The sequence below is a fragment of the Rattus norvegicus genome, chromosome 5, assembly GCF_036323735.1.
Source record: "Rattus norvegicus strain BN/NHsdMcwi chromosome 5, GRCr8, whole genome shotgun sequence".
NCBI lineage: Eukaryota > Metazoa > Chordata > Mammalia > Rodentia > Muridae > Rattus > Rattus norvegicus.
The window spans coordinates 92,046,809-92,118,897 of NC_086023.1; the positions used below are offsets into that span (position 1 = coordinate 92,046,809).

A 72,089-nucleotide genomic window follows, 5' to 3' on the forward strand; every position below is an offset into this window, starting at 1 on the left:
TGATTCCTTCAATGGGGGTCCCGTTCTCAGTTAAGTGGTTTGCTGCTGGCATTTGCTTATGTATTTGCCATATTCAGGCTATGTCTCTCAGGAGAGATCTACATCTGGTTCCTGTCAGCCTGCATTTCTTTGCTTCATCCACATTATCTAGTTTGTGGCTGTATGTGTATAAACCACATGTGGAGCAGGCTCTGAAAGGGTGTTTCTTCAGCTTCTGTTCTAAACTTTACCTCCCTATTCCTCCCAAGGGTATTCTTGTTTCCCTTTTAAAGAAAGAGTGAAACATTCACATTTTGGTCATCCTTCTTGAGTTTCACATGTTCTGTGCATCTAGGGTAATTCGAGCATTTGAGCTAATAGCCACTTATCAATGAGTGCATACCATGCGTGTTTTTCTTGAATTGGGTTACCTCACTCAGGATGATATTTTCCAGTTAAATCCATTTGCCTATGAATTTCATAAAGTCATTGTTTATGATAGCTGAGTAGTATTCCATTGTGTAGATGTACCACACTTTTCTGTATCCATTCCTCTGTTGACGGGCATCTGGGTCCTTTCCAGCTTCTGGCTATTATAAATAAGGCTGCTATGAACAGAGTGGAGCATGTGCCTTTGTTATATGTTAGGCGTCTTTTGGGTATATTCCCAAGAGAGGTATAGATGTGGACTCAGGTAGTTCAATGTCCAATTTTCTGAGGAACTTCCAGACTGAATTCCAGAATGGTTGTACCAATCTTCAATCCCACCAATAATGGAGGAGTGTTCCTCTTTCTCCACATCCTCTCCTGCGTCTGCTGTCACCTGAGTTTTTTTTTTTTTTTTTTTTTTTAGTTTTTTGTGTTTTTGTTTTGTTTTGTTTTTTTTTTTTTTCTTTTTCTTTTTTTCGGAGCTGGGGACTGAACCCAGGGCCTTGCGCTTGCTAGGCAAGTGCTCTACCACTGAGCTAAATCCCCAACCCTGTCACCTGAGTTTTTGATCTTAGCCATTCTCACTGGTGTGAGGTGGAATCTCAGGGTTGTTTTGATTTGCATTTCCCTTATGACTGAAGATGCCGAACATTTCTTTAGGTGTTTCGCAGCCATCCAGAATTCCTCAACTGTGAATTCTTTGTTTAGTTCTGAAGCCCATTTTTAATAGGGTTATTTGTCTCCCTATGGTCTAACTTTTGAGTTCTTTGTATATTTTGGATATAAGGCCTCTATCTGTTGTAGGCTTGGTAAAGATATTTCCCAATCTGTTGGTTGCCATTTTGTCCTAACAACAGTGTCCTTTGCTTTACCGAAGCTTTGCCATTTTATGAGATCCCATTTGTCGACTATTGATCTTAGAACATAAGACATTGGTGTTTAGTTCAGGAAATTTTCTCCAGTACCCATGTGTTTGAGATTCTTCCCCACTTTTTCTTCTATTAGTTTGAGTGTATCTTTATTTGATGTGGAGGTCCTTGATCCACTTGGACTTAAACTTTGTACAGGGTGATGAGAATAGATGGATCTGCATTCTTCTACATGGTGAACTTCATTTGAACCAGCTCCATTTGCTGAAAATGATATCTTTTTTCCATTGGATGGTTTTGGCTCCTTTGTAAAAAATCAAGTGACCATAGGTATGTGGGTTCATTTCTGGGTCTTCAATTCTATTCTACTGGTCTATCTGTCTGTCTCTATACCAATACCAAAACGTTTTTTTCACTATTGCTCTGTAATACTGATTTGAGTTCAGGGATAGTGATTCCCCTGGAAGTCTTTTATTGTTCACGATAGTTTTAACTATCCTGAGTTTTTTGTTATTTCAGGTGAATTTGCAAATTATTCTGTCTAACTCTATGAAAAATTGGGTTGAAATTTTGATTGGGATTGCATTGAATCTGTAGATCACTTCTGATTAAATGGCCATTTTTACTATATTAATCCTGCCAGTCCATGAGCATGGGAGATCTTTCCATCTTCTGAGATCTTCTTCAATTTCATTCTTCAGAGGCTTGAAGTCGTTTTCATAAAGATCTTTCACTTGCTTGGTTAAAGTCACATCAAGGTATTTTATATTATTTGGGACTATTATGAAGGTTGTAATTTCCCTAATTTCTTCCTCGGTTTGTTTCTCTTTTGTATAGATGAAGGCTACTGATTTATTTGAGTTAATTTTATACCCAGCCACTTTGCTAAATGTGTTTATGAGGTTTTGTAGTTCTCTGGTGGAACTTTTGGGATCACTTAAGTATACAATCATATCGTCTGCAAATAATGATATTTTGACTTCTTTCTTTCCAATCTGTATCCCTTTGATCTCCTTTCGTTGTCGGATTGCTCTGTCTAGGACTTGGAGAACTATATTGAATAAGAAGGGAGAGAGTGGGCAGCTTTGTCTAGTCCCTGATTTTAGTGGGATTGCTTCAAGTTTCTCCTTATTTAGTTTAATATTAGCTACTGATTTGCTGTATATGGGTTTTACTATGTTTAGATATGAGCCTTGAATTCCTGTTCTTTCCAGGACTTTTATCATAAAGGGGTGTTGAATATTATCAAATGCTTTTTCAGCATCTAATGAAATGATCATGTGGTTTTTAATCTTTCGCTTTGTTTACGTAGTGGATTACCTTAAAGGTTTCCATATGTTAAACCATTGCTACATCCCTGGAATGAAGCCTACTTGATCATGATGAAAGATTGTTTTGATGTGCTCTTGGATTTGGTTTGCAAGAATTTTATTGAGCATCTTTGCGTCGATGTTCATAAGGGAAATTGGTCTGAAGTACTTTTTCTTTGTTGGGTCTTTGTGTGATTTAGGTATAAGAGTAATTGTGGCTTCATAGAAGGAATTCGGTAGTGCTCCATCTGTTTCAATTTTGTGGAATAGTTTGGCTAGTATTGGTATAAGGTCTTCTGTGAAGGTCTGATAAAATTCTACACTGAACCCATCTGGACCTGGATTCTTTTTGGTTGGGAGACTTTTAATGACTGCTTTTTTAGGAGTTATGGGGTTGTTTAAATGCTTTATTTGTTCCTGATTTAACTTCGGTACCAGGTACTGTTTAGGAAATTGTCCATTTCTGCCAGATTTTCAAGTTTTCTTGAATATAGGCTTTTGTAGTAGGATCTGATGATTTTTTGAATTTCCTCTGGTTCTGTTGTTGTTGTTATGTCTCCCTTTTCATTTCTGATTTTTTTCAATTTGGACACACCCTTTGTGTCCTCTGGTTTGTCTGGCTAAGGGTTTATCTATCTTGTTGATTTTCTCAAAGAACCAGCTTTTGATTCTGTTGATTCTCTGTATAGTCCTTTTTGTTTCTACTTGGTTGATTTCAGCTCTGATTTTGATTATTTCCTGCCTTCTACTCCTCCTGGGTGTGCTTGCTTCTTTGTTCTAGAGCTTTAAGGTCTACTGTCAAGCTGCTGATATATCCTCTCTCCTGTTTCTTTCTGCAGGCACTCAGAGCTGTGAATTTTCCTCCTAGCATAACTTTCACTGTGTCCCATAAGTTTGGGTATGTTGTACATTCATTTTCATTAAATTCTAAGAATCTTTAATTTCTTTCTTTATTTCTTACATGACGAGGTTATCATTAAGTACAGCATTATTAAACTTCTATGTATATGTGGGCGTTCTTTCCTTATTGTTATTGAAGACCAACTATAGCCCGTGGTGGTCTGATAGGATGGATGGGATTATTTCTATCTTTCTGTATCTCTTGAGGCCTGTTTTATTACCAAATATACAGTCAATTATGGAGAAAGTACTATGAGGTGGTGAGAAGATTCTATCCTTTTGTTTTAGGAAAGAATGTTCTATAAATATCTGTTAAATCCATTTGGTGCATGACTTCTCTTAGTCTGTCTATGTCTCTGTTTAACTTCTGATTCCATGATCTGTCCATTGATGAGAGTGGGGTGTTGAAATCTCCTACTATTACTCTGTGAGGTGCAATGTGTGCTTTGAACTTTAGTAAGGTTTCTTTTATGTATGTAGGTGTCCGTGTATTTGGAGCATAAATATGTAGGATGGAGAGTTCATCTTGGTAGATTTTTCCTTTGATGACTATGAAGTGTCCTTCCTTATCTTTTTTGATGACTTTCTGTTGATTATTGATTTTATTCCATATTAGAATGGCTATTCCATCTTGCCTCTTCAGACCATTTGCTTGGAAAGTTGTTTTCCAGCCTTTTGCTCTGAGGTAGTGTCGGTCTTTGACTCTGGGGTGTGTTTCCTGTAGGCAGCAAAATGCTAGGTCCTCATTGCAGACGTAGTTTGTTAATATGTGATTTTTATTGGGGAATTGAGTCAATTGATGTTGAGATATATTAAGGAATAGTGATCGTTGCTTCCTGTTATATTTGTGTTTGGATGTGAGATTATGTTTGTGCTTGTCTTTGTTTTGTTGTAAAACGATTAGTTTCTTGCTTTTTCTAGGGTGCAACTTGTCTCTTTGGGCTGGGCTTTACCATTTATTATCCTTTGTAGGGCTGGATTTGTAGAAAGATATTGTGCAAATTTGGTTTTGTCATGGAATATCTTGGTTTCTCTATCTCTGTTAATTGAGAGTTTTGCTGGATACAGTAACCTAGGCTGGCATTTGTGTTCTCTTATGGTCTGAATATTACCTGTCCAGGATCTTCTGGCTTTCATAGACTCTGGTGAGAAATCTGGTATAATTCTGGTAGGTCTGCCTTTATATGTTACTTGACCTTTTTCCCTTACTGCTTTTAATATTCTTTCTTTGTTCTGTACATTTGTTGTGTTAACTATTATATGACTGGAGGAGTTTCTTTTCTGGTCCAATCTATTTGGAGTTCTGTAGATTTCTTGTATGTTTATGGGCACCTCTTTCTTTAGGTTAGGGAAGCTTTCTTCTATGACTTTGTTGAAGATATTTACTGGTCTTTTGAATTGGGAGTCTTCATTCTCTTCTATACCTATTATCCTTAGGTTTGATCTTCTCCTTGGGTCCTGGATTTCCTGTATGTTTTGTTCCAGTAGCTTTTCCCATTTTACATTATCTATGACAGTTGTGTCAATGATTTCTATGAAATCTTCTGCTCCTGAGATTCTCTCTTCTATCTCTTGTATTCTGTTGGTGATGCTTGAATCTACGGCTCCTTGTCTCTTCCTTTAGCTTTCTATATCCAGTGTTATCTCCCTTTGTGCTTTCTTTATTACTGCTATTTCATTTTTAATTCCTTCACCTGTTTGTGTTTTCCTGCAATTCTTTCAGGGATTTTTGCATTTCCTCTCTATAGGTTTCTGCTTGTTTATTTGTGTTTTCCTGCATTTCTCTAAGGGAATTCGTTATGTCTTTCTTGAAGTCCTCCATCATCATGATCAAATGTGACTTTAAATCTAGACCTTGCTTTTCTGGTGTGTTTGGATATTCAGTGTTTGCTTTTGTGGGGGAATTGGGCTCTGATGATGCCATGTAGTCTTGATTTCTGTTGCTTGGGTTCCTGCACTTGCCTCTTGCTATTACGTTGTTTTTTTGTTGTTGTTTGTTTGTTTGTTTGTTTGTTTGTTTGTTTTTTGTTACCTTGTTCTGCTATTTCTGACAGTGGTTAAACTCTCATATAGACCTATGTGTCAGGAGTGTTGTAGACATGTTTTCCTGTTCTCTTTCAGCCAGTTATGGGAACACAGTGTTCCTCTTTCAGGCATGTAGTCGTTCCTGTCTACTGGTCTTGAGGTGTTCATGTGAGCATGTGTCCTGAGTCCCTCAAGCAGGTGACTTGGAGCAGAAAAGTTGGTCATACCTCTGGTCTCAGGCCTCGAGTCGCTTCTCAGGTCTGGGTTTCAGCTATCAGTGAGGGCAGCAACCAGAAGAGCATGCCCCGCCTTCTCTCAGGACCCTGTGCACAGGGGGCCCAGATGGCACTAGGCGTTTTCCTCTAGAGTCAGAAATGTTGGCAGAGAGTATTCTTCTCTGGCTTCCCAGGAGTGTCTGCCCCTCTGAAGGTCTAACTATCCCTCCAATGGGATTTGGGTGTAGGGAGCTGTTTGACCGAGTCCCTTCAGATCTGGGCGGTGTCTGGACCGCAGCATTGAGTGCCCCTATCTTCCTGTTCCAGAGGCCCTATTCAGTTTCCACTTGTGCCAGGGATGTGGGCAGGGGTAGGAAGTATTGGCTGTCTCTCCTGCCCTGCAGTCTCAGGAGTGCCCACCTGTCTGGGTGGTGAGCTCTCTCTCCCACTGGGTTTGGGAGCAGGGAACTGTGGGCCGGGATCAGTGGATCAGTGAGATTCAGGCCTCAGCTAGAAACCGGAAGTGCCCGGTCCCAGAGGAATTTTTCCTTTGTATGTCCTGAGTCCACCAGGCAGGTCATTTGGAGTAGAAAAGTTGGTCTTACCTCTGGCCTCAAGTCACTACTCGGGGACTGCATTTCAGCTCTCCGTGAAGGCAGCAACCAGAAGAGCCTGCCCCACCTTTTCTCCGGTCCCTGTGCACAGGCAGCCCAGATGGCACTAGGTGTTTTCCTCTAGAGTCAGAAATGTGGGCAGAGAGTAGTCTCCTCTGGCTTGCCAGGCATGTCTGCCCCTCTGTGTTTTCAAGTTTTTAGAACAGAAAATATTTGTCTTTTAATATCTAGGTCTCTCCTTTTTTTTGACAGTTCGTTTTATTATTTTCAAACTAATTGTTTCTTTCTTTGTTTACCCAGTTTCTTTTGTTTTTACTGTGTTGAAGCTTTACGTTACCAGTTCAAAAGTTTGGGGTTTCTCTGTCCCTCTGTGACCTCAAGAAAATTTTCCTTCTGTCCTATGTGCCTGCAGGCTCCTCAAACCAGATTGCTTCTCTAATGGTCAGCATGGCCTATTTGGTGGCTGCAACTAGCCACCTGCCATTGAAGGTAATGGGTTGGAGGTATTATTTGCCCTTCCATGAGAGCTTAGCCTCATACCCAAAGCAACCAGCTGTGTGCTGTGCCTACCTGCCCCATCTCTGTGATTTTGTTTGCCTTTCGGGCCTGCACTAATGCTCTGTAGCATGCTAACTGCTACTGATAGGCTTTCTTTTGCTCTTTTTTTAAAAGGGATTTAGACTACTGTCCAATTATAAAACTTTGGCTCTGAAAAGTGCTTCTTCCATGCCTTTTCACAGGACACTTTTTCTCAAACTCTAAAGATGGATTTTACCAACACTTATATTGGATGCCCTTTGCAAATATTTGGGATCTTTCTATGCCTGCCCCAGTTCCTAGATAATGACATGTAAACTATATCCATTAATAAATGTCATTAGCCTTATAGCTAGGCATTTTTCCACTAGCTAATAACTAAATTATCTCATTTATACTAATCTAAGTCTACCATGTGGTCGGTTTCCTCTCTCTAGTTTCCTACGCCCAACTTCTTCTGTGACCAGTTGGGGAAACTTCCCAGAGTATCATTCTCTTCCCAGATGTCCTGGCTTGTACTTCCTCCCTTTGCTAAAGTTTTTTTAATAAACCAATCAAAAGGTGATGGAAGAAATATTTTCAAATCACTAAGACAGGTGATATTTATCAATACCAAAGTCCAGCCGAAAATCAGATCTCTGGTATTCCAGATATCAGCATTTGTATAATACAGAGGCAATCTTCACACAGTGCATAAAAACACAATTCCAACTTCTCTCAGCAATCCTTAATTATTTAAATCTGTAGCCCAACAAGGAGGGTTTCAAATTGAATCCCTGACCATCATCTGTGTCATGTTTGTCTTTACACTGTTAACTTGGAGGAATTCTCCACTAAACAAAGTGTACTATAAGCAGGTTTGCTCTCCAAAGGTAATTCTCTTAAATAATGCCAGAAATATAGAAATGGATAAGTGAACAAGAAAATCAATATGACCCAACCATAGCATATGTTTCATGGTGTTGAAGACCAAGTCAAATCATCTTTTAAGATTCTGTTACACAGATGCAAAGGCCAAAGGGGGTTCTTTTCAGAAGTTTATCTTACAGGCAAGTGAATAGCTTTTGAATCCTTAGGTAACTTTTAGCTAACGATTCTTGCCTTTCTCCTATCCCCTGATGCTCATTAGAGGAATGTGATCCATAGTGTACACTGTCTGAATGAATAGCAGGGTCAGTCACTAATCCAAACTTGTGTGCCCCAAGATGTCAGCCACAGAATGAAGACGTGCTTATGTTTGATTAAATTTCTAGGTACTGAAATGTAGTCAGCTAGGGGTCTGCAGCTACATAGCTATGGGTAACAATAGCTTTAAAGAATGGTATTTTTAAGGAGATATAAGAAAAATCATAGGTCATGGTGCTGACAGTCTGATAAATGGAGTTTGTGTCTAAAAGTAACAAGTACATCTTCAAAGAAGAATGTCTCCACTGTGTATATAATTTTATTCAAAATGTTTGTTAACATATGATAATCCCCGTCCTTTTAGTGCTTTATAGACAGTGTATAGTACTTCACAGTCAGCATCCCCCTTGATAGTGATAACGTTCCCTTGTATCAGAGAAGTAGAGTCTAGGAACACCCACCCTGTGTTTGTGGTACCAAACAAACAAACAAACAACAAAAGAAACCCGTCCATTATCTGTCAATTTACTTCTGTATTTGGATGTTTCATTAACATTTGTATGTATAAACAAGAAAGATTGAAGAAATGTTGTTTAGTGAATCAGTGATGAGGTAGCTAAGAATAAATCAAGTTACTTTTTTTAGAGAAGAATTCCTCAGAACATTTTTAGGCAGGAGAAGTCCACAGTAAGAAGCACAAGTTATGACTATTTCTGGGTCTCCACATATACTAAGAAAGAAAAAATATTTTCACATGCTGTCTTTCTGATTGGAAAACAATTGTTGTTTGGATAGAGTAGATAGAGTAAAGTACCCTATATGTTACAGACACTCAATCAGTATTTGCTGGATAAATGAATGAGTGGAAACAGAGACAAGGAAATAAATAAAAGTTATTAACACCACTGTTGTTTTTGAACAACATGCAGAAAGAAGTTTACGAACTATATATTTCTCCTAGAGAGTAATTCAAATAAAATTCTTTTAGACTTTTTTCCATTAGATATTTGAAAATGTTTTCTATGGTGTTTTGATTATATTCACTTCCTGCTGTTCTTTCCAGGTCCACTTACCTTAAGTACCTACCCAAATTTGAATGGTATGTTTTCATCCATCAAATTCATTTTGTATGTGCATATATTCTTGGCTATTTAGTCTCACACTGGACTAAGGTTGACGTATCAGTGATAACACTTTTAGCAGAAACTAACTATTCTTTTCCTATCAGCTAAAAGTTGCCATTAGTCCTCAGCTATATGTATATCTCTGTGATCATCTCCCCTCTGAACATTGACATGTCATATAGCTTTAACTTTCACAGGTCTTCAGAAGGTTATCACAATAACTGTGAGTTTGTATGTATGTATCCTTGCTGTATCTAGGGATTACTTCATCTTTATTCAACTACTACGTGTGGCTACTAAGATGTTTCTGCTCTAACCCTGCTTTTTTAACAGTCCATGAGCCTTGGGAGGATCAGTTGTGATACAGAGTATAAATACACTTAGGGCCATAAAAGCTACTCGCCTGGTAAAATAATAGCTGTTCAACAACTATTGCCTTCTTATGCAATAGTGACATAGACATCATGTAAGAAAACATTGTCTTTCTGTGTGTGTGTGTGTGTGTGTGTGTGTGTATGTGTGTGTGTGTGTTGCATATATATGTAAAATTTGTGGTAATAAGAAAAAGTCGTTCAACCTTGTTTAGTTAGCTCAAAGCACACTATTATAAAACAAATTTTTGTTGAAGAAAGAATTAAGAATTTAAGTTCTCAGTGGTAGATTTAGTTTCACAAATCTACTTGAAACAAATAATCAACTGTCATTGATAGCAAAACTTCAGCAGAACCAAAGGAAAAGACTTATTGCTGAACACTTCCCATGCTTTGGTTTTAAGATGAAGTAGCAAATTGGGAATAGTCTGAAACTCTCTCCCATTGATTACCTTTTAAATTGCTATGCATGCTACTGGGTAAGAAAAATATATAGATATTAAGTAGCTGTTAGACCTGTTAACCACAGAACTAATCTGCCAGACAATATGCATTTACATGTGCAACAGTGTCAGTACTATTATGGGGCAAGTAAGCACCCTTTGAGTCTGAGTCCAGCTACACGAAAGGCAACCCATTTTATAAATCTAGTCAACCACCCATTTCTAGGGAGTTCACAGGGACTAAGTAGTAGCTTAAATTTTAGTTGATTAACTAAATTGGATATAACACCATTTGCTTTTAAACAGCTATATTTATACCTATTGATAATAGCTATTCTCATCCATAATTGGATAAGCCTCTTCACTGAATGTAGAAACACATGGGTACCCAAGATCCTTGGAATAAGTGACAGTTGAGTATGCATCCCTAAACAAGAATTTATACTATCCTCTCCAAAGCTCAGGAACATCATGGAAGAGGGGGCCATGAAAAACATAAAAACCAGAAAATAAGTTACAAAATGATAGCTTCCATCACAGCATACATATGATTCAGTCATGAAGTTAAAGCATCTATGGTTACTAAAACAAGACTCTAAACAATGTTATGGAATCAGATCCCGTTACCACTTAAATTACTAATAAATTCTGGAAGAGGAGGTTATTGTCCTTGACTGTATACCACTGCTGAATCCATCAGGCACTGACAGGTTGCTCTGAATCTATAGTCAAAGAGTCCAACTAATCTCATTGCATCACAACACAAAGCAAGTAAACATAATATGAGAAAGAAATATGTAAAAAAATGATTAGTACAAAGAAAAGGGAGAAAGGAGAGAGACTGAAGGGGACAGATTAGAAGGGGATGGAGATTAATCAGAATTCAACACATATGTGAAGATAATTTTCAAAGATGCAATTTAATTAATAATAAAACCCAAGGAAAAAATCAGTTTCTTGTTGGAGGTACAAATTGCTTTTTTGAGAAACATAGTTAATAAAATGACAGAACACATTTTGGTCTACATAAAAAGTTATTGTGAAAAGAAATCATAGTAGGAGATTTGTCTTGGATTTAGGCAATAATTTCAGTTAGAAGCAGTATCTGACTGCTTGAAAGGAAAATTCTCTGAAAGGTTAAGTTGTTAGATAGCAAAGATCATGTCTATATATTTGTTTGTATCTTAACTTTTTACCCATCTTTTTGTTAGGTTGATAACTGTCTTATGGGTGCTCTTGATTAGCCAGTGTTATAGCTTTTTGAAGCATGTATAGAAGTTGTGAGTTGTCAGCCTCCATAGTATGTTAATTTATCTATTCTCAGGCAGAGGGAATGAGAACCTCCTTTGATAGCCAACTCCAATATGTACCAGTTGGCAGAACCTAAATCCTGTATTATGTTTGAAAATGATGACAAAAATAAGTATTAGTTATCAAATCACTGTGAAACCCTCATGACATTGTTCAAAAGTAAGAAGAAAAAAGAACACATGGAAGGCTATTGCCGTATCTTAAAAAAAATGAAAAGCTTTGAGATACATTTAAAAATACTTTATGAGGGCACACTTAAAAAATCGTAATTGGAAGAAAAATTCTGCTTGTCTAAGCAAAGAGCACATTTGTAGCAGTAGGGTAAATGTTTTATCGATTCAGAAGCTGGGAAGCTCAAGTCATTACTCACCACAAGCTAAAGAATAATTGCTAATGCTCTGGCAGAAAGATTAAAAACAGTTTCAGGAAGTATTCTTTACAATGATCAATGATGTATCAACCCAGGCCATTGGCTCTTCAATAACATTTCCCCTTTTGGGATACAATCAATTTTTATAATATGATTCATTTGCCAGTAGGCATGCTTTCCTCATGCGATGAAAAAGCATTTATGCATCTTATATTGTTGAAAGTAATCTTATGCAGCAAGGACCAGGCTATGGACAAAAGACCCACTTGTCCATTTTCATTTTAAATGAGTTTGAAAATCATCTCTACTGGAAAACAGGAGGAGGCAGTGGGCAGTTGGTAGCTACTTCCTTATTGTTTTGTTAACATTTGTGATTGTATTTAGCACTGTAACAGCAATTGTGAACATCACAACACAGGCACATTTGCTGATAGTGCCATCCAGCTTAACTTAATCTTATGCTGCTAAGAGCTCAGATCATTTGTACCAACAAAGAACCGGCAGGTCAACGCTGCCCACAGGTCTCAGCATTCTGTAGCAGAACTCAACTATATTAATACATTCCAGCCTTAATCAACAACAGCTTCAATCTTGAGGTGTATCCATTCTAGTATTTTTTTCTCAAAAGAAAATATTCTAAATGCCCTGTGGCCATGACATCTCAAGTTCAAGCTGATTTTTGCATTTATGATGAGATAAAATTTCTGTTGCTTGGCAAATTGGTAAATGCTGAGGTATATGAGGAGAAAGAGAAGGAAGAGAAAAATATGAGAAGACAGAGGAGCAGCCTTTTCTGGAACAGAGTGAAGAGGAAGAGAAGTATAAGGAGGAAGTGGAGGAGGGCAAGGAATAGAGGGAAGAAAAGAAGGAGGAAACAGAAGAAGGAGCAGGGGCAGAAGGGAGGAAGAAGAGGGGGAAGAAGCAAAAGACAAAGAAGAAACAAAGCTAAGTTCACAAAGTAATAAAAATGATTGTTTGTTTGTTTAAACTTATTTATACATAGCCAGGTGATGGTAGCCCGCACCTTTAACCCCAGCACTCAGGTAGGAGAGGAAGGCAGATTTGTGAATTTGAGGACAACCTGGTCTAACAAGTGATTTACAGGAAAGCCAGGGTTACAGAGAGAAAACTTGTCTTGAAATATAGAATAAGTTTCTTTCTTTCTTTCTTCCTTTCTTTCTTTCCTCTCTCTCTTTCTTTTCTTCTTTCTTTCTTTTCTTTCTTTCTTTCTTTCTTTCTTTCTTTATTTATTTTCTTTCTCTCTTCCTTCCTTCCTTCCCTCCCTCCTCTATCTTTTTTCTCTTTCTCTCTCTTTCTTTCTTTTCTTCTTTCTTTTCTTTTCTTCTTTCTTTTCTTTCTTTCTTTCTTTTCTTTCTCTCTTCCTTCCTTCCTTCTCTCCCTCCTCTCTTTCTCTTTTTTCTCTTTCTCTCTTTCTTTCTCTTTCTTTCTTTCTTTCTTTCTTTTCTTTTCTCTCTTCCTTCCTTCCTTCCCTCCCTCCTCTCTTTCTCTTTTTTCTCTTTCTCTCTTTCTTTCTCTTTCTTTCTTTCTTTCTTTCTTTCTTTCTTTCTTCATTCCTTCCTTTCTTCCTTTCTTTTTCTTTCTTTTTATTCAATAGTATGGATTCATGGCATCAACACTTTTCATAAAAATATTACTTTTATTTATTTTATGTCCAGTCATTCCCTCCGTCCCATTGCACCCTCCCACAGTTCTTCATCACATTCCTCTTCCACCACCGGGAACCACCCACCAATCCCTGGGTCTTCAAGTCCTCAAGGGTTAGGCACATCTTCTCCCACTGAGACCAGAAAAGGCAGTCCTCTGCTGTATATGTGTCAGGAGGCCTTATTCTAGCTCCTGTATGCTTCCTGGTTGGTGGCTCAGTGTCTAAGAGATCTCGGGGTTCAAGTTAGTTGAGACTGCTGGCTTTATAGGGTCACCCTTCTCCTCACCTTCTTTTAGCTTTTCCTTAATTCAACCACAGGGGTCCCAGACTTCAGTAAATCTGTTGGGTGCAAGTATCTGCATCTGTCTCAGTTAGGTGTGTGTTGGGCCTCTCAGAGGATAGCAATGTTAAGCTCTGTCTGTAAACACACACCATAGCATCAGTAATAGTGTCAGGCCTTGGAACCTCCTTTTGAGATGGAGCCCAAGTTGGGCAAGTCACTGAAACACCTTTACCTCAGTCTCTTCTCCGTTTATGTATCTGTAGTTCATTTAGACAGGAACAATTCTAGGTCAGAATTTTTGACTGTGGGATAGAAACTCTATCCCTCTACTTGATGACCGTCTTTCTACTGGAGGTATGCTCTACAAGATCCCTTTTCCCAATGTTGGGCATTTCATCTAAGGTCCCTCCCTTTGAGTCCTGAGAGTCTCTCACCTCCTGATTCTCTGGAACTTTCTAGAGTATCCCTCTATGCCGCGTGCCTCTGCCCAGTTGCATATTGCTATTCCTTCTGCTGGTGCTCAGGGCTTTTCTCCTCTCCCCCTCAATACCTGATCATGTTTCCTATTTCTCCTTCCCCTCCCTTCTCCCACCTAGTTCTTGAAAGAACCTGACTTAGGGTCAATATAAGGCTAGTGGGAAAATTCTACGACAAGCCTCCAAGCTAAAGGATTCCTACCTTCCAGGAAGAAAAAAAAGCTGCTTTAGTTCCTGGAAAAGCTGCAAGTCAACTATCCAACAAAGCTACCTATGACTCCCAACAGATCTCCCCTTGGAAAGTCCTGGATGGTCCACTGACCATGAGTCAGTTTGAAGGTCACTTAGCCCCATCAATAGTACCCTGCCTAGTTACCATGGTTCAAATTTTGCCCCAATTGTTTACAAGGTGTATAACTCCCTCATAGAGTCTGCTCAGGGTCATATCCCTCTTGGTGAGCCAACATGTTTTATCAATAAAATTCCTCTTGCATTTGCATTGATCACCACCTCCATGGGTTTCATTCAAGAGGTCCTGAATGAGGTTCAATTCGGACCTCACAGTCCGTGGCTCCCTCTGCCTCCTGTGATTGCTTTCCCCTTCCTTCCAAGTGGAACTGAATCATCCTCACTTGGGACCTTCGGCTTGTTAAACTTCTAGAGTGATGTGGATTATATTGTAGGTATTCTGTACATTTTGGCTAATATCTACTTATTAGTGAATACATACCATGTATGTTCTTTTGGTTCCAGGTTATCTCATTCAGGATGATTATTTTCTAGCTCCATTTATTTGCCTACAAAACATAGGTTGTACTCATTTTTAATAACTAAATAGTACTCCAATGTGTAAATGAAACACATGTTATGTATCTATTCTTCTGTTGTTGGACATCTGTGTTATTCCTGCTTCTGGTTATCATAGATAAGGCTGCTATGATCATAGTGGAACACTTTTTTTTAACACAAAGTTTTTTGTTAGGTATCACAAAGAATATTGTGAGATTTAGAGTGTTTGAGACGATATGTGTGGGGTTATATACAAATATGACCATTTTGTGCAAAGACCAATTTTGGTATCTTCAGGGGTTCCTAGAATCACTTCTTACATTTTTCTTTGTTTTTCACTATCTTTATTAAATCGGGTATTTCTTATTTACATTTCAATTGTTATTCCCTTTCCTGGTTTCCAGGCCAACAACCCCCTAACCCCTCCCCCTCCCCTTTTATATGGGTGTTCCCCTCCCCATCCTCTCCCCATTACCACCCTCCCCCCAACAATCATGTTCACTGGGGGTTCAGTCTTGGCAGGACCCAGGGCTTCCCCTTCCACTGGTGCCCTTACTACTCTATTCATTGCTACCTATGCAGTTGGAGCCCAGGGTGAGTCCATGTATAGTCTTTGGGTAGTGGCTTAGTCCCTGGAAGCTATGGTTGATTGGCATTGTTGTTCATATGGGGTCTCAAGCCCCTTCAAGCTCTTTCAGACCTTTTTCTGATTCCTTCAATGGGGGTCCTGTTCTCAATTCAGTGGTTTGCTACTAACATTCGCCTATGTATTTGCCATATTCTGGTTGTGTCTCTCAGGAGAGATCTACATCCAGTTCCTGACAGCCTGCACTACTTTGCTTCATCCATCTTATCTAGTTTGGTGGCTGGGTGTGTATGGGCCACATGTGGGGCAGGCTCTGAATGGGTGTTCCTTCAGCCTCTGTTCTAAACTTTGCCTCCCTTTTGGTAGGGCACTTTTTGGGTATATGTCCAAGAGAAGTATAGCTGGGTCTTCAGATAAGTCTATTTCCAATTTTCTGAGGAACTCGAGATTGATTTTCAGAGTGTTTATAAGGGTTTGCAACCCCATCAGCAATGGATGAGTCTTTCCAAATCTTCTTCCAATGAACCCATTTGCTTAGTGTCTTCTTCAACAATTGATATTTTAAAATTAAATGACAGTATTAATTATTTTGTAACGTTTGGCCTAGTATCTGTCTTCCTTTGCAATTTCATTTTGATGCTAAAAATTATCCTCTAATGTGATAGTTCTAGAAGTTACTATCTCCTACTCTAAAGTTTTCTTCACCTTACTTGATATTGCTAAGAGAGTAGTACCTTTTTTTTCATGTTGTAATCATGTAGCTATTTCACAAGTTTTATTCTATATTTTTATTATATATTTGAATTTGATTTGGTGTCTTACATCATTTAAGGTTCACGAAAGGTACCATATTATTTGCTCAATTAATGAACAAAACAAAATAATTTATTTATTTTTATTAATAGACAGTTAATTAGAAAAATTGTTTCAAACATTTTGCAGATATAGAAAGCATTTCTATAAGAACAGTTTAGATTTTTAATTTTTAACCAAGTTAATTTCAGTTAGACTTTGGTTGCTAGGTAGAATATTAATTTTTGAATCCTCCAAGCACAGCAAAAATTATGTCCTTACAGTTCTTACATGGCTCCTGATATAAAAATTTAGAAAGGACAGATTTGGTTCCCTCTGAAACCACCCTTAACTGTAGATCAATGTCTTTTTATCCTCAGGTGGAATTTACTCTGTTCTTCTATATCCATGTTGTCTCTCTTCTTAAAGAGTCACCAATAAGTTTAAATAAGGGTTTGCCTAAAAGGGATAAGAGTAACCAGAATATCTTTTAAAGATTCTATCTTCAAACACAACAACATTTTGAAAGAATGTAGTTAACATTCATATTAGGGCAAGCATAGTAGGACTTTTCCAATATATTAGGAAAAATTGGTTATTAAATGTTAAGAATTAATAATTTTCTAGCAACCATTTAGATTCTTTGGTTCTATAATCCTTTTAAGGGATAACAACTTTGCTGGCTACTTTAATGTCAACTTTACTTGTTATAGTTATCTAAAATAAAGAGGTGAGAAAATACCTCCGTAATATCAGGGGAGAGCCAAGCCTGTAGATGCTACAGTACAATATATTTTTCTTTCTTTCTTTTTTTTTGACCAAGTCTTCATTTTTATTACTTAAAAAAGTTGCATATTCATTTTGCTTTCTGACTCTGTGCTTGTGCCTTCAACACTTTCACTACGATTTTCTACTCATCAATGAGGAAAGCCCGCTTGATCCTGTCACGGACACACTTGGCACACCTGGAGCCACAATAGGCCCTGCTGACCTGCTTCTTTGTCTTAGACAATCTCATAAGGACTTTGGGTGTCACAGCACAAACTCCTCGCAGTCTGCCTGGGCATATGCTACATGAGGATTTAGGTGCTTTCCCAACCTTCTCGGTGTAAAGGTAAACAATTCTGTTGCTAGGGGTTAGAGACAGCCTAGTTTTATTAAACACTGTATTGTAGGAAAACCTACAATGGTATGCCAATCACTGGATGATCCTGAGTGTCTGTAAGCACCATCCCTGGAAGGGCTATTTTTTTAAATACCTTTCTTAAATAAAAAAAATTTTCTTAAATATGGATATAGAAGTGGGAGGGTACAGCATTTTGTAGGTGGTCATACCATTGAGCTGAGATATACAAGAAAACAAGCTGGGCTGAAAAGAAAGCCAGTATGCAGCATTCCTCCATAGGTTTTACATGAGGTCCTACCTCCAGGTTCCTGCCCTATTTGAGTTCCTGCCTTAAATTACTTTGATGATAAACAGTGATATGAAAATATGGGTCAAATAAACTTTTCCTCCCCAAGTTCCTTTTGTCATGGTGTTTTATCACAACAGAAGTAACCCTAACTAAGACAGCCACCTAAACAGTAATTCCATAAGCAGATTTGAAAATACATGGATATTATAGTGAACCGAGTAAATGTTTAAGGTGATTTTTAGTTACAGAGAATTTGTTCAAGTCTAAGCCAGGGCAGTCTCAAAGCACAGACTGAGTCAATGGACAATGATATTTGAAAAGTTCTTTCCTCAATACAAGTCTAGGAGAGTTTGCAGAACACTGGGGCTAGTATATGGTTGATGCTCCTATGAAGTAGGAAAGAACTCATAGATATTCCAGGCTATGCTCATGCTGGAGTTATGCTATTAGTGTTTAAAATAGAAGAATTTATAATATTTTGTCTGAAAATGTATCCTTTGCTAGTGCAGGTAATGTGTCAGGAACTACAAAAGTGATTTTTGAATATTTCCTCACTGTGTATCAAGAGGCCACAGTAGACTTTCATTTCTTCAGTTGCCATCTTCGACTACTAAGGCATTAGCATTAGTGGATTCTTCCAGGGATTCTAAGTATGTTGTCTTACACTGAAACAGTCTTATGGATTCTCCATTTATCCTTCAGGTTTTCTTTGTGATTATCATAGCTTATGCACCATTGCTATTATTAAAATGAAAACATTTTGTTGAATGATAGCAAACTGGCAAAGGGAGAAAATGATCCAATTTCCATCTAACATTCACTCAGCCTCTTTTATGCAAATAACAAGATGCTGGAATTCACCATCTCAGGGATGTAACCAACACTCTGAATGACAATAGGTAGAGCCACCTGGTGCCATGGAAAACAACATGGGAAATTAACAGAAAAGGGGAATGATGGTTTCAGAAGTGTCAAAAATAGAATTCATTCCATACTAAATAATAATAAGCATCATATCATTAATGCAGTTATGTCAATAAGATATTTCTTAGTGGATTAAATGAAGGAGATACTAAAAATAGATGGCTGGAGAAGAGAAAGCTGTCTTAAGGTTTCTATTGCTGGAATCCAATACCATGACCAAAAAGCAAGTTGAAGAGGAAAGGATTTATTCAACTTGTACTTTCATATTGCTGTTTATCACCAAAGGAAATCAGGACAGGAACTGAAACAGGGGAGTGTCCTGGAAGCAAGAGCTGATAAAGAGCCAAAGGAGTGACGTTGCTCATAGGCTTTCTTTCTTCCCTTGGGTTGCTCAGCCAATTTTCTGTTAGAATCCACAAGAACCAACCCATGGACAGTACCACCTGGAGCATTCTCCACTGATCACTAATTGAGATAATGCCTTACATCTGGATCTCATGGAAGCATTTCTTTAACTGAGTCTCTTTCCTCTTTGATGACTTTATCTTGTGTTAAATTGACACAAAACTAACCCATACAGAAGGGAAGAAAATAAACAAGAAGGAAGATAGGGTTGTGTATGTATGATCAATAGGATGGAGTATTGTACTACTGTGAAAGGAGAACAGGATCAACATTTGAAGATGAAGTTCTGTAGGCAGGCATTCTATGGCAGGTGTACTAGAAAAAGTAAAAACAAACGCAGACTTTGGTGGTTAGAATGAAAACAGCCAGGACTGGAGAGATGGCTCAGCAGTGAAGAGCATTGACTACTCTTCCTGAGGTCGTGAGTTTATTTCCCAGCAACCACATAGTGGCTCACAACCATCTGTAATGGGACCTGATGACATCATCTAGTGTGTCTTATGATAGCTTCAGTGTACTCATATACATAAAATGAATAATCCTTAAAGAAGGAAAAGAAAATGGCCCCATGGGCTCATAGGAATTGATACTATTAAAAGGTATGACCTTGTTGGCGTAGATGTGGCTGTTTAGAGAGGACATGGCCTTGTTAGAGTAAAGATGGTGTCCTTGTAGGTAGGCTTTGAGCTTTCAGGTGCTCAAAGGAAGCCTAGTGAATTGTTCTCTGCTGCCTACAGATCGGGATGTAAAACTCAGCTTCTGCTCCAACAGCACCATGTTCTGCATTTGTGTTCCCCATTCTTCCCACCATGATGACAATGGACTAAACCTCTGAACCGCATAATCAAGTCCCAATTAAATACTTTGCTCTAATCATAATGTCTCATCATAGCAATAAAACCTGACCTAAAACACTGGCACACTATTTCAGGAAAATGTCCACTGATCAAGATTAGTGACACTCTAGAGACTCACAGAATAATTTAATCTCTGGAAAAAGAAGAATAGTTGTAATCCTAGAACAATTCCAGTGGATCAGCCTCTCTTTTCATAGGATTTGTGGGATAATCTAAAATGATATTGGCAAGTAAGAATCGACAACTTTGAATGCGGTGGCATTGAAGGCTGCACAGTCAGACCATTAATCAAAAGAAAGAAAGCAATCAAAGATAGTCTCTAGCAAAAATATTTTTTGTAATCAAAGTAAATTTATATTATTATAATCTACATAGTAAGAGAGTTTCAAGCACTAAATATCACTACTAAAAATCTATGTGGATCCTATAAAATTTAAAACATGAAAGTATAAATGCAGCATTTCATTCATTGACTGACCAATAGTTTATTTTTGGGCCCACACTTGTAGCAATTCCCACTTATATAAAACTATCCATTTTGGAGGAAAATTCTACATGACATAAGATGTTAAAGATGAAGTAAAATAATGAGGTTTAGTATGATATGAAATATATGAAATTTTCTAGCCTGTAGGGAAACTCCTGGAACTCAGAAAGGAAACATCGTAAGTGCTTCAGCAAGTCCCTCAAACTGATCAGATACCGTACAACTTTCCATCTCTAAGCATATAAAATCTGTTAGGAGAACTGAAAGATATTCCTAGACATGCCAAACTGCTTCTAAGAGGCTTAGACCAGGTGAGCTGCTTAGAAAATGCAGAAACAACTCGAGATATGTAGAAGAAGCAGAGATCACCCAAGTTGCCCGGAAGAGATGAACCTCCCTGAGCTACCACATGGACATTCCCCACGCTGTTGAGCCACCAATTGAGTATTGATTGCACCTCATGTTCTCAGTTATCATTCTTGCTACCCTCACTGAGGTAGGCAATGTAGCTGACTTTTAGGAATTTCTGCTCCTGTAAGCAACCACTCAACAATATGCCAATAAGTAACACCCATACACTACTTTGGTTTAACAAGTTTCACTTGGGAGGCATCTGTACTTTTGTCTATCACTGATTCTCTGTCTAGAGTGAATCAATGTTTCTTAACATCTTCTAAGGAATAATTTCTTTCTATAGATACTTAGATCATATTTATGAACCTCATCCTTTTTACGTATAAAAAGAGAATAAAAATTGCCTTACTGCTCTGGTCCTGAATACAGACTTTAAATTTACCAAAGAATGAGGAAGGCAAGGCCTTTGTTTTGTGTGATTAAAAAACTTACACAGGAGTCCAAAAAGTGCCAGTTAATGCTTAGTTTTCATTCATGATGGAGTTATGGACTGATTTGATGGCCTGGGCCCCAATATTAAGATGTGAGAGTTTATATGATATAGAGCCATTCAAAAAACATGTCTACCTGTCCAGAATTCTCTCTCCATCAGTGATTATTAAGGCCACAAATTTTATACAAGGTTGCTACATCTATCTATCTACCTCTCTGTATGTGTGTGTGTGTGTGAGAGAGAGAGAGAGAGAGAGAGAGACAGAGACAGAGAGAGAGAGAGACAGAGACAGAGACAGGGAAAAACAGAGACAGAGAGAAACATACTGAGTGGAGCACAACTGACAGTGTCAGGCACCAAAATTAAGATGTACTGCATTGAGAAGCTGTATTTTCAGAACTGGTCTGGTTCCATAACACAGTCTCAATTATTTCACTACAGAATCTAAAACAAGTCAGTATCAGGACTGTCGATTCTCTTCCACTTAAATTGTGAAACTAATATGCCTCTCTGGTTCATACATTTATTCCAACCAGCTGAGAGACTGTCATTCATAGACATCTCGTTAAATTGAAAACATACCCCGAACCCACTCGAATTGTAGATGTTAATCTACAAAGTTTCAATAGCCGTTTTTATACAACAGCAAACAACCACTACTAATACATGTGACCACTGCAATGCGAAAGGAAAAATGAACAGTAATACAGCCATACAATAAAATGCTTCATAGCAATAAAAGTAGCAGACTTGTTACATGGTAGAAGCCAGAAAAACAGAAAAATTTGGGCATGATGAAACATTTAAAGCTTATTCCCTAACGTCCAACTTTGTTCAGCTATACACATGTTCAAAAATTTCTTTAAACACTGCCACTAGCTAGAAAGAAAGTATTCAGACACATCAGCCTGTAAGAGACATTTTACATTTAAGCCATATCATTCTAATTTTTGACCTCATAGATTCATGGCCACCTCATAATATAAAATATCTTTGGTTCCACATAATCTTATAGTTTTAATATTGTCAAATGGTCAAATTTCAGTCTTTTCTCAGCCTCAGGGCAATCTTTTAATTGTGAACATGTGCAAAATGAAAAATAATAGCAAATTACATGCTTGTGATAAAATGTTCTCATTCCAAAAAGGAGAAATCAGAACACCAACAAGAAAAATTAGACCTAAAAGACTGAAATCCAGGTAAGCAAAGAGCAAACTCTGAAGCATCAGATATAAATAGTGTCATAACCTGGGCTCCAACATGTTTTTATAGCTTTTTTCTTTCAGATCTGTTACATAAAAACATGTGTGAGCATTTAAGAGTAGGTAATCTGGCCCTGCCCCTTGCTAGCTGTAGCATGAATGAGGTAGCTGGGGAAGTGATGGAGAGATCACTCTAGTGCTGTGGGTTTAGGAGAAATGGTGGGTTAACAAATTCTGCTACTACCCACATCCAGATCCAGGACTTTTAATTGGTCCACTCTGACATCTACCTCATTTATTAACTGCTGGAACCTGTGTAATTTGCTAGTTACTTTAAAATTCAGGTTCACTAAATTTTTCAGTAAATAAAGTATAGTTCAAATTCTCACAGAGTCCTCCATCCTTTCTAAAATCTCACATTTATATAATATGGGCCTTTGAGACACAGATTTATAAATTCTGGCCTTCTACATTCCTACCAGAATATCTCATTAAACTCTGTTTACCATTCTAATTATGAAACTCAAGATGCTTCTATAGTCACTCTAAATATCAATTTCGATAATTTATGCTACGTGTGGTCAGATCTGCTAAAGCTCTCATAAAGAAAATGGAGAGATCCTACACTAGCAAATAACAGCATACCTAAAAGCCCCAGAACAAAAGAAAGCAAACATACCAAAGAGTAGATGGCAGGAAATAATCTAACTCAGGGCAAAATACAACCCATTAGAAACAAGACAATGATTCAAGAATCAAAAAGACCAAAAGTGATTCTTTGAGAATATCAACACTATAGATAAACCCAACCAAGAATTTTGTTTTAGTGCCACACTCATTTGAAAATCAGGAAATTAGCTTAAAGTCGGAGCCAGCTGGCAATGAAAAAATTAGGACCAGGCAGAATCAAAACTTCACTTGCAAAGCACATGTTTGGCACTAGCATCAAAGTTTGTAGGAACATAATGTGACACCAGTTCTAAGGAGAAAACACCTGATGAGCTGCTTCTGAGCTGGAAATGATAGAGTGAATGCTTTTGGAGCCACAGCTTCATAATTAAAACTTGTATGGCATGAATGATAATATCATCAGCCATAAATTAGAAATAATAAGATTTACTTCAAAACATGCTCCAAATATGACATATATCCCATCAATAAATCACTCAGATATATAGCCAATACAAAATGATGTGTCATAAATTACTGTAGTCCTTCTGGAACACTTTCCACAATGTACTAAAAGGAAAGGTTACTTTATGCTGCATTACTAGTTACTACATGAAAACAATTCTATGGTTAAATTATTTACAAAATATTGTATTAAATATTTTTACATAGTCTTAAGGTTGCATCTCTCTAGGCTAATATTGAAAGATATATTTTCAAGTTCAGTGAGGAACCATTTCTGGTATAGTGTATGAACCACTATTGGTCAGGGTTCATTATCTGCTGGAAGCCCCAGTTCACTTTAAAGCAGTAAGGTTGAAAGAAATCATTGAGTTAATATTGAGATCCAATTTAATACAACTGGAATCCTTCCAAGGTAAGGGTTTAAGATGTAGCAGCAAAGAGAAAAACCATTTGAAGATAGGGAAGATGACATATGCAAGCAAAAAAGACTGGCCTCAGAACAAATAAGTCTTTAACTCCTCCACTTTGAGTTTTGACTCCTGAAACATTGGAAAAATAATTTTTACTTGTTACTATCAGACTTAACAATTTAATATGGGAGTCCCCACAAACAAGAGAAACCAGATACACGAAGTGAAATAGATGAAACCATAACTATGGTTACTGGTATTAATATCAATCATTTAGTGATAGAATTAGTATCGAAAACAAAGAGTACCAGTAAAGAAAAATTAAATAATGTTATTAAACAAATATATGTTGCTTTAGCATATTGTCATTCATTATTATAATTACTTTGTAATCATTAATTGGTAGCTATATAACAGTACCAGACCATGGCTGAATGAATATTGCTTTCAAATGCACTTAGAATATTCTTCAAGATATGACATTTCTTGAGAGACTAAATCATGATACTTTACTTCAAAAATTACATCTTAAAAAACGTGTTCCTGGGCTGGAGAGATGGCTCAGTGGTTAAGAGCACTGACTGCTCTTCCAGAGGTCCTGAGTTCAATTCCCAGCAACCACGTGGTGGCTCACAATCATGTGTGATGAGATCTGATGCCCCCTTCTGGTGTGTCTGAAGGCAGCTACAGTGTACTTATATAAATAAATAAATCTTTAAAAAAGTGTTCCTTAATCACAAAAAAATTAAATAAAAAGTAAAGAAAAAGATGACTGGGACTGGAGAGATGACTCAGCGGTCAAGAGCACTGACTGCGCTTCCAGATGTCCTGAGTTCAATTCCCAGCAACCACATGGTGGCTCACAACCATCTGTAAAGAGATCCGGTGCCTTCTTCTGGTGTGTCTGAAGACAGCTACAGTGTACTTACATATAATAAATGAATAAATCTTAAAAAAAAGAAAAAGATGACTGGAAGGTCTCTGATGTAGTAATAAAATGATATACTCTTAAATACCCATAGAAAAATCAGAAGTATTAAGGAAAATTATAAAATATTTTGAAATAAAATGCTGCCAAACTTTTTTTAACCAAATGATCATTTTAAAGATTAATAAGGACCTCGAGTCATCTATCTCAGCTTTCACTTTAAGATCTTTCTCTCAAAAGCAAATTAATTTAAAAAGAAATGATAATGAATAGACACAGGAATGAATAAAACTGAAGCAATTATACTTACAAGCTGCTAATTGCCACAGGAATAATGGTTTTCATACTATTTTATTATATTTTAAAGATCATTAGTATATTTCAATGCAGTAAAACAAACAAGCTAAAATTACCAGAAATTACATAGGAGTGATGATTATGAAATTATGCATGTTGGCCTTATAAGGTTTGTATGAATATGGCTTAAGCACGTTAACATATATAATTTTGTAACTGACATAAAATAAATTAATATGATAGAAATTAATAATTTGACAAATCTACTTCCAAGTTTCCAGAAGTCAAATAATAGATTGAGGAACACTTGACTAAAGAATCTGGATTCATAAAGATATTTCTAAGATAAAACTACAATCCTATATATTCTCTTACTAGAGGATTGCACAAAATATTTGTGAGGAGAAAATTTTAAATATATATTTTATAAAATAGGAAAATCTGAAATAACAACAACTATTCCTGACTAGCATTGTTGTTATTCCAAAACTAGACACAACATAAAACACCAAGATCACCACCACCAGCAACAACAACAACAAAAGCCAAGCAAAGAATCCTGAAAATGAAGAACCCTAAACACAAAGATTCAAAAGTCACCAGAGAATTTTAACAGAATAGCTTGTCACTATTATACAATAAAACTTATTATATGTATATTATAACCCCCAATATTATTCTTAATATAACAGTATCCTAGAATTTTTTAAAAAAAGCATATAGTCAGTCATATGCAAAAATACTTTGTAAATTACTACACTTAACAGTTTTATTCACAGGAGTTAAAGCTGAAAATTATTTATATATAAAGTCTAGTGAATGAAAATAAAAAGAGGCATAGCACATTTATAAATAAAGTATTATCTAGCCATAATCCAGGAAACTGCCCTTTGATGTACATAAACCCTATGTGAGTCACAAAAGCCACCTCATGTTGGATGTTTTAGGGCTGTTTTCATATAATATGAAGTAAAAGCTAGCATTACAAGAGAAACAAGATTAGTTTTCCTCAGGAATTGCTGGTAAGGAAAAGACAGGACTTCAAAATGTTCCACCATCAAGAGGATACAATTCATTTCTTTCCTGATAATTTGCTTCAGTGATGAAAGCCATGAAATGTCTCAAATCATCTGGAATCTAAAAATTTAGATTGTGTAAACAAAACAAAATTGATCATATTTCCCTTTAAAATGTCTTTTCTCTTGTAATACAGCGAGTGTAGATGGTTAAGCTGATTGCCTACCAGAACATCAAATTAGGGAGATAAAAGTGATAGTGATGTCGGGCATTTACTGATGAAGTCCTAGTCTGGATAATTTAATGTTACAAAGAAAGCAAATGGGAAAAGTGTAATTCAAGCTGATCTTTAAACATTTTAGTAAAGTGAGAATAAATAGCAAATAATGATTGCTGCAGTGAATAAAATGATGAAGTTTATCTTATGGTTTTTATGGGTCCTAGACATTTCTACCTTCAGGGACTATTTATTCAATAATTTCAATGTTACCCTGTCTTTCTATTGTAGGGTTTACAATAGAACTCATGGCCTCATCCGTGCTATAAAAGCACTAGAGGAACTGTAGTTTTAAATATACCTTTAAAGATGTGAATATTGTTTCTATTTAAGAAAAATAATAAAATCTCATGTATTTCAAAATTTATTTTCAACACAAGGCTATTTTTTCTGATTTTCAAATGTAGATAATGAGCTTTATTGAGTAAATAGGACTCAAAGTAGATTAATGAATTATAACAAAAGTATCACTACGTAAAGTCATAATGAGGGACAAGGTTATGCTGCATCCTTGAATAGCTCCAGAGAATTGACCTGACTGGGGAATAGAAAGGAAGGAACAAAAGACAGACACACATACACAGAGACAAAAAATCTGGAAAGAGTGGCCCAAGGTATAGGATGTAGCTTTCTCAGCACTCTGGTGGTTCAACATGTTTATTATATGCATTGAATAGGGAGATGGGGTTAGTGCCTGCAGCTGTATCATATTCCTCCTTCCCATTATAAATTGATAGCTGCTTCTTTGATTATTTTTGTTATACACACATTTGTGTGTATAACATATATTTACATACAAGTAAGTGTATGTTATATATAAAGAAATAGAGAGAAATTAACAAATATATAAATACAATATGCTAAGTTGATTTTTGTTGTTTGTGTGTATATAACCTTAAGACTGAACACTTTCTTTTGGATAAGCAATAGGAGGATTCACTGTCAGGAGAAGCAAATTTTTCTCTAGGGGTTATTAACTGTCAATTTCTCTGGTGTGTGTGTGTGTGTGTGTGTGTGTGTGTGTGTGTGGTGTGTGTGTGTGTGTGTTTATCCTCAAAGGTGCATAGTACACTATTTCACTGTCTTCTACTTTGTTGCTGTTGTTGTTCAGGCATTTTCTAAGGTCAATCATTTGGTGAATGCTGATTTATACAAGATTTCTTTAATGTTCACTTCACAGTAAAATTAGATTTTTAATTAGAGAATATGTACTATAACTCTTCAAACAATAAGAAATATTGCAAAGGTCTAGTTTACATATGGATGTTTAACTATAACATAGATTTCTGCATCTTTGTAGTCAGCTCCTATTGAAGCTTCCCAATACTCGAGAGCAATTCTCCTGGATCAGAGCTGTGTCTAAGCAGTGATTCAAATCAATGAACTCATTATTAATTTATTATTATTATTATTGTTGTTATTATTAACTTATGATTCATAGATTACTGTTGAAATTTTTAGAAATCACCCTTTTTGAAATTATTATATTCAGCAAACTAACCTAGTATCAGAAAAACAAATACTTTGTATTCTCTTTCAAATGTAGATCCAAGTGTGTGCTGTCTTTAGCAACAGAGTTTTACCTAGCGCTGGTGAGAAAAATCATAGAGACAGGGAGAGTAGGGGAGGGGGAGAGGAAGAGGGAATGGAAGAGGGGGAGAGAAAGTGGGGGAGAGGGAGAGTGAGAGGGAGAGGGAGAATTTAGGTCATAAAGTAGAAAGAGGCCAAAAAGCAAATAAAGGGGGGGGGCACAGAATGGAGCTTCCAAGGAAGATGAAGGAGGCAAAAATAAACATTTGACTTGAAAGCTGAAAAGACACCAGTATCATTATCATAAAGCAGCTGAACATGGGAGCTGGAACACGGTAACAGGATTTTAAAAGTTAAATGATCAAACTCAGGAGTGAAATCAACTAATTAGAAACAAAAAGGACTGTACAAAGAATCAACAAAACCAGGAGCTGGTCTTTAAGAAAGTAAACAAGATAAATAAACCCACAGCCAGATTAAACAGAGGGCAAAGAGAGAGTATCCAAATTAACAAAATCAGAAATGAGAAGGGAGACATAACAACAGAAACTGAGGAAATTAAGAAAATCATCAGATCCTACTACAAAAGCCTATATTCAACAAAACTGGAAAATCTGTATGAAATGGACAATTTTCTAGACAGATACCAGGTGCCAAAGTTCAATCAGGATCAGATACACTATCTAAATAGTCCCACAACATCTTAAGAAATAGAACAGTTATTAAAAGTCTCCCAACCAAAGAAAGCTCAGGACGAGATGAGTTTAGTGCAGAATTGGATCAGACCTTCACAAAAGACCTAATACCAATACTGTCCAAACTATTCCACAAAAATAGAAACAGACGGAGCACCACCAAATTCCTTCTATGAAGCCACAATTATGCTTATACCTAAACCACACAAAAAACCAACAAAGAGAAAGAATTTCAGACCAATTTCCCATAAGAATATCAACTCAAAAATACTCAATAAAATTCTCACCTACTGAATCCAATAACACATCAAAATGATCCTCCATCGTGATCAAGTAGACTTCATCCCAGGGACGCAGGGATGGTTCAATATATGGAAAGCCATCAATGCAATCCACTTATAACCAAACTCAATGAAAAAAAAAAAAGAAACAACAAACACACGATCATCTCATTAGCTGCTGAGAAATCATTTGACAAAATACAATACCCCTTCATGTTAAAAGTCTTGGAAAGATTAGAAATTCAAGGCCCATACCTAAATATAGTAAAAGCAATATTCAGCAAACCAGTAGTTAACGTTAAACTATATGGAGACAAACTTGAAGCAATCCCACTAAAATCAGGGATTAGCCAAGGTTACCCACTCTCTGCCTACTTATTCAATATAGTATTTAATGTCCTAACCAGAGCAATTAGACAACAAAGTGGATATAAATTGGAAAGGATGAAATGAAAATATAACTATTTGCAGATAATCTGATAGAATACTTAAGTGACCCCAAAAGTTCCACCAGAGAACTACTAAGCCTGATAAACAACTTCAGCAAAGTGGCTGGGTATAAAATTAACTCAAACAAATCAGTAGCCTTCCTCTACTCAAGGGATAAACAGACCGAGAAAAAAAAATGAGGAAAATGACACCCTTCACAGAAGTCGCAAATAAAGTCATAAAGTCATAAAATACCTTGGTGTGACTCTATCCAAGCAAATGAAAGATCTATATGACAAGAACTTCAAGTCTCTGAAGAAGGAAATTGAAGAAGATCAGAAGATGAGAAGACCTCCCTTGCTCATGAATTGACAGAATTAATAGAGTAAAAATGTCTGTTTTGCCCAAAGCAATCTACAGATTCAGTGCAATCCCCATCAAAATTCCAACTCAATTTGCAAAATTCCAAGAGCCATTTGCAAATTCATTTGAAATAACAAACATCCCAGGATAATGAAAACTATATTGAACAGTAAAAGAACTTCTGGGGGAATCACCATCCCTGACCTAAAGCAGTATTACAGAGCAATAGTCATAAAAATTATGTAGTATTCGTACAGAGGCAGGTAGATAGATCAGTAGAAGAGAATTGAAAACCCAGAAATGAACACACACACACACACACACCTATGGTCATTTGATCTTTGACAAAGGAACTAAAATCATCCAGTGGAAAAAGAGATAGCATTTTGAACAAATGGTGCTGATTCAACTGGAGGTCAGCATGTAGAAGAATGCAAATTGTTCCATTCTTAGTGCCCTGTACAAAGCTTAAGTCGAAATGGATCAAGGACGTCCACAACAAACCAGATACCCTCAAACTTAAAGAAAAATAAGTGGGGAAGTGTAACGAGCACATGGGCACTGGGGCAAATTTCCTGAACAAAACACCAGTGGCTTATGCCCTAAGACCAAGAATCGACAAATGGGACCTCATAAAACTGCAAAGCTTCTGTAAGGCAAAGGGCACTTTCATTAGGATTTTGTCCTAATGAAGAGTAACTAACAGATTGGGAAAAAATCTTTACCAATCCTACATCTGATAGATGGCTAATATCCAATGTATATGTATATGTATATGTATATGTATATGTATATGTATATGTATATGTATATGTATATGTATATGTATATGTATATGTATATGTATATGTATATGTATATGTATATGTATATGTATATGTATATGTATATGTATATGTATATGTATATGTATATGTATATGTATATGTATATGTATATGTATATGTATATGTATATGTATATGTATATGTATATGTATATGTATATGTATATGTATATGTATATGTATATGTATATCACAAGAAGTAAGACTCCAGAGAGTCAAATAATCCTTTTAAGAATAGGGTACAGAGCTAAACAAAGAATTCTTAATGGCTGAGAAGTACCTAAAGAAATGTTCAACAGCCTAGGTCACCAGGGAAATGCAAATCAAAACAAACCTGAGATTCCATCTCACACCAGTCAGAATGGCTAAGATAAAAAAATCTCAGGTGAAAACAGATGCTGGTGGCAAGAATGTGGAGAAAGACGAACACTTCTCCATTGGTGGTAGAATTGCAAGCTGGTACAACTATTCTGGAAATCAGTCTGGAGGTTGCTTAGAAAATTGGACATTGTACTACCTGAGGACCCAGCTATACCACTCCTGGGCATATACCCAAATGATACTCCATTATATAACAAGGACACATAGTCCACTGTCTTCATAGCAGCCTTATTTATAATATCCAGAAGCTGGAAAGACCCCAGCTGGAAAAATGTCCTTCAATAGAGCAGTGTATATAGAAAATGTGGTACATCTACACAATGGAGTATTACTCAGCTATTGAAAAGAATCGTCTCATGAAATTCACAGGCAGATAGATAGAACCAGAAAATATCATCCTGAGTGAGGTAACTCAGTCACAAAAACAATCATACATGGTATGCACTCTCTGATATGTGAATATTACCTCAAAACCTAGAATTACCAAGGTACAATCCACAGAGTACAGGAAGCCCAAGAAGGATGACCAAGTGCGGATACTTCAATCCTTCTTAAAAGGGAGAATAAAAATATTCATAAGAGGAGATATGGACACAAAATTTGGAGTAGAGACTGAAGGAGCAGCTATTCAGAGCACACCCCACCTGGGGAACCAGCCCATATACACATAGTCACCAAACCTAGACGATATTGTTGAAGCCAAGAAGTGCATGCTGACAGGAACCTGATATAGTCATCTCCTGAGTGCATGACAAATACAGAAGTGAATGCTAACAGCAAACCATTGAAATGAGAATGGAGTCCCTGTCGGAAGAATTAGAGAAAGAACCCCATAAGAATAACAATACCAACCGACCAGACATCCCAGGGACTAAACTGCTACCCAAAGACTAAACATGGACAGACTCATGGCTCCAGCTGCATATATAGGAGAGGATGACCTTATTGGGCACCAATGGGAGGAGAAGTCCTTGGTCCTGCCAATGCTGGATCCTCCAGTGTAGGGAAATGTCAGGGCAGGGAGGCAGGAAGGAGTGAGTGGTTGGAGAGGGGGAACTCCCTGAGAGAAGAAGGAAGAGGTTGGATGGATAAGGGGTTTATGGATGGGAAACAGGAAAAGGAGATAACATTTGAAATGTAAATTTAAAAAACTCCATGTTTTGATTATATAATTATGTTTGGAATTGCATAATTAAACTTAATGCTTTGCATGCTAACTAAAAATTTAATAAGAAATAATTTAATAATAATACTATGTTGGAATTTAAATATTATTATTTATAAAAATAAAAACTTCTCAGTAATTTTGCAAAAAGAAAAATGAAAAGCAGCAAGTTTCCTGTCTTCAGAGAGTATATTGTGAGAAAATGTTGGCAAATGGTGGTAGATAACTAGGTCTTTTTTCACTTTCACTTAAAGATAATTATTTTTATCTGTCTACCTGCCATCTATCTGTCATCTATCTGTGCACGTCTTCAATTCAATTAATGACGTAGCAAAAATCAAGTGGCTAATGTGGAAAGTTTGGAGTTAAAAATTATCATCCCTTTTCTCTAAAAACAAATGATATGCTTGAGATATGATATTAAATATTTGAATTGCTTATGCAGAAACTTTACATTTATATCTCTAATCTTAAAAGCTATCAATCTAAATATTGATGGTTCCAAATATTTTTTTCCATTTCTAGGAACACACCGGCATGTTTGTATAGGGCATATGAATGTTAGAATTAATATTTTTGTTTTCAGTACCCTTGTTTCTTGTGATGAAGACAATTGATGTGTATTGAATTGATAATAGTCTTTGTTTTATGAAGGGTTTTATTTTGATTCCCAAGAATCTCTTCTATTGCTGGTCCAATGTATTATTTATCATGGTTGTTGAGAAGAAAACCAAACAAACCAAAGAGAGAAAGAGAGTAAAAGAGAGAAGAAAAAGCAAAGGAAATGGAAAAGGATCTTAAAGGTTTAATATTCTGGAAAATTTTTATGAATCAAAAGTATAGATATAGACAGTATAGACAGAGTATTTGAGTTGGTAGTTGGCTAGAAGATTCACCATTATGAATAATATGCATGATACAGAAATGTATTCTGCACATTACCAGAAGAAAAATGCAATCATCAATATCACCTAGCTACTTCAACTTACAAGATAAATCTTCCTTAAACATAAAGTGTTACAATCATGGCACAAATATTATGAGAGTAAGCAATCATATTTTTATTGTGTTTAAGATCCTTATTTGGCCAAGAATGTGAAACCAGAAGGTAGGTCATGGTCTGAAATAAAACCTAATGCTATTATTATGTTACTAAATGAACATAATGATAAAAAATTTCCAATGGAATAGTACTATAGCTGTAATTTATGCAACACTTATCAGAGAAATTTCTTCTTACAGTAGTTGAGAATTAAGACACAAGTGGCATTGTGCAAAGAGTGAGGCACTTTTGAGTCATTCAGCCCTAAGGGGCTGAATTATCAAGTTCTTCTCATCAAGGCCCAGAAATCTATGCAAAAGTAGAGGTAGAAAGATTGTAAGAGCCAGAGTTGATGGATGACTCTAAAGAAACTTTTCCAGGCACAAAGAAATAAATGTACAGGGAGTTTACAAGACCATGGCAGTAATCACAAAGTCCTACAAAGATTCAAGCAAAATGGTCTCTCAACACAGAGAGGGGAATGGACATGGTATCTATCCCACTCCTTAGTAAGAATTTATCAGCGATTGATACTATCTGGCATGAAGAAATTCAGTTTTCTCCATTGAAACAACACTGAGAATAGCAACTGTACTTCATGACAAGCCCCCAAACCAGACATTGTTGGTCAATAGGATAAAGTATATTCAAATCCCTGCACCCACATGGCAGCTCACAACAGACTGTAAATTCAGTTTCAGGCATTCCAACACCCTCACATAGACATGCATACAGGCAAAACACTGATGCACATAAAATAAATAAGTAAATAATCTTATAGAAGTGAAGAGTACTATGGCATGATCAAGAAACAACTCATTTCTCTTGAAATCTCAGATTTTTTAACAGTAGAATTGTTGAATTAAACTAATATATTAGCTGTCTTTCTTTATTTCTTTTATTGGATATTTTCTTTTCTTTTCATTTTATTGGATATTTTCTTTATGTACATTTGAAATATTATGTCACTTCCTGGACTCCCCTCTGAAAACACTATCACATCCTCCTGTTCCCTGCTCCATGAGGGTGTTGCCCCACCTACACACTCAAACATGCCTATTCTCTGTGGCATTCCCCTATACTGAGGCATCAAGACTTCACAGAACCAAGGGCCTCTCTTGATGCCAGACAAGGACATCTTCTGCTATGTATGCGGCTGTAGCCATGGGTCACTCCATATTTACTCTTTTGTTGGTGGTTCAGTCCCTGGGAGCTCAGGAGGATCTGGTTGATAGACATTGTTGTTGCAAACCCTGTTGGCTCCTTTGGTCCTTTCTCTAACTCCTCCATTGGGAATCCTTGCTCATTCCAATGTTTGTCTGTGAGCATCCACCTCTGTATTTATCTGGCTCTGGCAGAGCCTCTCAGGAGACAGATATATCAGGCTCTTGTCATCATGTACCTCTTGGCATCCCCAATAGTGACTGGGTTTGGTGACTTCATGCGTGATTGATTCCTATGTATGGCAGTCTCTGAATAGCCTTTCCTCAGTCTCTTCTCCACATTTTGTCTCAGTATTAACTCCTGTGAGTATGTTGTTCCCCCTTCTAAATAGGACTGAAGCATCCATATTTTTGTCTTTCTTCTTCTTAAGCTTCATGTGGTCTGTAAATGTTATTTAGGGTATTCCAAGCTTTTGGGCTAATATCCACCTACAGTGAGTTCATACCATGAGTGTATTTTTGTGATTGAATTATTGAATGATATATTCTAGTTCCATCCATTTGCCTAAGAATTTAATGAAGCCATTGTTTTTAATAGCTGTGTAGTACTCCATTGCATAAATGTACCACATTTTCTATATCTATTCCTCTCTTGAAGGAAATCTGGGCTGTTTCCATATTCTGGCTATTATAAATAAAGCTGCTATGAACAGAGTAGAGCATGTGTTCTCGTTATACATTTAAGCTTCTTTTAAGGTATATACACAGGAGTGTTATAGCAGTGTCCTGGGAAAATTAAATTATCAGATCCTACTACAATAACTTATACTCAACAAAACTGGAATATCTGGAGAAAATGGACAATATTTTAGATAGATAACTGGTACCAAAATTAAATCAAGATCAGATAAAACATCTAAACAGCTCCATAACTCCTAAAGAAATAGAAGCAATCATTAAACAACTCCCAACCCCAAAACATAGGACAAGATTGGTTTAGTGCAGAAATTTATCAGACTTCAGACTTTCTTTTTTTTTTTTATTACATAATATTTATTTTTTTTGTTTTTTTTGTTTTTTTGTTTTTTTTTTTATTAACTTGAGTATTTCTTATATACATTTCGAGTGTTATTCCCTTTCCCGGTTTCCGGGCAAACATCCCCCTCCCCCCTACCCTTCCTTATAGGTGTTCCCTTCCCAACCCTCCCCCCATTGCCGCCCTCCCCCCATAGACTAGTTCACTGGAGGTTCAGTCTTAGCAGGACCCAGGGCTTCCCCTTCCACTGGTGCTCTTACTAGGATATTCATTGCTACCTATGGGGTCAGAGTCCAGGGTCAGTCCATGTATAGTCTTTAGGTAGTGGCTTAGTCCCTGGAAGCTCTGGTTGCTTGGCATTGTTGTACTTTTGGGGTCTCGAGCCCCTTCAAGCCCTTCCAGTTCTTTCTCTGATTCCTTCAATAGGGGACCTATTCTCAGTTCAGTGGTTTGCTGCTGGCATTCGCCTCTATATTTGCTGTATTCTGGCTGTGTCTCTCAGGAGCGATCTACATCCGGCTCCTGTCGGTCTGCACTTCTTTGCTTCATCCATCTTGTCTAATTGGGTGGCTGTATATGTATGGGCCACATGTGGGGCAGGCTCTGAGTGGGTGTTCCTTCAGTCTCTGTTTTAATCTTTGCCTCTCCCTTCCCTGCCAACGGTATTCTTTTTCCTCATTTAAAGAAGGAGTGAAGCATTTACATTTTGATCATCCGTCTTGAGTTTCGTTTGTTCTAGGGATCTAGGGTAATTCAAGCATTTGGGCTAATAGCCACTTATCAATGAGTGCATACCATGTATGTCTTTCTGTGATTGGGTTAGCTCACTCAGGATGATATTTTCCAGTTCCAACCATTTGCCTACGAATTTCATAAACTCGTTGTTTTTGATAGCTGAGTAATATTCCATTGTGTAGATGTACCACATTTTCTGTATCCATTCCTCTGTTGAAGGGCATCTGGGTTCTTTCCAGGTTCTGGCTATTATAAATAAGGCTGCGATGAACATAGTGGAGCACGTGTCTCTTTTATATGTTGAGGCATCTTTTGGGTATATGCCCAAGAGAGGTATAGCTGGATCCTCAGGCAGTTCAGTGTCCAATTTTCTGAGGAACCTCCACACTGATTTCCAGAATGGTTTTACCAGTCTGCAATCCCACCAACAATGGAGGAGTGTTCCTCTTTCTCCATATCCTCGCCAGCATCTGCTGTCACCTGAGTTTTTGATCTTAGCCAATCGCACTGGTGTGAGGTGAAATCTCAGGGTTGTTTTGATTTGCATTTCCCTTATGACTAAAGATGTTGAACATTTCTTTAGGTGTTTCTCAGCCATTCGGCATTCCTCAGCTGTGAATTCTTTGTTTAGCTCTGAACCCCATTTTTTAGTAGGGTTATTTGTTTCCCTGCGGTCTAACTTCTTGAGTTCTTTGTATATTTTGGATATAAGGCCTCTATCTGTTGTAGGATTGGTAAAGATCTTTTCCCAATCTGTTGGTTGCCGTTTTGTCCTAACCACAGTGTCCTTTGCCTTACAGAAGCTTTGCAGTTTTATGAGATCCCATTTGTCGATTCTTGATCTTAGAGCATAAGCCATTGGTGTTTTGTTCAGGAAATTTTTTCCAGTGCCCATGTGTTCCAGATGCTTCCCTAGTTTTTCTTCTATTAGTTTGAGTGTGTCTGGTTTGATGTGGAGGTCCTTGATCCACTTGGACTTAAGCTTTGTACAGGGTGATAGGCATGGATCGATCTGCATTCTTCTACATGTTGCCCTCCAGTTGAACCAGCACCATTTGCTGAAAATGCTATCTTTTTTCCATTGGATGGTTTTGGCTCCTTTGTCAAAAATCAAGTGACCATAGGTGTGTGGGTTCATTTCTGGGTCTTCAATTCTATTCCATTGGTCTATCTGTCTGTCTCTGTACCAATACCATGCAGTTTTTATCACTATTGCTCTGTAATACTGCTTGAGTTCAGGGATAGTGATTCCCCCTGAAGTCCTTTTATTGTTGAGGATAGTTTTAGCTATCCTGGGTTTTTTGTTATTCAAGATGAATTTGCAAATTGTTCTGTCTAACTCTTTGAAGAATTGAATTGGTATTTTGATGGGGATTGCATTGAATCTGTAGATTGCTTTTGGTAAAATGGCCATTTTTACTATATTAATCCTGCCAATCCATGAGCATGGGAGATCTTTCCATCTTCTGAGGTCTTCTTCAATTTCTTTCCTCAGTGTCTTGAAGTTATTTTTGTACAGATCTTTTACTTGTTTGGTTAAAGTCACACTGAGGTACTTTATATTATTTGGGTCTATTATGAAGGGTGTCGTTTCCCTAATTTCTTTCTCGGCTTGTTTCTCTTTTGTATAGAGGAAGGCAACTGATTTATTTGAGTTAATTTTATACCCAACCACTTTGCTGAAGTTGTTTATCAGCTTTAGTAGTTCTCTGGTGGAACTTTTAGGATCACTTAAATATACTATCATGTCATCTGCAAATAGTGATATTTTGACCTCTTCTTTTCCAATCTGTATCCCTTTGATCTCCTTTTGTTGTCTGATTGCTCTGGCTAGAACTTCAAGAACTATATTGAATAAGTAGGGAGAGAGTGGGCAGCCTTGTCTAGTCCCTGATTTTAGTGGGATTGCTTCAAGTTTCTCTCCATTTAGTTTAATGTTAGCAACTGGTTTGCTGTATATGGCTTTTACTATGTTTAGGTATGGGCCTTGAATTCCTATTCTTTCCAGGACTTTTATCATGAAGGGGTGTTGAATTTTGTCAAATGCTTTCTCAGCATCTAATGAAATGATCATGTGGTTCTGTTCTTTCAGTTTGTTTATATAATGGATCACGTTGATGGTTTTCCGTATATTAAACCATCCCTGCATGCCTGGGATGAAGCCTACTTGATCATGGTGGATGATTGTTTTGATGTGCTCTTGAATTCGGTTTGCCAGAATTTTATTGAGTATTTTTGCGTCGATATTCATAAGGGAAATTGGTCTGAAGTTCTCTTTCTTTGTTGTGTCTTTGTGTGGTTTAGGTATAAGAGTAATTGTGGCTTCGTAGAAGGAATTCGGTAGGGCTCCATCTGTTTCAATTTTGTGGAATAGTTTGGATAATATTGGTATGAGGTCTTCTATGAAGGTTTGATAGAATTCTGCACTAAACCCGTCTGGACCTGGGCTCTTTTTGGTTGGGAGACCTTTAATGACTGCTTCTATTTCCTTAGGAGTTATGGGGTTGTTTAACTGGTTTATCTGTTCCTGATTTAACTTCGATACCTGGTATCTGTCTAGGAAATTGTCCATTTCCTGAAGATTTTCAAATTTTGTTGAATATAGGTTTTTATAGTAAGATCTGATGATTTTTTGAATTTCCTCCGAATCTGTAGTTATGTCTCCCTTTTCATTTCTGATTTTGTTAATTTGGACACACTCTCTGTGTCCTCTCGTTAGTCTGGCTAAGGGTTTATCTATCTTGTTGATTTTCTCAAAGAACCAACTTTTGGTTCTGTTGATTCTTTCTATGGCCCTTTTTGTTTCTACTTGGGTGATTTCAGCTCTGAGTTTGATTATTTCCTGCCTTCTACTCCTCCTGGGTGTATTTGCTTCTTTTTGTTCTAGAGCTTTTAGGTGTGCTGTCAAGCTGCTGACATATGCTCTTTCCTGTTTCTTTCTGCAGGCACTCAGCGCTATGAGTTTTCCTCTTAGCACAGCTTTCATTGTGTCCCATAAGTTTGAGTATGTTGTATCTTCATTTTCATTAAATTCTAAAAAGTTTTTAATTTCTTTCTTTATTTCTTCCTTGACCAGGTTATCATTGAGTAGAGCATTGTTCAATTTCCACGTATATGTGGGCATTCTTCCCTTATTGTTATTGAAGACAAGTTTTAGGCCGTGGTGGTCCGATAGCACGCACGGGATTATTTCTATCTTTCTGTACCTGTTGAGGCCCGTTTTTTGACCAATTATATGGTCAATTTTGGAGAAAGTACCATGAGGATCTGAGAAGAAGGTATATCCTTTTGCTTTAGGATAGAATGTTCTATAAATATCCGTTAAGTCCATTTGGCTCATGACTTCTCTTAGTCTGTCGACATCACTGTTTAATTTCTGTTTCCATGATCTGTCCATTGATGAGAGTGGGGTGTTGAAATCTCCCACTATTATTGTGTGAGGTGCAATGTGTGTTTTGAGCTTTAGTAAGGTTTCTTTTACGTATGTAGGTGCCTTTGTATTTGGGGCATAGATATTTAGGATTGAGAGTTCATCTTGGTTGATTTTTCCTTTGATGAATATGAAGTGTCCTTCCTTATCTTTTTTGATGACTTTTAGTTGGAAATTGATTTTATTTGATATTAGAATGGCTACTCCAGCTTGCTTCTTCTGACCATTTGCTTGGAAAGTTGTTTTCCAGCCTTTCACTCTGAGGTAGTGTCTGTCTTTGTCTCTGAGGTGTGTTTCCTGTAGACAGCAGAAAGCAGGGTCCTCGTTGCGTATCCAGTTTGTTAATCTATGTCTTTTTATTGGGGAGTTGAGGCCATTGATATTGAGAGATATTAAGGAATAGTGATTATTGCTTCCCGTTATATTCATATTTGGATGTGAGGTTATGTTTGTGTGCTTTCATTCTCTTTGTTTTGTTGCCAAGACGATTAGTTTCTTGCTTCTTCTAGGGTATAGCTTGCCTCCTTATGTTGGGCTTTACCATTTATTATCCTTTGTAGTGCTGGATTTGTAGAAAGATATTGTGTAAATTTGGTTTTGTCATGGAATATCTTGGTTTCTCCATCAATGTTAATTGAGAGTTTTGCTGGATACAGTAACCTGGCCTGGCATTTGTGTTCTCTTAGGGTCTGTATAACATCAGTCCAGGATCTTCTGGCCTTCATAGTTTCTGGCGAGAAGTCTGGTGTGATTCTGATAGGTCTCCCTTTATATGTTACTTGACCTTTTTCCCTTACTGCTTTTAATATTCTTTCTTTATTTTGTGCGTTTGGTGTTTTGACAATTATGTGACGGGAGGTGTTTCTTTTCTGGTCCAATCTATTTGGAGTTCTGTAGGCTTCTTGTATGTCTATGGGTATCTCTTTTTTTAGGTTAGGGAAGTTTTCTTCTATGATTTTGTTGAAGATATTTACTGGTCCTTTGAGCTGGGAGTCTTCACTCTCTTCTATACCTATTATCCTTAGGTTTGATCTTCTCATTGAGTCCTGGATTTCCTGTATGTTTTGGACCAGTAGCTTTTTCCGCTTTACATTATCTTTGACAGTTGAGTCAATGATTTCTATGGAATCTTCTGCTCCTGAGATTCTCTCTTCCATCTCTTGTATTCTGTTGGTGAAGCTTGTATCTACAGCTCCTTGTCTCTTCTTTTGGTTTTCTATATCCAGGGTTGTTTCCATGTGTTCTTTCTTGATTGCTTCTATTTCCATTTTTAATTCCTTCAACTGTTTGATTGTGTTTTCCTGGAATTCTTTCAGGGATTTTTGCGATTCCTCTCTGTAGGCTTTTACTTGTTTATTAATGTTTTCCTGTGCTTCCCTAAGTGTGTTCATGTCTTTCTTGAAGTCCTCCAGCATCATGATCAAATATGATTTTGAAACTAGATCTTGCTTTTCTGGTGTGTTTGGATATTCCATGTTTGTTTTGGTGGGAGAATTGGGTTCCGATGATGGCATTTAGTCTTGGTTTCTGTTGCTTGGGTTCCTGCGCTTGCCTCTCGCCATCAGATTATCTCTAGTGTTACTTTGTTCTGCTATTTCTGACAGTGGCTAGACTGTCCTATAAGCCTGTGTGTCAGGAGTGCTGTAGACCTGTTTTCCTCTCTTTCAGTCAGTTATGGGGACAGAGTGTTCTGCTTTCGGGTGTGTAGTTTTTCCTCTCTACAGGTCTTCAGCTGTTCCTGTGGGCCTGTGTCTTGAGTTCACCAGGCAGCTTTCTTGCAGCAGAAAATTTGGTCTTACCTGTGGTCCCGAGGCTCAAGTTTGCTCGTGGGGTGCTGCCCAGGGGCTCTCTGCAGCGGCAGCAACCCGGAAGTCCTGTGCCGCCCCTTCCGGGAGATTCAGTGAACCAGGGTTCCAGATGGTCTTTGGCTTTTTCCTCTGGCGTCCGAGATGTGTGTGCAGGGAGCAGTCTCTTCTGGTTTCCCAGGCTTGTCTGCCTCTCGGAAGGTTTAGCTCTCCCTCCCACGGGATTTGGGTGCAGAGAACTGTTTATCCGGTCTGTTTCTTTCAGGTTCCGGAGGTGTCTCTGGCAGGGGTCCTGCCGCTCCTGGGCCCTCCCCCACGGGAGCCCAGAGGCCTTATACAGTTTCCTCTTGGGCCAGGGATGTGGGCAGGGGTGAGCAGTGTTGGTGGTCTCTTCTGCTCTGCAGCCTCAGGAGTGCCCACCTGACCAGGCGGTTGGGTCTCTCTCTCACCGGGTCTGGGAGCAGAGAGCTGCTGCTATCAGAATTTCAAAGACCTATTACCAATACTCTTCAACCTATTCCACAAAATAGAAATAGGAAGAACACTACCCAACTAGTTCTATGAAGCCACAATTGCTCTCATACCTAAATGACACAAATACCCAATAAAGAAAAATTCAGACCAACTCACTTATGAATATCAATTCAAATATACTCAATTAAATTCTCACAAACCAAATCTAAGAACACATCAAAACAATCACCCATCATGATCAAGTAGGCTACATCCCAGGGATATAGGGATGGTTCAATACAAGGAAATGCATCAATGTAATTCACTATATAAACAAACTCAAAAAAAAATATGATCATCTCATTAGATGCTGAGAAAGCATTTGACAAAATTCAACAGAAAGATCAGGAATTCAAAGCCCTACACATGAACACAGTTAAAACAATATACAGCAGAGCAGTTGCTTTCATTCTTTTTAAAGATTTAAAAATGGAAAAGAGGCAGTTATAGGCCCAAATTGTGATCCAGCTCAAGGGGAGGCCCCAAGACCTGACAATATTACTGATGTTATGTTGTGCTTACAGACAGGGGCCTATCATGACTGCCCTTTGAAAGCAGCTGAAAGAGTCAGATGCAGATATTTTACACCCAACCACTGGGAAAGAGCTTGTGACCCCTGTGATTGAATTAAAGAAGTGCTGGAAGAAGCTGAGGAGGAGGGCATCCCTATAGAAAAACCAGCAATTTCAACTAATCTGAATCCCTGCTATCTCTAAGACACAGAGCCACCAACCAGGCAGCATACACCAGCTGATATGAGGCCCCAATATATAGACAGCAGAAGACTGACTGGTCTGGACTCAGTCAAAACAGTTGACCCTAACCTATGAAAGATTTGGAGCCACAGGGAGTGGCGAGGTCTGGTAGAGTAGAGGGTGGAGTCATTTACTTGGAGATAGGGGTGGAGAGGGTGTGGGATGTAGAGCAGTCAGAGAGTGGCCGGGAGGGGGATAAAATCTGGACTGTAAAAAAATTATTGAACAAATCAAAAAAAAAAAGAGAGAAAGAAAAACTCGTGCATATATCTTAGTCATTCCCAGCTCTTGCTCTCTCTTAACTTATTTTGGGTCCTCTCAACATATTTTCCTCTCAAGTTTATGTCCTTCCTTTCTAAGACTGATTAACTTTATTTATTGCTTCCCATATAAGACAGTAACTGTCCCTTAACAAGCAGCCAGCAATACCAATTGGTCAATAGTAACACCAGGATGGTCCTCACTCCTCAATGCTAGAATTTTACACTCGCTTTATTTTTTTATAGGTCTTGGGAACATAACCAGAGTTGCTTCAGAGTCATGTATGAGGTAGCCATGCCATTGTCAAAGAATGCTATTTCATATTGCTCCACTCCGTCCTCTAACTTTTATAAGCTTTCCTTCACTCTTCCACAATACTTCCTTATGTTTGAGGATAGGAGAGGTTATGTACAAATTCTAAGACAAGGTAAACACACACAGTCCTAATTGTGAGTACTTTGAACAGTTGTAAATCTCTTCATTAACCACTACTCACTACAATAAAAAAGCATCTTTGACTGAAGTTAAGAACACCACAAATCTGTTGGCACCAGGAGCTCAGAGAACAATGCATATCTAACTTTCTTTATAAAACAGGATTTCCATAGAAATTTGCAATTTGATCAGTCACAGTCCTATAAACTGCTACTGTAATCTTGGTCAGTTCCTAAGCACATTTGAGATAAAAGTGACATCCTCCCACAGATACATGGTACTGAAAAGAGCTCCAGGTTGAATGGCAGCTTTCTCTGACAGGCACATTTGTTCTCTGGCTCTTCAGCTCTCCACAATAGAATGAGATATCAAGAAGGCTCTTGTTATATGTATGGTCTTCAGCTTCAGATATCTGAGTCTCTAGAACAGTCAGAAATAAACACCATTGTTGTAATTTACTCAACTTCAATCACAGCATAAACGGGATAAAGACAACAGTTCTACTAGAGTAAAAGCTATCAACAGGAGTTCTCAGTTTATCTAGGTACTCATTCAAAACTGTAAGTAACTTACAAATTAAATTCACTTTTATTTGTATGTTACTGATATTTACTCAAAATAGGTGGCAAATTTTACTTTATTAAGTGAATAGATGTTATTCAAGAAAATATTTGTTCAGTATCTTTGTCATTATTTTGTTTCCCCTTGTCTATTTTGGACAACTATTTCCTATTTACACATGAGCAGTTGGTAGACATTTTTTATTTTTTCCCCAGAAAGGCCTTTTCAAACATTTAAAACTGAATTTTCAAGGACCCCTGTGCTGCTTAGTTCTGTGTGCTTTTTCATTTGTTCTTGGCAATTCTTAGTTTTGTTGTTATGACTTCTTCAAGGTATTAGCGTGCCTAAAGCATCCTGTTTCATCATTTAGTATATAACACAGGAATTTAGTCCTTTTTCAGCAAAAAAGACACGTGAATAATGAAGGCACAAAGTTGTATAGCATTTATGCTTCTCAGAAAAGCATTTTATCTCAAATATGAGAATCCTGAAGGGCCTCACACTGACCAGACTATCAGAAGTCATATTTCTCAGACCAACATGAGTCAATGTGAGTAATGTATCTACAGTCTAAACAATAAGAAAATATACCAAATAAAAGCAGACAGATATTAGCTAGTAAATACCATGGATTTAACAGATAAGACACATAGCAGCCTAAGAGACAAGTGCTTTTCGAAAGATAACAGAAGTGGATTTAGAGTGATTAGTAAGTCAGAAAATAAGTCCTGTTTGGGAAATATTTGCCTGTTGTTGGCCACAAGTATGCTGATTTCTGGGAAATGTCCACAGCCTAGAAATCCATAGAGACTGAATAAACAGACCTTGTTGAAAGAGGAGAAAAATATGAGAGGAGGGTGTGTTGATGCTAATAAAGTTTTTTGTGTTTTATTTTTTCACATGTGTAAAAGATTGATGAAAATATTCTGGATTGAGTCATAATGTTTTGCAACTTGATCAATATAAAACTGTGAACGCATCTTCTACAATATGTTTGTATATAAACATATATACTGATGCATTTTTTTCTTCTTCATGTCATCTAGGATCCACTTCTTTTATTCTTTTAACCAGGTATAAAAAGAGATAGGATAAAGATTTTGTGCGTATTTCCTATATGTATCTTTTGTTGTTGTTGTTGTTGTTGTTGTTGTTGTTGTTGTTGGAGGTAATAATTTTTTTATATTAACTTGAGTATTTCTTATATACATTTCGAGTGTTATTCCCTTTCCCAGTTTCCGGGCAAACATCCCCCTCCCCCCTCCCCTTCCTTATGTGTGTTCCCCTCCCCACCCTCCCCCCATTGCCGCCGTCCCCCCAACAGTCTAGTTCACTGGGGGTTCAGTCTTAGCAGGTCCCAGGGCTTCCCCTTCCACTGGTGCTCTTACTAAGATGTTCATTGCTACCTATGAGGTCAGAGTCCAGGGTCAGTCCATGTATAGTCTTTAGGTAGTGGCTTAGTCCCTGGAAGCTCTGGTTGCTTGGAATTGTTGTACATATGGGGTCTCGAGCCCCTTCAAGCTCTTCCAGTTCTTTGTCTGATTCCTTCAACGGGGGTCCTATACTCAATTCAGTGGTTTGCTGCTGGCATTCGCCTCTGTATTTGCTGTATTCTGGCTGTGTCTCTCAGGAGCGATCTACATCCAGCTCCTGTCGGTCTGCACTTCTTTGCTTCCTCCATCTTGTCTAATTGGGTGGCTGTATATGTATGGGCCACATGTGAGGAAGGCTCTGAATGTGCATTCCTTCAGTTTCTGTTTTAATCTTTGCCTCTCTCTTCCCTGCCAAGGGTATTCTTGTTCCCCTTTTAAAGAAGGAGTGAAGCATTCACATTTTGATCATCCCTATTGAGTTTCATTTGTTCTAGGTGTCTAGGGTAATTCAAGCATTTGGGCTAATAGCCACTTATCAATGAGTGCATACCATGTATGTCTTTCTGTGAATGGGTTACCTCACTCGGGATGATATTTTCCAGTTCCAACCATTTGCCTACGAATTTCATAAAGTCTTTGTTTTTGCTAGCTGAGTAATATTCCATTGTGTAGATGTACCACATTTTCTGTATCCATTCCTCTGTTGAAGGGCATCTGGGTTCTTTCCAGCTTCTGGCTATTATAAATAAGGCTGCGAGGAACATAGTGGAGCACGTGTCTTTTTTATATGTTGGGGCATTTTTTGGGTATATGCCCAGGAGAGGAATAGCTGGATCCTCAGGCAGTTCAATGTCCAATTTTCTGAGGAAACTCCAGACTGATTTCCAAAATGGTGGTACCAGTCTGCAATCCCACCAACAATGGAGGAGTGTTCCTCTTTCTCCGCATCCTTGCCAGCATCTGCTGTCACCTGAGTTTTTGATCTTAGCCATTCTGACTGGTGTGAGGTGAAATCTCAGGGTTGTTTTGATTTGCATTTCCCTTATGACTAAAGATGTTGAACATTTCTTTAGGTGTTTCTCAGCCATTCAGCATTCCTCAGCTGTGAATTCTTTGTTTAGCTCTGAACCCCATGTTTAATAGGGTTATTTGTCTCCCTGCGGTCTAACTTCTTGAGTTCTTTGTATATTTTGGATATAAGGCCTCTATCTGTTGGAGGATTGGTAAAGATCTTTTCCCAATCTGTTGGTTGCCATTTTGTCCTAACCACAGTGTCCTTTGCCTTGCAGAAGCTTTGCAGTTTTATGAGATCCCATTTGTCAATTCTTGATCTTAGAGCATAAACCATTGGTGTTTTGTTCAGGAAATTTTTTCCAGTGCCCATGTGTCCCAGATGCTTCCCTAGTTTTTCTTCTATTAGTTTGAGTGTGTCTGGTTTGATGTGGAGGTCCTTGATCCACTTGGACTTAAGCTTTGTACAGGGTGATAAGCATGGATCGATCTGCATTCTTCTACATGTTGACCTCCAGTTGAACCAGCACCATTTGCTGAAAATGCTATCTTTTTTCCATTGCATGGTTTTGGCTCCTTTGTCAAAATTCAAATGACCATAGGTGTGTGGGTTCATTTCTGGGTCTTCAATTCTATTCCATTGGTCTATCTGTCTGTCTCTGTACCAATACCATGCAGTTTTTATCACTATTGCTCTGTAATACTGCTTGAGTTCAGAGATAGTGATTCCCCCTGAAGTCCTTTTATTGTTGAGGATAGTTTTAGCTATCTTGGGTTTTTTGTTATTCAAGATGAATTTGCAAATTTTTCTGTCTAACTCTTTGAAGAATTGGATTGGTATTTTGATGGGGATTGCATTGAATCTGTAGATTGCTTTTGGTAAAATGGCCATTTTTACTATATTAATCCTGCCAATCCATGAGCATGGGAGATCTTCCCATCTTCTGAGGTCTTCTTCAATTTCTTTCTTCAGTGTCTTGAAGTTCTTATTGTACAAATCTTTTACTTGCTTGGTTAACGTCACACTGAGGTACTTTATATTATTTGGGTCTATTATGAAGGGTGTCATTTCCCTAATTTCTTTCTCGGCTTGTTTCTCTTTTGTGTAGAGGAAGGCTACTGATTTATTTGCATTAATTTTATACCCAGCCACTTTGCTGAAGGTGTTTATCAGCTTTTGTAGTTCTCTGGTGGAACTTTTGGGATCACTTAAATATACTATCATATCATCTGCAAACAGTGATATTTTGACTTCTTCTTTTCTGATCTGTATCCCCTTGACCTCCTGTTGTTGTCTGATTACTCTGGCTAGAACTTGAAGAACTATATTGAATAAGTAGGGAGAGAGTGGGCAGCCTTGTTAGTCCCTGATTTTAGTGGGATTGCTTTAAGTTTCTCTCCATTTAGTTTAATGTTAGCAACTGGTTTGCTGTGTATGGCTTTTACTATGTTTAGGTACGGGCCGTGAATTCCTATTCTTTCCAGGACTTTTATCATGAAGGGGCGTTGAATTTTGTCAAATGCTTTCTCAGCATCTAATGAAATGATCATGTGATTTTGTTCTTTCAGTTTGTTTATATAATGGATCACGTGGATGGATTTCCGTATATTAAACCATCCCTGCATGCCTGGGATGAAGCCTACTTGATCATGGTGGATCATTGTTTTGATGTGCTCTTGGATTCGGTTTGCCAGAATTTTATTGAGTATTTTTGCATCGATATTCATAAGGGAAATTGGTCTGAAGTTCTCTTTCTTTGTTGGGTCTTTGTGTGGTTTAGGTATAAGAGTAATTGTGGCTTCATAGAAGGAATTCGGTAGTGCTCCATCTGTTTCAATTTTATGGAATAGTTTGGATAATATTGGTATGAGGTCTTCTATGAAGGTCTGATAGAACTCTGCACTAAACCCGTCTGGACCTGGTCTCTTTTTGGTTGGGAGACCTTTAATGACTGCTTCTATTTCCTTAGAAGTTATGGGGTTGTTTAACTGGTTTATCTGTTCCTGATTTAACTTCGGTACCTGGTATCTGTCTAGGAAATTGTCCATTTCCTGCAGATTTTCAAGTTTTGTTGAATATAGGCTTTTATAGTAAGATCTGATGATTTTTTGAATTTCCTCTGAATCTGTAGTTATGTCTCCCTTTTCATTTCTGATTTTGTTAATTTGGACACACTCTCTGTGTCCTCTCGTTAGTCTGGCTAAGGGTTTATCTATCTTGTTGATTTTCTCAAAGAACCAACTTTTGGTTCTGTTGATTCTTTCTATGGTCCTTTTTGTTTCTAATTGGTTGATTTCACCTCTGATTTTGATTATTTCCTGCCTTCTACTCCTCCTGGGTGTATTTGCTTCTTTTTGTTCTAGAGCTTTTAGGTGTGCTGTCAAGCTGCTGACATATGCTCTTTCCTGTTTCTTTCTGCAGGCACTCAGTGCTATGAGTTTTCCTCTTAGCACAGCTGTCATTGTGTCCCATAAGTTTGGGTATCCAGTTTGTTAATCTATGTCTTTTTATTGGGGAGTTGAGGTCATTGATGTTGAGAGATATTAAAGAACAGTGATTATTGCTTCCTGTTATATTCATATTTGGATGTGAGGTTATGTTTTGTGCTTTTCTTCTCTTTGTTTTGTTGCCAAGAGGATTAGTTTCTTGCTTCTTCTACTGATGCATTTATAATGATACATTTTGTAGCTTGTAACATATATAAAAATAAAACAAAAAGATACGGAAGTAGTAGTGACAAATATATAACCCAGAATTTTAATTCTAGCATAAAATGTTTTATAATGTTTATACAATAAAAATACCACAAAGAAAATATTCTCTGCATACTTTTGTAATATTAATCAGGTTTTGGTGCCTCTCAGATTACTTTAAAAATATAATAATCTATTTTCTATGTTGGAGTTTTAAATTTTATCAGGTGTTCTAAAATTAATACTTGTATTAAATATACATATAATGTATAATTGTAATTAGTTTCTTCATGAATGTTAGTTTAGTGTCTTTAGCCAAAACATTGACTGGTATTCCCAAAAAAGTCTTTTCCAACTGTGAGGAGTACAACATACTTCTTTCCTATGGGTTTGCAGTAATGACTGGATGCAGTTATCCCTGGCAGGTAACCCCCAGACCTGGAATCTCCATCATTTGGGGGTTTCAGTGCAATCCTGGCTTCACCTTCATAGATTCATATTGTGGTATCTCACCTGTTATAAACATGTCTCTTTAACTTTCCTTAATGGAGGATTTTACAACTTCTTTACTCATGTATCATCTTTGACTCTATGCTAAATTCTGTATGTGGGGATTAGAATCTGGCCTCTTTCCTGAATAATATTTGCCTAAGCTTTTTTGGTTTTATTTAGACCTGAGAAAATCCCTTTGTCCTTCATAAGTTGCTGAGTTAGCTGGGTTGGGTTTACTCCCAGGTTCTCTTTATTCCACTCAATATTAGGCCTTTCTTTCAACTTTATATCTAGTTGAGAATGGGGCTAGGATCCACTATTGTATTTCCTAGTGTTCTCTTTCTCTTCAAACCCCATGATTTGTATTTCTCCTATGTTTACTTGTTTCTTTTCATTATAGATAGATATTGCAATTTAGTTCATAACATCATGATGAGATAAGCACAAGGTTGAAGCAGTAGTTGAGAGCTTTGCATCCTAATTCACAGGCCAGGCAATCAGGAGTGTTCAGTGAACATTGACTAATATTCCAATTTTGACCTATTTATAATTGCTTATTTTGAGGAGCAAAAAGGGTATTTTGTGATATCATTCTTTATTTTCTCTTCTTTTGAAACATTTAGGGTTTATATTTTTGAAGATATTCTGCTATATAGTATTGAACATCATATTTCTTTTGGCTGCCTAAAATTTCTAAGCCCTCACAGAGAAGAGAACTGTCTACTGTGACCTTGGTATTACCAGCCCTACAATAAACTGCTATATCATAATTATCTTTTAGTATATTAACAATTATGAAATTCAGAGTCGTAAGCAGTAATTCTTAACAATATGTTGTAAAAAACAATTTAAGTTTCATAATATCGCAACAAACTTAAAATACACTGCAGAGGTAAGATGAATATGCTTTTTTAAGTTATTGAATGGTTTAATGCCTTCCTGATGATTAACAGAGAGATTGATGGTTGCTGGCACAAAGAGGCATTTTTTTCCTTTGATATAATCAGTATTCAATTGTCCATGCTCCTGCAAATAACCTCTCACCAAGTTATAAAAGACAGTTCAAGAGGGACTAGTTGGAAAGCAGGAATGGCAAAGAGGGAAAGGAAAGGTGAACATAATTAAGATGTATTATATACATGTATGAAATTGTCCACACAAACCATTATGTGCAATTAATTTATGATAATAAAATTTTAAATAATGGCATCCAGAATTGAAATTCAAAGTATACAAAACATAAGTTATTTTATCATACAGTAAAGTCAAATCTTTGTAAACTTGACCACAAAAATTAAGAAGCACCTGAATATGTATGACAGATTTTCTCTTAAAATGTTTCCTAGATATTCTTGAGGGAAAGATCTACCAATACCTACTAACTTCAGCAGTAATGATCAGCTTCATTTTTTATTTCAAATAGCTTTTTATTAAGTGGAACAAAAATAACAGAAATAACTGATTCTCAATTCTATAGCAGGAACTGTTTATAATAGTTCAGGATATATCATGTTGAGAGATAACAAAAAAGATTAAGTTTTCAAAAGACTTTGCAAGCTACTCTGGAATAAAATCAGCTTCTGGGAACATAGGATCAGTAATGAGCTAAAATAAATGCTTCAGTCAGTGGGTTTATAGTTCTGACAACCTAGTTCATATTGCAGTTGCCTCTGTTCTCTTAGGTCTGTGAAACCCCTCATACAATTCAAATTGCATCCTTATGTTTTACATAGTTGAGAAATCCTGTATATCCAGCAGCAAGAACAATGCTATGCTCATCATTCTGCATTGTAGGACTTGGCATAATTGTATCAACTAACAAGGTTAAATTGCCATAATTTGCACATGTGTATTATATGTAATGGTCTAGTCAGATTAGTTAACATTTTCCTCTCCTTAAATAGTATTCAAAATTTTTGTTAACATTATAATGAAGATTAGTATATAAATGTTTATTTTTTTTCTCTACAACTACACTTCTCTGTATTTTAAATGTATTTCTCTAAGTTTAGAACACATAGAAATCCCATGCTAAATTCATTGATAAGAGGCTCAGGCAAAGTTCATAAAATTTTTTTCAAACAATTTTGCAGGTATTTCTAATCTGACTATACTGTGAAATATATTTCAGGTAGATTTAATCAATACAATTACTGTACCAAAAGAACTATTGAGAAATATTTACATATTCAGATTCTATGATTCTCCTGACAAGTACTGAAATCATCTATTTTTGAGTGAGAGTCTCAGAGTTGTGAATTTTAAAAAACATCTATGAGTTGTTTTTCCCACACACATTCAAGTATGAGAAAGACCTGAACTAGCATTGTCTAATTTCCCTTTTAGAGATTAAGCATGTTTTCTGCCTGTACTGTCTCATTTAGAAGTAGCTATGACAACCATGGACACGGGGAATATTGAAGCTACTGAAATGAGCACAGATTTTGATTTCTCCTTTATTTTAAGGAATGTACACTACTTGGCACTAGTGTCTACCCTCCACAGCATATAGAGCATGCTGGGCTCTCAAACTTCTACTTAAAACTAGTTTTCATTAATGATACCAAAAGGAAAGGCCCCGGAGTTGTAGGATCATAGAAAGATCATCACCCTTCAACCACAGCAGCGGTTCCTGTGTTCCTTGGGCTTTCAGTTTTATACCATGGTACCTGGCACTAGGCACTAATCCTGGAAAATCCCTGGAGATTCTATAAGAAGCTCAGAAAATGTATCAAATAAATATGGAGTATTATTTATCTATCAAACAGTTATGATTTGAGTTTATTTTAATGCCTTCCTTTCAAGGTGTTCTCAATGCACTCTTCAATGTATTGTATTTTTAGTCATAATAATGGCTTTGGAAACAGATAAAAGGACTCAGAATATTATCCCCATTTCACTTTCAGAAAAACTGACTTTTACAGAAATTGAGGAGTGGCTTATTGAAGAATTTCTAAGAAATGTCTGATGGGATATTATTCTTCCACGTTCTTGCCAGTCTGCCTGAGGAAGCAATTAAGCTGTTGACACTTAAAGACATCTCAGTGATTTGCATTTCCCTAATGACTAAAGATGTTGAACATTTTTTTAGGTGCTTCTCCTCAGCCATTTGATATTCTTCAGTTGAGAATTCTTTGTTTAGTCATAAGGGAATCTAAATCAAAACAACCCTGAGATTCAACCTCACACCAGTCAAAATGGCTAAGATAAAAAACTCAAGTGACAGAAGATGCTGACAAAGATGTGGAGAAAGAAGAACACTCCTCCATTGTTGGTGGGATTGCAAGGTGGTACAGCCACTCTGGAAATCAGTCTGGCAGTTCCTCAGAAAACTGGACATAGTACTATGACCAGAGGACCCAGTTATATCCTTCTGGGCATATACCTAAAAGATGCACTAACATATATCAAGAAAACATGCTCCACTATTTTCATAGCATCCTCATTTATAATAATCAGAAGCTGGAAACAACCCAGATGTCCTTCATCAGAATAATGGATACAAAAAATATGGCACATTTACACAATGGAGTATTACTCAACTGTTAAAAACAATGACTTCATGAAATTCTTAGGCAAATGGATAGAACTAGAAAATATTCTAAGTGAGGTAACCCAGTCACAAAAGAACACACATAGTATACACTCACTGATAAGTTATTAGCCCAAAAGCACAGCACACCCAAGATACAATTCACAGACCATATGAAGCTCAAGAAGAAGGAAGACCAAAATATAGATATAGTCCTTCTTAGAAGGGAGAACAAATTACTCATGAGAGGAAATACAGGAACAAAGACTGAAACAGGGAATGAAGAAAAGGTGGCCCAGAAATTGCCCCACCTGTGGATGCATCCCATATGCAGTCACCAAACCCAGTCACTATTCCCGATGCCAAGATGTGCTTGCTGACAGCCCGGTATGGATATCTTCTGAGAGGCTCTGCCAGAACCCTACTGATACAGATGAGGATGCTCATAGCCAACCATTAGACTGAGAACGAGTTCCCCAATTGAAGTGTAGAAAGGACTCGATAACTGAGGGCGTTTGCAACCCCATAGGAACAAAAGCATCAACCCAGAGTTCCTAGGAACTAAACCACCAACCAAAGAGTACACATGGAGCAACCCATGGCTCTAGCTGCGTATGTAGCAGAGGATAGCCTTGTCAGGCATCATTAGGAGGAGAGGCCCTTGGTCCTGTGAAGGCTTGATGCCCCAGTGTAGGTGAATGCCAGAACTGGGATGTGGGAGGGAATCGGTGGGTTGGTGGGGGAGCACCCTCATGGAGACAGGGGGTGGGGGATGGGTTAGGGGATTTCTGGAGGGGAAACCAGGAAAGGGAATAACATTTGAAATGCAAGTTTAGAAAATATCCAGTAAAAGAAAAAAAAAAGGGAAAAATGCTGTCAAAGTCCAAACTTTTCTAATCCAGCTATAACTTTATTTTTTAAAAAGTAAAGTAGTATCAGCTACCTACACAAAGATTACAGAAATATAAAGTAAACAGTCTTGAGTCAGGATATTGTGCTTGAAAGAGGAAAACCTAATCTGCCCTCTTAGTATTCTTTCAAAGTCCCTTTGCAATAAGAATAGGGTGAGTGAATTTTGATGTGTATTGTGGAGTAAAGGATAAAGGAAGGATCATTAAGTGATTGTTGTTGAGATAACACATCTGTGTTTAAAAAATAAGCCTTCAGAAGACAGACCCTGGATAGAGTTTATTCCAATGGTAATCTTTAAGTGCCTGAGGACACAGTGCAAACTTGTAGCCTATTATCAGACAGGCCTCCTTATTGTGACACTGTAGGCAAAGGCTCATGAATATGGAAATACTATGTATATTTGGGAAGCTTACTTAACAAGAGAATAGCTGAAATGAACTGATTCTAGTTGTAAGCCCATAGGCCCACCATTTTTCATGTTTGAACAGGCAGGCTATTACTAGGTGACAGATCATTAAGGCTAGCTATGCAGTCAGCATAAATGAAGAGATAATTTGTTCCTAATAACGTTCATATGACCTCCCAGGCAAAAAGAAGTAGTCTTTTAAGAGCTGTATGTGCTGATACATGTCAGAGAAGTAGGCAGGTAGCGCTTTTTTTTTTTTTTTTTTTTTTTTTTTTGCCTCACCGTCAGAGCAGGGTAACTGGAACAGATTAATAAAGACCTTCTGACAGGGACATATCTGGGAAAGATCTCATCACTTGCTATGAGCAGGGTGATGATTAATCAGAACTCACCATAAGAGAAGGATTCCAGGCTGTGCTATCTCACACTGGCAGGGAGACAGAAAGAAATACACATCTTCTGTGGATCCCATCACCTCCACAAACCACAAACATACCACCAACTGGGACAAAGTATTGAAATATGAGAACCTATTAGGCATATTTCTCATCCAAGATTTTACATTTTACTCTGTTTCCCAAAATGTCAAGGTCAGTGTACTGGCTAGTTTATGCCAACTTGAGACAAGGTAGAATCTGAAAGGATAAAGGCCTTAATTAAAACAAAAATTATTAGATCCCACTGTAGGCAAGCCCATAGGGCATTATTAAATTAGTGCTTAATGGGACATTTGGGGTTTTCTGCTCTGGGGGGCTCTGCGTTCAATAAGGAAACATGCTGAGTAAGCAATGCTAAGCAAGCCAGTAAGTAACAGTCCTCCATGGCCTCAGCATCAGCATCTACCTCCAGGTTCTTGTGCTACGTGGGTTCCTACTGTTATGCCAGCAAGCATCTGTGAACCCCAAAAGACCACCAAGAAGTCATTTCCAGTGTAATAGCATTAGGGTCTCTTAATTATAAACTCAGGCTTGGGCTCTCTTTCAAATCATAGCAAGACATAGCAAGGCTCTCTTCCTGACATAGCAAGACAGGAAGGGAGGGCAGAGCAGCCTCAAATCCTTAGCAGGACAAGGTTTTATAGGGAATGGGAGTAAGTACGAGGGTGTCCGGTCCGGCAAGCATCTAACTAATGTCTATTGTTAGCCGACAGGTGGATGCACTGAAGCAAGACCATGAACAATCATAAACAGTCTGAAGGTACCTCTCAAACAATCAAACTAATCTCTGATTAACTGTTGCTACAAAGTAGCTAGGGTATAATTCTCACCAAGGACAAGTCATGGTGTCCTTTCTGGTAAGTGGGTATGACTTGGGTTCTGCTATACATCAAGATCTAAGACTTTTTGAGTTTCGTCTGTTTGTTCGTTTTTAGGCTCAGGCCAGACCCAAGATAAAGTAAATTTGGCCTCTCAGTACCTTCATTACTTTTGAAGATGAATTATTATATGGAGCTGTGAGGGAAATAAACCCTCTCCTCCCCAAGTTGGTTTGATCATGGCATTTAGGTAAAATGCAAAAGCAATTAGTTCAGCTTTCCAAATTCACAGAGTCATTCAGTCTCAAAACTATTCAAAATTCCAAAGTCTGAATTCTCTTTTAAGACTCCAAGTAATCTTTTAACTCTGGTCCTTGTAAAAAAATAAAAACAAGTTACATGCTTCCAATATACCCCAGCTTGCTTAGAATACACATTTTTATTCCATAAGGGAGGAATAAAGGGATACTGAGAAAACACTAGACCAAAGAAAGATTGAAATGAAACCTAGCAGGAAGGATACCATATCCTCACAGCCATGTCCCATGTCTGAGGTTTGAGTTTCAAAGAACTGAGATAACTCCCTGCCTTCAGTTTTTCTCCTTAAATATAAGTATATCACTTCTGTTTGCTACACTTACTGTAAGTATCATTCTTTGCTAGCTATTTCATTTCCCTTGCATTTTTAATACCTTGGGGTCTCTTCTGTAACCTAGTCTTCATGGGATAGACTCTCTGGGGCTCCTGGATTCTGATGGCCTCCTTTGGAATGAGTCTAGCACTGCCATATGATAGCCAGCTTTAGAGGCTCCCATAAACTACAGAAGAGCCCACATCACCATAGCTCTTTAACCTTAAAGCCCCTAAGGCCCATACCATGTGGCTGAAATTGAAGATGTTGGCTTTAAACTTGAGACATGTCCTTGATCTCCTTGACCACACTAGCAGTAACTTTCTCATGCTGAAGAAATTGTTTTATAGGAACAATAACCCCTTAGTTTTTTTTCCTAACACAGTTTAGAAGCTTATCAGAATTATACTATTGTCCAGATGAACTGCAGTTTTTCCCCCTCTCAGGCAAAATCACTCCAAAATTTAGCTACTTGACTGTAAACACAGGTACAAGACAAAAACCAAAGAAAACCACAAGGAAAGGGAAATAATGAAGAAGATACTTTCTCAGAAAAAATGGCTAAGAGACTGTGTTCAAACTGGGCTTGTAGGGCTAACTTAGCTTTTTTCCTGCTGTGAAGGGACACAATGACCAAGGCAACATTAAAAAAACAAACAAATAAAAAAAGCCAAAAACATTCTCTTGAGAGCTTCCTAATAGTTTTTTTTTGGGGGGGGGTTATTTATAATAACTATGGCTGTGAGCATGACAACAGGCAAGCAGTCAGGCAGGCAGGCAGGCAGGCAGGATTTTCAAGTAGTGGGTGCTTTAAATCCTGATGTATAGGCAGCAAGTCAAGAGACACCAAGCTTGATCTAAGCTTGTGAAATTTCAAAGCTTACTTCCAGTAACATTTCCTCCAACAAAGATATACCTATTCCTGTAAGGCCACACCTAAGTATCCTCAAATAGTTCTTTTATTAGTGATTAAGTGTGCAAATACATGAGACAGTGAAGGCCATTCTAATTCGAAGTATGACAAGGGCTATCTTTAGTAGTTAGCAAAACAGTATATTAAAAAGCAGTGGAAAAATAAACATTCCTTGTTTCCAGAATCCCATGTCTCTTTCTACTATCAAATTCCTTTCCAGGCCCCTGCTGCCCATATCTGTACTGCCCACAGTATTGTGCAGTCTTACACAAAAGTTCTCCCCAGTTTTTTAGGGCAAAACTGGGGGCTTCTAATAAGGGGTTTATCTCTTGAAAACATCAAGGCTTCTCTCTAAAATATTCACTCACTGCATCAATAAAGTTTCTACCCTTTTCCTGTACAAATTGGAACAGTAACATTTGTGAAGCTCTTTCAGCCCCATGTTTTCCTACGAATTATATGCCTTCATAAAGGATATCAGTAATAGTCATTTCACAAGTCCAACACTAAAGTGTATTGAAATTTCTTCTGCTCTAATCACTTCCAGTCTCACTAGAATTTCTCACTAAGCACTGATGACAGCATTTAGCTGCTTTTCTAGCTCAAAATTCCAAACTCTTACACATTCCTCTAAAAACCAACTTAGTCAGGTAATTCATAGTAATGTGGTATCTCATGTCTCCTGGAACTGACTTTGGTAATTTTGCTTTTGCTGTTATAAATAATATAATCAAAATCAATTACTGAAGGAAGAATTTATTAGGGATTAAAATTTTAGAGAGTTCTTAATGGTGAGGAAAACTGGCAGAGGGTGGCTGGAGCAAGAAACTGAGACATCACTTCTTCAACCTCATGCAAAAAGAAGAGAAAGCAAACTGTAAGTAGGGCAAAGCTATAAAGACTCCAAACGCTCCCTCAGTGACATCTTTTCTCTATCAATGGTCTTTCTCCTATGGATCCCATAACCTCCTCAAATCAATGAGCCTGTAGGGAACATTTGTTATTTAAACATTTATTTCATTATAAATGGCATAGCATATGTTCATCAGGAAAACAAAATCATTATGAATGCAACTAAATTTAAACCCCGACACTTTGCTGAAGTTGTTTCTCTGATTAAGTAGTTCTCTGGTGGAACTTTTGGGGTCAGTTAAGTACACTATCTTATCATATGCAAATAGTGATATTTTGATTCCTTCCCTTCCAATTTGTATCCCTTTGACCTTTCACTGTCTGATTGCTCTGGCTAGGACTTCAAGTACTATACTGAATAAGTAGGGAGAGAGTGGGCAGCCTTGTCTAGTCCCTGATTTTAGTGGGATTGCTTCAAGTTTATCTCCATTTAGTCTTATGTTAGCTACTGGTTTGCTGTATATTGTTTTACTATGTTTAGATATGGGCCTTGAATTTCTGATCTTTCCAGGACTTTTATCATGAAGGGGTGTTGAATTTTGTCAAATGCTTTCTTAGCATCTAATGAAAAGATAATGTGGTTCTTATTTTTCAGTTCATTTATATAGTGGATTACATTAATGGATTTTCGTATGTTAAACCATTCCTGCATCCCTGGGATGAAGCCTACTTAATCATGATGGATGATCATTTGGATGAGTTCTTGGATTCAGTTTGCAAGAATTTTATTGAGTATTTTTGCGTCAATATTCATAAGGGAAATTGATCTGAAGTTCTCTTTTTTTCTGGATCTTTGTGTGGCTTCAGTATAAGAGTAATTGTGGCTTCATAGAAGGAATTTGATAGTGTACCATCTGTTTCTATTTTGTGGAATAGTTTCGACAGTATTGGTATGAGGTCTTCTATGAAAGTCTGATAGAATTCTGCACTGAAGCCATCTGTATCTGGGCCCTTTCTGGTTAGAGAATTTTAATAACTGTTTCTATTTCTTTAGGAGTTATGGGGATGTTTAGATGGTTTATTTGTGCCTGACTTAACTTTGGTATCTGCTATCTGTCTAAAAAATTGTCCATATCCTCCAGATTTTCAAGTTTTGTTGAATATAGGCTTTTGTAGTAGTATCTGATGATGTTTTTTAATTTCTTCAGATTCTGTTTTTATATGTGCCTTTTCATTTCTGATTTTGTCAATTTGGATACCCACTCTGTGACCTCTGACTAGTATAGCTAAGGGTTAATCTATCTTGTTGATTTTCTCAAAGAACCAGCTCCTGGTTTTGTTGATTCTTTGTATAGTCCTTTTCATTTCTTCTTATTTGATTTCAGTCCTGAGTTTGATTATTTCCTGCCTTCTACACCTCTTGGGTTTATTTATTTCTTTTTGCTCTAGAGCTTCTAGGTGTGCTGTCATGTTGCAGACATATGCTCTCTCTTGTTTCTTTTTGCAGGCACTCAGAGCTTTGAGTATTCCTCTTATCACAGCTTTCATTGTGTTCCATAAGTTTGGGTATGTTGTATCTTCATTTTCATTAAATTCTAAAATGTCTTTAATTTCTTTCTTTATTTCTACCTTGACCAAGTTGTCATTGAGTAGAGCATTGTTCAATTTTGATGTATACATGGGCTTTCTGTCATTATTGTTTTTATTGAAGACCAGTCATAGTGTGTGGTGATCTGAAAGGGATTATTTCTATCTTCCTGTATCTGTTGAGGCTTGTTTTGTGACTGATTATATGGTCAATTTTGGAGAAGGTTCCATGAGGTGCTGAGAAGAAGGAATATCCTTTTGATTTAAATTGGAATGTTCTATAAATATCTGTCAAATCTATTCTGTTCATACCTTCTGTTATTTCTCTATGTCTCTGTTTAATTTCTGTTTCCATGATCTGTCCATTGATGAGAGTGGGCTGTTGAAATCTCCTACTATTATCGTGTGAGGTTCAATGTGTGCTTTGACCTTTAGTAAGGTTTCTTTTATGAATATAGGTGCCCTTGTGTTTGTAACATAGATATTTAGGATTGAGAGTTCATCTTGGTGGATTTTTCCTTTGGTGAATATGAAGTGTCCTTCCTTATCTTTTTTATTCACTTTTGGTTAAAGTCAATTTTATTTGATATTAGAATGGCTACTCCAGCTTGTTTCTTCAGGACATATGCTCAGAAAGTTGTTTTCCAGCCATTTAATCTGAGGCAGTGTCTGTCTTTGCCTCTGAGGTGATTCCTGAATGCAACAACATGCTGTGTCCTCTTTATGCATCCAGTCTGTTAGTCTATGTATTTTTGGGGGGGGGGGGAATTGAGTCCATTGATGTTAAGAAATATTAAGGAATAGTGAATTAAGTTTGTTTGTCTCTCTTTTGATTTCATTGCAAGAAAATTATATTCTTGCTTTCTGTATGGTGCAGTTTCTCTCCTTGTGTTGGAGTCTTCCATTTGTTATCCTTTGTACGGCTGGATTTGTAGAATGATATTGTGCAAATTTGGTTTTGTCATGGAATATCTTGGTTTCTCCATGTATGTTAATTGAAAGTTTTGCTGGATACAATAACTTGGGCTAGTGTTTGTTTTCTCTTAGAGTCTGTATGACATTGGTCCAGGAACTTCTGGTTTTCATAGTCTTTGGTAAGAAATCTGGTGTAATTCTTATAGGTCTACCTTTATATATCACCTGAACTTTTTCCCTTACTGCTTTTAATATTCTTTCTTTGTTTTGTGCATTTGGTGTTTTAGCTATTATGTGATGGGAGATATTTCTCTTCTCATCCAATATATTTGGAATTCTGTAGACTTCTTTTATATTTATGGGCATCTCTTTCTTTAGGTCAGGGATGTTTTCTTCTATAATTTTGTTGAATATATTTACTGGCCCTTTAAGTTGGGAGTTTTCACTTTCTTCTATACTTATTATCCTTAGGTTTGATCTTCTCATTGTGTCTTTGATTTCCTGTATATTTTGGGCTAGGAGCTTTTTGTGTTTTACATTATCTTTGACAGGTGTGTCTGTCTATGATATCTTCTTCCCCTGAGATTCTCTCTTCTCTCTCTTGTATTCTGTTGGTGATGCTTATATCTATGGCTCCTTTTCTCTTCCTTAGGTTTTCTATATCCAGAGTTATCTCCCTTCGTGCTTTCTTTATTGTTTCTATTTCCATTTACAATTCGTTCACCTGCTTGGTTGTGTTTTCCTGTAATTCTTTCAGGGATTTTTTTTTGTTTGTTTCCTCTCTAAGGGCTTCTACTTTTTTACTTGTGTTTTCCTGCATTTCTTTAAGGGAATTCTTTATGTCTTTCTTTAAGTCCTCCATCATTATCAAAAAATGTGATTTTAAATCTAAGTCTTGCTTTTCTGGTGTGTTTGGATATCAAGTATTTTCTTTGGTGGGAGAATTGAGATCTGATGAAGCCAAGTAGTCTTGGATTCTGTTGCTTAGGCTCCTGTGCTTGCCTCTAGCCATTGGGTTGTCTCTGGCATTTGCTTATCTTGCTGTTTCTGGGAATGAGTTGGCCCTGTGTAGGCCTGTGTCAGCACTCCTGTAAAACTGTTTTCCCTTTCTCTTTCAGCCTTTCCTGAGAACAGGTGCTCTGATTTCAAGTGTGTTGGTGCTTCTTGAGACTGTCTTCCAGCTCTAGGCATGGGCAGGAATCAAAAAGGTCCTGCCCCTGATTGCTCTTAAGTTCTTGCACCCAGCGGGCACAGTTAGCACTAGGCGATCCCATCCTGGGTCTGGACTGTGAGCAAAGGGTAGATTCCTCTGACTTCTCAGGATTATCCATACTTCTTAGGGTCCAGCTCTCTCTCCCACGGGATTTGTGTGCAGGGAGCTGTTTTGCCAGTTCAGTTTGGTCCTTGGCACAGACTAGAACCTCAGGTTCTGGTGGCTGTCTGTTCCTATACCCTTTGTTCAGAAGCACTGTGCAGTTTCCTCTTGGACCATGGATGTGGGCAGAGGTGTTCAGAGGTGGCAGTCTGTCCTCTGATCTCAGGATGTCTGCACTCCTGGGTGGTCAGCTCTCTTCCCCATGGACTTTGGGTGCAGGGAACTGTGGGATTGTATTTCACTTTCAGGAGAGCCAGAAACAGGAAGTGCCCTGACCCGGAGGAATTTTGCCTCTGTGTATCCAGAATCCACCAGGCAGGTCACTTGGTAGCGGTAGCAGAAAAGTGGGTCTTATCTCTGCTCTCAGGTGTGTCGGCACTTCTGGAGAGTGTCTTTCAACTCTAGGCATGGAGAGAAATCAAAGGGTCCTGCCCCTGATTGTTCCTAGGTCCTTGTACCCAGTGGGCACAGGCAGCACTGTATGATTCCCTCTTGGGTCTGGACTGTGGGCAGAGGGTAGTCTCCTCTGACTTCTCAGGACTATCTACACTTCTGTGGGTCCAGCTCTCTCCCTCACAAGATTTGGGTAGAGGGAGCTATTTGACCGGTTCAGTTGGGTCCTGGGCGCAGACCAGAACTCTGGGTACTAGCGACTGTCTGTTCCTATATCCCTGTGTCCAGAGGCACTGTGCAGTTTCCCCTTGGATCAGGGTTGTGGGCAGAGGTGTGCAGAGGTGGCAGTCTGTCTTGTGGTCTCGGGATGTCTGCACTCCTGGGTAGTCAACTCTCTTCCCCTCCTTCACTTTTAACATAATATCATCTCTTTGAAGAGATGAAGTCTAGGACTGTACTTTCTTTAACCTATCTATTCTACCTAGTAAGTATGGGTTACTGGGTTACTTTCTCAACACACTCCTTTAATTTCTCAAGTAGTTTTGCAATAGCTTATCTAACTTTTACCTGGGCTGAATAATCTGCCATTCTGTTAGGACCAAGGTAGTTTGTGGATTTATTAAACTTGAGTGTATTAACTTAGAGAATATTGTTTTTGATAAATAGGCTTATTGTCAGGCTTAGTATTGTTATCTCTATCTTATCTAACATTAGTTAATGCTGATTGGAAAGATTATACACATTCTACACTAAAGGACTTGAATAAGTGATCTGACTTAATCTTTGTTAATCTGTCATTTATTTTATATGACATTACAGTCACTTCAAAGGAGCCTTTGAACTTAATTCTACCTGCAAAGTATCATACCCATAACCATGACATGTGCACAGAATGTTTTGAGAAAAATCAGGGCAACTTCAGTGTGAAGTTAGGGTCCACTAACTTTTGTAGTAACAAACAACTAACAATCTTACTTATAGAACTGTTACCTACCCAACAACTCTAATATTCTCTGTGTTGTCCTCTCCCTAAGACTGAGGCTGGTAGAGCAAGAAGACTAACCTACACTGATGCTGTAGAAATAGTGAGGAAAGTAGGCCAGTCAACTTACACGATTCATTCAAAAGACACTTCTACTCACATTCCATTTGTCAATTCAAGTTATATATCTACACCCAAGTTGAAGAGTACAGAAAATAAATCCCAGATCAAGTCTACCTGGAAAAATGTTTTTTGTTTGTTTGTTTGTTGTTTGTTTGTTTAAAGAAACAAACTAATGCTGCTGTCTACAAGTTATTCCTCAGATGAATACCTGAAATAACTTTTATGGTGTATAAATTCAGTAATCTCCTAATATTCTCCATAAAATTTAATAGAATATATATAGATTATTTTTATTTACTGCTACTTCAGATTCTGCTAGCCATAGATACCTATTTTACAGAAAGACACCTTTTTATCCTAAAGTGAAGACAGAATGACATGATAAAATACTCCTGATCCAGATTTGTCTCTTTTCTGCTTTACATAAAGTGTCTGATGTATCTACTGTATAACTGAAGAATGACAGTTTATTGAAGGAAAAACTGTGCGCACCCAAGGAGAGGGTGTCTTCATGTCATTGATAGTCTCTGATGAACCCACTAATGTGAAATTTGTGACCTGAGAGGCAGAGAGTGCACAGTTCTGAAGCTTCTCTTATTATTCATGAAATACCTGCCCCACCACATCAACCCTTTCCCCACAGACTTGCTGCCAAGCTATTACTCATTTCTATCATTTACCTTTTACATTATTTTTTCCAGTAGGAATCTATATGTTCAGTTCACTTTGAGAAGCAAAGCACAATCCTAGCATGGAAATGATGTTGTCTTGTTTGATCTTGAAATAGAAAATCACTTTCAAGTTCACAAAAAATAATGTTTTAAGCTTTACAATGAGAAATAGGAAAAATTGGTAAATATAGCAATGAATGGAAAGCAAGCAGGAGCTTCTGTTACAAATTTGCTACCAAAGTGCTGCTGGAAAGACTGTTTCTTATGTTATGATTTTTTCCTCTGTCTGTTCCTAGCAACCTTACAAAAACAGCTGAAAAACCCAGTTATCCTAGATTCTAGATCATCCAATGAAGAAGGTCAAGCTTATGATGAAACTTACTTAATCCTTGAAAATAAAAAGTCCAATAGAAAGGAATATGGTACGAGCACAGCACTTGTAAGCCTTTGCACATCATTACATTGGGAGGATTTTTAACCCCTAGTAATTGTTCTAGGGACCCTTAAACCTAAGAAACATTGACCAAGAAATGCTTAGCTTTTGGCTTCAAATCTTCCATGTGCTATAGTTTCATACTCCATGATCAGTTATGGTAGTGATCTCAGGTTCTTAATGTCTCAACATTTACCTTAACTTGTCCTATATGACTCAAAGCACATAAGGCATATCTGTTAATAATACACTATTTTGACTATTTATAATCAGGTGTCAGCTAAATACATCACTTTTAGCTAAACAAGAAACTGACAACTCTATTCACCTTTCTCATACTGTAGTTTGACACATTTTCCTACGTTAATCTGCTATTTTCTTCTTCCTTTAATTTATGCAACTTACCCAGTATACATATAGTTGTTCTAACAACAACATAATTAACACAGGGACTGTGTACCACAAACTTTCTTTTAAGGAGCTCTCATTCTAACACATCACTTGCATTTTGTATGTTGACATTTCTCAGATGGTATAAAGATGTGCAGGAGACTCTTAAGAGCAAACTCAAAATTATGAACTGTTCTGGTACTTTTGATATACCTGTATCATTTTCCATGATAAATAAATTGTATTTGAATGGTAGTAAAAGCAGTATTGAAGAGTTTGAAAATGCAATGCAGATGTAATCCTACACCATCTGGATTATTTTGCTTAGTATCAGTTACAAACTACATGATGCTTTAGAATAATTCCTTCTAACTAAACACAAAGGGAGACATTGTACAAATATTTCTCAAGAAAAAATGATACTGATTAAGTTTTGACTTCAAAACCTCACTATATTGTACTACAAATCAATCTTCTTTTGACAACACTTCATCTTGCATTTACAGATCTTCATTTCCCCCAACAGTGTTTCTTATTTTTATAATCTATAGTTCCTACAAGAATAACTTGCTCCTTGTCATAAACATGGAAGTGTGTTTCCCTAACTAAAATGTGATTGATCAAGGGAAGCTGGGGATTATGAATATGCAGCTTTGTACTGAGTCCATTGTTAAGGATACAGCTTGTCTATCTGATCAAAAAGAAAAAAGGAGCAGAGTGGGATAAAAAGAGGTTCTTAATCATAGGAAAAAAAGAAATAATTCTAACATGAGGCTTGTAAACATAAAAGATGATTATTCTGAACTGTTTGAAAGACTGCCCATCCTTATAATCCATATTCTTGCCATGAAAGAAGGAGGTTGGCATCCCCACCTTCTGCTCTGGCATGGAGCCCCTCTTCCTCACCTCCCTCTTTCCCCCTGAATACCTCATCACATACCTTTTGAACCTAGCCCTCTCCATACCCAGTCAGTGTTGGTGGATCTAAGACCCCAGGTACTCTACCCTCATGGCCTTTTGGTCCTCCTGATCCCCAGGAAAACAAACCCCTGACCTACTTTTTCTTTATTAATACTGACCTGTACAACTGGAAATTCCAGACTGCCTATTTCCCAGAGAAGCCTCAGGCTCTCATTGCTCTATCGATACTGTCCTCTCACTCATCAGCTCACTTGGCATAACTGTCAACAGCTTCTCCAAGTTTTCTTCACTACTTAAGAGAGACACTGTATTTGCCAGGGATTTCATAAAAAAGTCCCTAGGACAGGTGGTGAGCTTTCGGACAATGAGATTACCATCAACAAGGCCTTTCCCTCTACCTGGCCTGACTGGAAGATCAACTCTCCTTAGTGTAGGAGACAGCTATATGTCTATTGCCAGATTTTTATGCGGTGGGGAACTCCAAGACACTGTTAGCTGGCCAACCAATTTGTATAAGATTAGTTAAGTGATTCAGGAAAAGACTGAGTCTGGGGGGGGAGGCTTCTTGGAAAGGCTCCTTGATACTTACCAGACATATATACCTTTCAATCTGATGTCACCAAAATGGTCATCAAAAAAGCAGCTCCTAATTTCAAGAAAAAACTCCAACCACTGGATGGATTTGAAGGTAAGAATCTCTCAAAACTGGAAGCAATAGCAACCAAGGTCTACAATGATAGTGAAACTCCTGAAGATAAATAAACCAGAAGACTGACAAAGGTGTTGCTACCAGAGAGAAAACAATACAAGTTAGGAGGATTGGACAAAGGGCCTCTGCAGACTGGCCAAGGGCCAACTGACCTATCGAAGACTTTTTCTGCCTTCAAAGGAATTAATTTGCCTACTGTAAGAAAATGGGTCATTGGAAGGGAGAATGTCCCCAAAAAGAACAAACATTTTTTTGAGGGAGTTGATGATAGTCACTAAGTCATTAATGTGAATGGACTGGAGGACTAAGGCTTATGGGGTTCGAAGATCCTCTTCGGGTAACCTTTGGTAACCTTAGAAGGGAAGGGGAGGCCAGATGACTTTGTAATGGACACAGGGGTTCAACATTTTTCCTAAAAATCCCCTTGGGACCTTTGTCCAGGAGCAAGGGAACAAATAAATAAACAATAAAATCATTGGTCCAGGGGGCAACTTGGACAGCCCCTTACCCCTTGTCAACTGGCCAGACCACGGATTTAAGAAGCAATTTGGTAACCCATTCTTTCATGGTCCTCCTCCACTGCCCTTATTCTTTACAATGAAGAGCAAAATGAAGGCCCAGATACATCTCACTAGGAAGGGGTGATAATCTCAACATGCCTAAAGTCTGTGTTTTGAGTTTGCATCTGGATGAAGAACACAAGGTGTTCTCTCCAGCACCTGTTTCATGAGTCTCCCCTGTTACAGAGGTTGAAGAAACTATGCTGGGAATGTGGGCCAAAACAAAACTCCCTGGACTAGCTGTCCAATAGTCTTGGGTTATAGTTATACTCAAGGCTACAAGCTCACCTTTTTGGATCAGACAGTATTCCATTACAGCAGAGGCTCAAAGAGAGATTACTTAGTACACTAACAAACTAAAAGAACACGGAATAGTCCTTTACTTCATGTCAAAAACCAGGGATTAATGAAGACTCTCCTTACAGGACCTCCATAAATATACCCTTCTGAGCTAGCTGAATTTTAACTTGCAGTTTTACAGTCTTGGGTCTCAAAAAAATCCTTCTTCAGTCTACCCTGGAGCCAACCCATCTTTGACTTTGAATGCCAAGAGTCAGATCAGGGATTCCATGAACAACTCACCTGTATGAGTCTTCCACTGGGACTTAAAAGTTTCCCTACCATCTGTGACAAAGTCCTATAACAGGACCTGCATGAATTTTGGTTCCTGAACATGGAGGTATGCCTCCTTCAGCATGTTGACATTTTGATTGCCTCCAGGGATAGAGACACCGGCTTTCAGGCACCTTGCTCCAAACTCTGGATCAACATGGGTACAAGGTACCAACGTGAAAGACTAGATTTGTTCCCTGGAAGTCTCCTATCCAGGATATATTCCTTAGCAAGTTAAGAGATAGCTATACCAGCCCAAAATGGGGCATTAAAGACATCCCCTGTCCTCCAATTTGGAGACAGGTTAGAGAATTTCTGAGTTAGGTGAGCTTTTGCAGACTTTGAATACCAGGGTTTACAGAAAGAGTAAAACCACTCTATGAGGCCACCAGGGGCACAGAGAATTTTTTTAACTGGTCTGAGGCTCAAGACCAAGTATTTTAAACAATCAAGGAGGCCCTCATAAGGACCCCAGCATTGGCTTTGCCTGATGTAAACAGTCATTGCAATGATTTGTGGATGAAACACTGGGGTAGCAATGGGGCTCTGGACTTGACAATTAGGATCTTGCAAAAGTCCAGTGTCCTACTTATGCAAACAGCTAGACCCAGTGGCCTCTGGAGAGACCAGTCGTCTTGTTGTCATAGAAGCCACAGCACTCCCAGTAAAGGACACTGATAAATTAACTCTGGGACAGACTTTGACTATTTTCATTTTCCATTCCGTGGAAAGGGGACTCAAGAATAACCTGACCAATGGATAGACAAAGTGAGTCTAACCCACTACCAAGCCCCACTCCTTAACCTGCCCTCACAGCAAATTTCTCCCATGTACCACCCTTAACCCAACAACCCTGCTGCCAGAAACCAGAATCTGAGGTATTACATGAATGTCAAGAAGTACTGCAACAGATACATGGAATATGAGTGGACTTGATGGATGCATATTGGCCACAATAAGACCAAATTTTCTTCATCTATACCAGCAACTTTGTAAGGGGCAGAAGCAAGTATGCAAAGGTGGCTGTGGTAGTTTCCACAGAAGCAGTTTGAGCATCTGTTCTTTTACCACAAACATTGGTCCAAAATGCTAATCTGAACACCCTAACCAAAGCTTTTAAAATTGGCTCAAAACAAAATAGTTATCTATATGGACTGCTGGTATGCTTTTGCCATAGTTCATGTGAATGGGCCCATTTATAAGGAGGGGACTTTGAATATCTGAGGGAACGACTAATAAAAATAAGCAAACACTGGACTTATTAGCTGCTGTAAGGAGGCCTAGATAGATAGCCATCATTCATTGCCAAGGCCATGTAAAGGGAAATTACATGGAGGCCAATGGGAACAAGAAAACACACCAGGCCTCTATAGAAGCCACTTTGGTTAATAAAACTCCAGTGTGACTACCTCTGAACCAATTCTATCAGAGAAAACAAAGTATTTGCCACAAAATCGTACTATGCCTCCTTCCTGAACACAAAGACCAAAGACAACTGGATATTACCATGAACATGAGACTCATCCTTCCTACTGAGCTAACAAAGTCCCTGATTTACCAAATCCACAAAGGAACACATCTTGGACAAATCAAAAGAAAATAAAAGAACTTTTATGGCACTAAAAGTTCAAATTCTCCATTGAACCAATTAGTGGAGGACCATGTGAAACAATGCCTTCCATGCCAGACTTCCAACCCCCAAAGATTTAGCCTTCTTATGACAGGAGAGAGAGCGTAACCTCATCAGGAGGACTTTGCTGAAGTAAAACCTAAGGCAGGTATGGACCTGCTACCTCCTAGTTTTAATAGACACCTTCTCAGGCTTTTCTTACCAAGAAGGAGACAGCATCCAAAGTGACTTAAAAGGTCCTTGATGAACTCATTCCCAGGTATGCACTTCCTTCTGTGATTGGGTCTGACGACAGAGAAGCCTTCATCTCTACAGTAGTAAAGGACTTAGTAAGGCTAATGAGGAGTAATTGGAAATTGCATTATGCATGCAATTACCAAAGTAGAGGATGGATTGGAACTTAAAGGAATTCCTAGCCAAATTAACCCTAAAAACTGGAAATCACTGGATGGCCTTCCTTCAATTCCTAGTCAGGAACACCACCTACTCTTGTGGTCTAACCTCCTATGAGATTACATTTGCTAGGCCACCTCCATTAATCCAAAACTTTTATCTGAGGTAATTGTTAAGATGTCTGATTATAAATTTCTAGAGTCCATTAAGGCTCTCCAGAGGGCACAGGATAATATCATTACACTCCTACACCACATCTATACCTTATTGCAGGCTCAACAACAGAGCCATAAGCCTGGTGACCTTGGCTGGGTTAAAAGACATCAAAAAGAAAGTCTTGGATCATGTAGGAAAGGGGCTTCCTGATGATGATTAAAGTATACAGAATCAGGACTTAAATAATCTACTTTCCCATCACACCTGTTCCACATAGGAGATTGAATAACCCAGAGGTCAGATGGAGAGTTTGTCAACACCTCAAAAACATACTAAAGATAAGACTGAAGACCCTAAGGCATGTTTAATTATTCTGCTAAATGTTGATATAGAGACTGTCCTGTCTGGGCCCCAATCCCGTTTCTGGTGCCTTTCTGACACCAAACCTGGAGCCATCATGCAAATGATTCCCCTAGGAATTCCACCTATCTTCTCAATAGACCTTGGAGATGTATGGTCCTCCATTGCTAAAGATTTAGGCATATTCCCCAGGTACGCTCCTATTAATCCCATGCCCCTAGGGGCCAACACTTATGACATTTGTTCATCAGGAAGGCCCCTTTGGGTGGTAGTCTGTGATGAAGAAAGACAATATCATTGTGGGACTTGAGAGTGTGAATTCTGCACAGAGAGTACAAAGATGGATGGTAGAACAGCCCAATCCTGATCAAATTATAACCTCGAGCAGAACAAGACTCTATGACTCTAACCACTGTTACCCTATGACCTATGATTTGGAATCCATATGCCCTTTCAAGATGGAAAATAGGGAAAAACATGGGGACTGAGGGAGTATTTATCCAGGATAGATCCAGGGTCCTCATTTACCATCAACTTAGGGAGGCTCTCTGGCTTCTCAGTCTGCCGTTGGGCCCACTATTCAAAAACTCAGGCCTATATTGACCTCTAAAACCTCCTTCAGTAATGCAGAGCCCCAGATTGGTCAAGAACACCTATCCAGTTATCAGAAAACCTGAGATCCTCCAAAGACAAAGGGGGGGGGGTCTTACACTTCCCTACTTTTAGAAAGCCTTGAAGCAATTTATGAAATCGTAAATGAAACAACCTTACAGATGACTGTTGGATCAGTGTAGATGGTAGGCCTCCCTATTATATAGGGGTAGTGGTTGTTGATCCCAAGCCATTTTCACAGAAGAAACTATTGTCTTTTAATAATACCACTTCTTGTCCCTAGGAATATTCTATCACCACTGGGGACCTCTTAAGAAATGGTTGTTATAGGTGCCATGGATACCCCTTTGGGTTAATACCTTACTTCCACAGTTATGCCATTCAACAAAGATCAAAGCCCTTAGGGTTCACTGATAAAACCCTTTTAGTTTCACCTAGAGGAATCTGTTTTCCCTGTGTCTTTGGGCTTCCCCCCTCCTTAGCTAAATCCTACTTCATCAGGGAAGACCACCCTGAATTCTGTATCTTGGTCTATGTGATCCCTCAGATACTCTACTACCAGGGTGAGGCCAGTGGACAACACTTGATCTACCTACCTTTTAACAGGGTTGAATGAGCTGCTCCAATCTTTATTCTGGCCCTAGTCAGGATGGGAATGACAAGATTTACAGCTCTTGGGAACACAGCTCTAATATTAAAAGCAAACTATTAATACTTAAACTCAACAGTAGATAATGGTCTTACTTGGCTTCAAGAGCTTCCTATTTAAGACAACATGTAGACTCCATAGCCAAGATGGTTCTAGAGAACTGTAGGGGGTAGGTTTTGCTGTTCTTCAAGGAAGGGGGATTATATATAACCTTGGTTCAGATTTGTCTCTTTTAGCTTTTGTGCTATCCATTCTCAGATAATTAAATATATCGTTGATTCAAACTGGCGTGAGGTGGATTCTCAGGGTTGTTTTGATTTGCATGTCCCTGATGACTTAGGATGTTGAACATTTCTTTAGGTACTTGTCAGCCATTGAATATTCTTCAGCTGAAAATTTTTGTTTAGGCTTTATCCCACTTTTTAATAGGGGTATTTGACTCTCTGGAGCATAACTTCTTGAGATCTTTGTATATTTTGGATATTAGCCCTCTGTCAGATGTAAGATTGGTAAAGGTCTTTTCTCAATCTATTAGTTGCTGTTTTGTCTTAATGACAGTGTCCTTTCCTTTATAGAAGCTTTGCAGTTTTGTGAGGTCCTGTTTTTCAATTATTGATCTTAGAGCTTATGCCATTGGTGTTTTCTTCAGGAAATTTTCCCCAGTGCCCATGCATTAGAGGCTCTTCCCCACTTTTTCTTCTACTAGTTTGAGTGTATCTGGTTTTAT

General features: G+C 37.9%; 1 pseudogene; it reads right to left on the reverse strand.

Annotated features, from left to right (window-relative positions):
* Nucleotides 1-16,987: 16,987 nt before the first annotated feature.
* Rpl34-ps8 (ribosomal protein L34, pseudogene 8) lies at nucleotides 16,988-19,735 on the reverse strand (annotated as a pseudogene).
* Between the last annotated feature and the right edge of the window lie 52,354 nt (nucleotides 19,736-72,089).